Source organism: Puntigrus tetrazona, chromosome 24 (genome assembly GCF_018831695.1).
Source record: "Puntigrus tetrazona isolate hp1 chromosome 24, ASM1883169v1, whole genome shotgun sequence".
Taxonomy (NCBI): domain Eukaryota; kingdom Metazoa; phylum Chordata; class Actinopteri; order Cypriniformes; family Cyprinidae; genus Puntigrus; species Puntigrus tetrazona.
Genome location: NC_056722.1, coordinates 18,580,779 through 18,641,726, shown reverse-complemented (window position 1 = coordinate 18,641,726; position 60,948 = coordinate 18,580,779). Strand labels below are relative to the sequence as shown.

At 37.3% G+C, this 60,948-nt stretch overlaps 2 long non-coding RNA genes across 3 annotated transcripts; both read left to right on the top strand.

Moving 5' to 3' along the window:
- The first annotated feature begins 401 nt into the window (after positions 1 to 401).
- Positions 402 to 9,247, top strand: LOC122329571. Its single transcript, XR_006247932.1, has 4 exons — positions 402 to 2,784; positions 5,844 to 5,937; positions 6,566 to 6,636; positions 8,854 to 9,247. It is a non-coding gene; the product is annotated as an uncharacterized LOC122329571 (long non-coding RNA).
- A 3,546-nt stretch (positions 9,248 to 12,793) lies between these two features.
- Positions 12,794 to 42,918, top strand: LOC122329570. 2 transcript variants are annotated; one of them, XR_006247931.1, is made up of 4 exons: positions 12,794 to 12,933; positions 13,718 to 13,864; positions 16,034 to 16,217; positions 42,729 to 42,918. It is a non-coding gene; the product is annotated as an uncharacterized LOC122329570 (long non-coding RNA). The 2 variants fall into 2 exon arrangements; XR_006247930.1 differs by lacking the exon at positions 42,729 to 42,918 and having other exon boundaries at positions 16,034 to 17,916.
- Positions 42,919 to 60,948: the final 18,030 nt, after the last annotated feature.

Genomic DNA, 60,948 nt, shown 5'->3' with positions numbered 1-60,948 from the left:
TTTGGAGATTTTTGTGTTTAAATCTCGATCGATTTGCTGCTAAACTTGAAGTAGGATTTATTTGGTTTTCTGCAGTTATGTTTGGCCATGCTGCTTTTCCCCATTGCATTTCAGTATGTGTCAGACCATAATTAGTAATGCTATGTAAATATTAATGAAGTTGACAGGTGAACTATAAAAAGGTCAACTGTTGTGATGACAGAGCAACATACAATACCTTCCTAAAGTAAGTTAAACTTGGTATGTTAATAGTAAGCTACTCTCCCAGCAGATTTTACATTAGATTCAAGTTTGTTGGACCTTAAACATGTAGACCAATATAAAGCTACTCAGTTTGGAAGTATTATCTAAGTAGCCTTAATACAATATTAACAATGCATGATGGATCTTTTATTTGTGTATGTTTTATTTAGTATGTTTTGCTAACGTAACTGCACCTTATGATCGCATTTGGAGTTTTACATTTATATATTTTGTGTCCTTGTTACAGTGTAATTATATAATTATTTACTGATAAACTATTTAAGAATTCCTTTTCTTTAAAGTATACTGAGGTTTGTTGCAGCAAGTGAAGTATGTTCAATAGGAATGTTTTCAATGCATTGGTCAAGTATTCACATTGGCATTTGTTGTAAAAAATACAAACAAACATGTCTTTTGAACAAAATAGCCTACAGTAGTCTTTGCATCCTGTTCTATGACCTAGCATGCATTATAAATGGACACTACATTTTCAGCATTCATTTTTGTTCATCAGCTCTGTTTGTAAGAGGCTGGCTAGATGGATCAAAGAACAGAACAAGCTTTTGAACACCATCAGCACTAACAAAGCAAACGTCTATTTATCGGCTTCTTCTTTGCTTATCCTAAACAGCCCTCAGCGCCATTCATTGTCTGAGGTTGTTTTAAGTCACCTTCACCTTCTCACATAACGTACACTTGAACAGGAGACATAACATCCCTCCGTTCAATTTACAGCTTCCCGTTAATGAATCCAAACAGTCATTCGCTGGACAAGCTGAAGACTCTATAGAAGTTTGAGGTGCTCTCTGGTTGGCTAATGGTGTTCGTAGAGGGCTATTCATTCTCAGCTTTCTTGGCTTCGCACCATCTTGTCAATTTGGCTGAGGATTGTCTCCCGCTTTCAAACAAAATCAAAAGGCCTGAAAGCCAAGTGGTTTGTTAGCTGTATGTCGAAGCGATACTACTCTGCGCCCCTCATTTAGATGGTCAAGGAATCTGACACAAAGCACACGCGAAGCCCATGTAAGCGTTAGAGCTTCCCGGTTTGGCTCGCTCTGAGCACCCTTAGCTCTCTTCGCGCTGCTCCAAATGAATGGACGGCTCTGATGTGATCTGTGCTGTTAGCTGGGAAATGGGGATGCAGAATGACCATTATAAGAGTGAAGAACTGTAGAAAGAAGAAAGAAAGAAGAGAGAGATGAATCTAGTCTGCTTGCACTGGAAGATGAACGTATTATGAATAATGCCTCTATTTTTCCATCCAATTCCCAATTCCATCTCTCAGCCCATTGTCACGGTCGCCCCATTACTGCTTCAGTTTTCATCCCTGAATTCGATATTGGGGAATTGATCTCATATTTATTTAAAATAAGATTATGTCTTTTATTAAAACAGATTTCTTTTCTCTCCAGCCAGATCCAATGAGATAAAAGGAAATTATTGAGAACACACTCATCTGCCGTGACATCCAAAGTCCAAGTTCATTCACAACCTCATTTGAGTAATGAAAAAACCCATAAAGCATTAGTTAAGACATTTTCTTTTATTATTTATGAGAAGGAGGTATCTTATTTTTGTCCGCATGGGTATGAATGTTTCATAGCGTTGCATTCTGAGAGATGTAACGTTTAGGGTTATTATAGTTAACAAAAATTGCTTAAATGTTAAGTATTAAGTATTTCATATGGCCATATTCATTTAACTTTACTAAAATAATATTTTTTAATTAGAATTTTTTTTCAATTTTATATGGTACTGTGCGTTCGCTCTCAATTTTTTGTGTGTACATCTTTTAATGCAATTATAATAACCCATCTGCTGAAATGGCTGGTGACTTGTGAGTCCAGATGGGTGATATGAAGTGCTACAAGATGGCTGATAGCACTGTAGCCATTTATCTCCCTCTCATTTTAATTCTTGCTTATGTTTCATTCCTCCGTTTTTCTTTTCCCTACTACTTTGCATGATGAAGAAATCCCAGTGTGGCATAATGTAAGACATAATCACTTTATCTGGAGCTGGTTTCAGACAAGAACATGTCCACTTTCCTCTGCCATTTCAACAAGGACAGCTGGCGTGGCTCCAAAAGATAATTTTACCCCAGAGAATAGAGGATCGAGCGAGCGAGCGCGAGAGAGAGAGAGAATGCATGTATGCATGCCCTACCGATCAGTTCAGCTTCTCTTTTACATGCCATAAAGAGCAGCACATCAACACAGATTCCTACGCCAGCTATCTCTGCTCCTAATGGATGTGTTTGTGAGGAAATGAATAGCTCTTCTTTTCCATTAAGTGTATTGGAGGAATTAGTTTGAGCGTAGCCACTGCAAACCATGTTATATAAAAGTTCCATCTCTAATGCATTTAACTTTTTCCCCCTCTTTCCTCACCATCAGATGGGAATAATTTTTAACAGATGAGGCCCAAACTTCGGAGAAAGGCAGATGTCATGCTTTCTGGAATTTACATTTCTGGTTCTAGTTCAACTGTCTGAAACCGGAGTCAACGGCCAGGCGAAGCACTCTCTCTCTTTAGTTTTTCGTAAGTCTGAACAATTATATGATTTTTCTTTGTCCTCCAGATGGTTGATGGGTTTTTCATTGCCACTGAACTGTCTCGGCTTTGTTTAATGATAGCGCAGATGTTATTGCTCCATTCTGTAACTCATCTCTATTGTCTTGTTTTCTTCATTTTAGTGCTGTCATCACTGTGTGCTAAAACATAATAGTCATCTGGTAGTTAGAATATATGTTCACCGCCTCAATTTAAAGAGATAGTTTACTGAAAATTACAATTCTGCCTTCATTTACTCACCCATATGTCATCGCAAACCTGTAGAGTTTTCTGTGAAGCAAAAGAGAAGAAATGTTGAAGACTGCACTGACTGCTCTTTTACATAAAACAAAAGCTAACTAAGGAAGAAAGTATTATGAGTTTAAAAGTGCCATACCTGTCCTGACTATATTTGAAGTATTTTGGAGCAATATTATAGCTATAAAGCTATATTTGAATGTATAAAGAGAGTGACAGGAAACATTATTAATGAAATATTGGTAGTTGTATTGGCCATGTTATTAATGTTTTTATTGCGCTTTTCTTATTAAATGTGTGATGAACTGTCCCTTTAAGACAAAAAGGATTAGAAATTACATGATAAAAGTGGGCACTTTTAATCTTATTTCTTATTATTTCATGTATTTGCCAAGACACTATTTCTCGTTTTTGTTTACAAATAGTTTATATTTAATATTTACATTTATTTCATTATTTACATTTATCCATAAAAAAATGAATTCAGATTTACTTAAAGTGCCCCTGTTATGGGTTATGAAGGATTATATTTTGTTTCTTAGAGTCATTGACATGCATGCAAAGTCGAAAACGACTCCCAAATAATTAGTTCAGTGCTTCATTTTTCCAAACCCTCTATTGGTCTATTTATTTAAAATAGCATTGTGACCTTATAACGCTTCAAAAGCGGCACCTAGTTTCAAAGAATGATTTTGCATTTTCGAAAAAGACCAAAAAGTGGACGGGCAATGTTGTAATGTTTCATTTTGACGTCAACATGACATGGCTTGGGACTCATTTTAAATATGGCTCGTTTCAATGATTCAGAGCCAACTCTTTCTTTTTGAGACAATAACTTTGCAGGATTTTTTCATTCACTTAGCAAGAAAGGTTGTGTTCAAAAATCCATAATAGGGGCACTTTAACAATATCAGCACGGATGCAGACTTGTGAATGGATGTCTCGCATATTAAACTCAGACAGTAGAAATTATTGTAACGTAAAAAAATTACATCACTTTTAATCATCTCGTGGCCCTGCATAAAGTGCCCTGCAACACATAAGATGGATAATATTGGCTTTCCAGATAAAGATGCTAATCTTACGATTTAGGCCAGAAAATTCTACGGCGTAAAAGATTCAGAAGTTCTAACTGATCTAACAAATCACTAGCAGTTCAGATGCTGTCCTCAATTCCCCACTTGTTTATCAGAAGTTACATTGTTCTCTCCCAAAGCTACAAAAAACTATGCTAATAGTTCTCCTTACAAACTGGGTCACCTTCATCCGTCAGTAAGCGTAGCTCTCAGTCACCACTTATAGAGATCAGTACCTCTCCGCACTGAGTGTGCAGGGCGGGACTGTCAGCGACATCTGACAGATGCAGCGTTTCGTCGCGCAGCTGCGACACGTCGCGTGGTTCTCTCCGTGTGATCAAAGCCACGTGATGAGTTCTGGTGTCAGGCCGCAGCGTCCCGTGGTCTCTACAGTGAGACAGGAGGAGCGCGGGGAGTTTTCTGTGTCTGTCAGGCTGCAGCCCGGCTGATGCTTCGGATTGATTCGCCGTACCATGCGTTTGGCACTATTGATGTTTTATTAAGCTTGTCGGGAGTTTCTAGGAAGCTCTGTTTGAGTGTGGGTGGAGATGCAGAGGAATGTTGGCTCCCATTAGTGACTAAGACCATCATGAGACTGTCACATCAGATCATCAGCTAAAACAGCTAAAACACGTCCCACCTCACTGTGGAAGGCAGCCACGGTACCTAGATAATGTGGAAGGCAGTCATTTGTAAGAATCAGACTGATGATGCCTGCAGTAATTTACTTGCAGGATGTATTGAGCTTTTCATTGTGTGCTTTGCTAATGATCATTATGAACAGCTGTATAAATATTCCTACTTGGCTTGGAAAAGAGCTGAACGTTGATTTGAAGAATACGTTCTCAATGTCAACTCTAAAATAAGTGACTTTTTTATTAAGTGGGATAAATAAGTTTAATACTGCACTGTTAATTATTTTTAAATGTAGTTTGAAATATAATTAAATATGTTAAAATACATGCTTGCGGTTGAAAAGTTTGGGGTGAATTGAGGTTTTTTTTATTAATACTTTTATTTAGCACTTTCAGGGTGCTGTAAATGATCTAAAGCAATAGTAAAGAAAAAAACATAAACGCTGTTCATTGTGAATTGTTTTGAAAAAATATTTTTTTAGGAAAAAAACATTCTAAATATCATATTACTTTAAAAATCAGCATATAAGAATTATTTCTGAAGGATCATGTGACTCTGCAGACTGAAATAATGATTGAAGAATCTGTTTGCCAGCGCGGGAATAAATTACTTTTATTTATTTATTTATTTACTTATTTTTCTTTTACAGATATTAAAAGCATTGGTGAGAAAAGGAGGATTTTGCATAAAAAATCCTACCAACCCCAAACATTTTAAATGGTATAAGAAATGTGTATTTGTATAAATGTTAAATACATTAATACATTGTTAAATATATTATTTACTAACCTATTTTCACATTTTATATTTCAAATCATGTAAATTTAAGTATAATTCCAAAATCGTATACATTTAGTCTAACAAAGCCTTTCTTTTGCTGCATTCAAACATATCCTGATTAGAAAATAATTCATGCATATAGCAAATAACTGTTCTGTATTCTGTTACTCAATAGTATCCTATTTTGCTTATCTCTGTATATCTTTATGTAAGCCATAATTAAATTATGTCTGTGAACCTTTATGTCTCCATTTGGAAAGCTGCAGTAGTACTCCGCGTGTGTTTTCTCTGTGACAGTTGTCTGCAGGCAAGCCGAGATGCCTTGGAGGTGGCACTGAGGACCCTTAGAGCTCAGATAGATGAGAAGGAGGCCAAGCAGTCACGGTTAAAGGTAAAAGTAATCTGTCACCAGCTCTGTCAGCACTGACTTCACTTCTAACAACGTTAAATGGGGGGGATCTGATCTCTGTCTGATCTCTTAACTGTATCTGTTACTGATATATATATTTTTTTCATTTATTTATTTTTTAAATCCTACGCTATATGTGTTTTCTTTGAGATATGCCAGAAAACTTGAAAAACAGATTTTTTCCTCCTCTCAGTGCTTATCAGGTGAATGTCTCGACATTTAGTAAATATGTTTACACTGGCACACGCGTCCTGATGGTATCGGTAAATTTTGCCTTTGCATTTTTGCATTCTGCTGTCACATCAGGGAGTCGGCAGACAGGAAGGGTAGTGATTTCACAACGTGGCTCGTCTGTAATTGGTTAAACTGATTATGTTACATCTCACCCCATGTTAAAGCGCTCCCTTGTTCCTGTGTGCATATGCAAAAGAGTTAATGAGGCGCAAGGTCACAGTGCTGCCCTCTACAGGGCCGTTCATCACGTTGCCTTCACTGTTCCTCGCCTTCTCTGATTGGCTGGGAGGATTCATGAGGCTTGTATTACATTTCATCACTGTTAATGCACCAAGAGTTAATGAAGTTCTCTTTCTTCCCTCTCTCTATCACCCAGGCCATCCACAGTCACTCTTCCAATCAGCAAGCACTTCTTAATCAGCTATGAGGTCGTCTGGAGGTGGACGAGTGAGTACCCAATACTGATACATAGACATCGGTCACGTATGTCTTTTACATCAATGTACGTAAAACACTTAATTCTATCCTTTAGTTTCAGGTAACAAGCTATTGTTCAGTCTGACCCTGCCCTCTCTTAAAGGGATGGTCTCACTCTCATTAAATTTCAAACCTGCATGATTTATGCGGTAACTATTGTATCATTAGGTTCGGCCCCGGATGAGAATTGTTACATAATGTGTTTTTTTATATAGTGCTGTCAAACAATTAATCACGATTAACTGCATCCAAAATAAACGTTTTGCTTCCATAATATATGTGTGTGTTTTGTGTATATTTATATTGTTCTTGGACATGAAGAATATAAAAATTAAATGTTCACTAAAGTGTTTTTTGGGAACCAAAAATGGTTCTTTGCTCTTTGTGGAATTGTTAATAAAACCCTCTTTGGTAACCATTATTATATATATATATATATATATATATATATATATATATATATATATATATATATATATATATATATATATATATATATATATACTGTATGTAAAAATTTCAATTTAAAGTCTATTATAGAAAAGTGCAATTTTAAAATATAATAGTATTTCAGAATATTACAGTTTTGAATCTATTTTTTATTAATGCAGCCTTGGTGAAGCGCTTCTTTAAAAAACATTACAAATCTTACTGATCCCAAATGACCCCAAATCCCAAATCACAATTGCAATACAGAATTGCAAATTCCTTTTTAAAAAGTTATTTTCAAGAATGCTTCAACTATTGAACTATTTAATAATAAAACTAAGCATTTTTCGAAACGTATTTCCTCATAGAACAAAGAAAGCCACACAGGCTTGGATTAACATTTTCATTTTCAGGTGAACTACCCCTTTAAATCAATAATGATATCGCAGGCTTTGCAACCTCATCCGTCTGTCCATCAAAAAGTATGAAGTCACATTCATAAATAATGACCGGCGGTAGCTCCGGCGCAAATAAAGACTGATATAATTCCAAACTAATACTTCCCCGGCCTCTGTCGAGCTCCATTAATCAACGACAGCACCTCTATTAGTTTCATTAAGAGAATAGAAGATTAAAAGGAGTGATGTGATGAGATGAAGCTGCCTCCAGCCGTGACCCACCTAAAGCCTGACCCCTCATTAGGACTCATGAACTGCCCTCTGTGCATGCTTAATGACCCACCTTGGTTTGTGTTCATACCCCACTCGTTTGCTTTGCATCTGATTGGCTTCAGACGCAGAGCCCGCTGTCAGTCAGTTTAATGATGGAGTTTGACGGCAAGATTAATAGTTCCCTTGTCTATTTTAATAATTGCCAAAACGGTATTCATATAAATCTGTCGATCCGATGCGGATAAAGGCATATATAATAATCTAAATTGAGCCAATAAGGGTAGCTGAAGGAAACGCCTGCCTTTCGTTCTACATTTTATTTTTCATTACTTGTGGTTCACATACGCAGCTTGTATGCGTGTGAGCCGAGATAAGTCGCATTATTTGCATGGGTGTCAGTCTTGGACTCATATATCAGTACAATATCATTATGCAATTTTAAAATCTCAATCCTGCCACTTCCATAAGAACGCTGGGAAGGCAGTCGGCACGACGTGAGCTTGTTATTAGATGTCTTTAAGGCTTGTCCTGTTGTCAGAATATATATCCAGAGGTTCATTCATTTTTTATATCCATGCAAATGAAAACTCCTATATTTGAGTACAGCCTTAAATTAGCTGCTAAAATTAGCCTCTAATCGGCACCTTTATTGGATCCGATGCATTATGGATGAGACACTCAGGGCGTCCAGATCTGACCGTATACGTCGGTCCCCTAGTGGTCATCTTTAAGGGGTCTCAGCTGGCCTATTCAAAATAAGGGCAGCTGCTGTAACTACGAAATTCCACTTTGCTGTACTGTTTTATATTGGACGTTCTTGGAAAACAAAACAATTACCACGCAAGTGATAGAATCATGCAAATACAACGCCACTGCGACATATGCAGAGACGCCTTGTTGAAAAATATCCTACGCAAATATGTTGAAATGGACAAATTGCTACATCCCGTAATGGTATTTGCGCATCGTGAAGTTTAATAGACACCGATTAGAGTGACAGCATGTGTTAGGGAGCTGTTCCGACACAGACGGCCGTGTATGAAAGCTCATCTCGTCGCTCTCTCTTTCTCTCTCTCTCTCCTAACAGCTGCCACCACCGGCACACGCCTGCAACAATTTGTCAACAGTCAGCAAAACACTAAATCAAGCAGCAATTATCTGCTCTTAATTAGCAAACGGAAAACGATTACAAGCGTGGATTACTGCAAACACAACACCAGACGCTCAGACACCAGAAGGCATCAGTCGCACCATAATCCAGTCAAGTTGTCAACAGATCACAGGCTAATTAGGGAAATTACAGGGCCGCTGATTGGGATTTGGAAATGGAGAGGCATGTGGTGAGGTTTAGTGGCTTCGGTCAGGATGAGCAATCATCCCGGGTTAGAAGTGTCAAATATAGTGTTTTATGTATTCAAGAAACTTGGGTTGCGTAAAATTTTGCCCTTTGATTTTAATGCCTTCTGAGACTTTTGTGTAAATTCTATTTTACCCGAACCGCAAGTGTAATTAAACTTAAAAGTTAAAAACATTCGATTTTCAGGGGTTTTATGTCAATTCCTTAAAAAGTTGGTGTGATATATGTATGTATAAAAGTAAATACATATAAATAAATATAAATATATAAATTGTTAGAAATATACATTATGATTTTCTCAATAAATATCAGTGTATATTAAAAAATATATATTTTAATATACACTGGCCTCCAACACCCTAGAAAAGTGAGGTTTTGTACAATATTGCCATGAATCCTTTTTAATTGTGATCATTTTGCACTGATAAGGGACAAACGCAAACTACGAAAACATACTTTATTACATAAAGAGTTTATACATAAAAAATACATTTTCAATTCAACAAAATATCCGCCTCAGCAGCCATTACAGCTCTGCATAATCTGCCCTTCTGAGCTGCCAATTTGTTCAAACATTGACTTACTATATAACTCCAAGCCTCCTGAAGCTTTGCCCAGAGATGATTCACACTGCTTGGGCACTTCTTACAGGCATCACGGTCCAGCTCTTCCCATAGTAGCTCAACTTTAACATTTATATAGTGCCATTATGCAAAATAAAAAAAAATATTATTGCTGGTCTTCAAGTTACTGATGTACAGTATTTGCACCATGATAAAGATTTATGCTGATATCATTCAAAACCACATTTTGCCAGGGGTGTTTCCAAACTTTTGGAAGGAAGTGTATATATATAATTAGTTTTTGGAACTATCATACAACTGTTTTGGTAGTTTTGATAATTGTTTATTATAAGTTATTTATTTATTTACCTACCAAAACAGTGGTTTGATAGGTTTCCATTGATTGGTTTCCAAAAATAGGTTTAGTCAGCTGGCCCCAAAACCACAAAGAAACAACTTTTCATGGCCTGTATCATTTTTCCTACTTAATAACAGTGAACATATTCAGTAGCTTTTTTTGTAGCCAATAATTCAGCCAAAATCTGGCTTTTGAACATAAACTTCACTCGAGTAAAAAAAACAGCTATCATATATTTCAGTCATGGCATACTGTATATAAAGCAGGCCGTGTTTGTGAATTAAGCAGGGTATTAAAATTTTATGTGTATGCAATTACTCATCAAAGATGCCCTATGTCTCTTTCTGTTTGTGGCTAATTTTTGCATCCATAAAGTACTGTACTTTATGTTTTTTTTGCACAAAGGAAAACGGATTTCAATTAGAAAACTATTTGACAAGATAGACCAGAGGGATCTTTCAGGCTCAGCTTGTTTATTAATGGTTGGCACATAAAGCCAGGAAGATGATGACTAACTTGGCTCTTCAAATGTTTTGCTGTCCTAAAAAACAGCTCAAACGTACAGCTGCAATACATCAGAATTAACGCAAACTCCTTCCTATTGCAGGATGCCAAAGACAGAAAGCAGAGAAGGTGCAATTAGTACTTTATTAGATGAAACCTCATATAGTTAAAAAATATGTCTGGCAGAAATATTGCAGATATTAAATATTTGGCTGGTGAAAGCTTGGAGCAGCATCGAGTTATGGTCTTCTAATTTTTGTCTAAAAATCAAGCCTTTTTTCTTCTTTTTTTGCCATCTTTTCTTTTAATTTCTTTCTCTTTTTTGTTCTCTAGACATGCAATTGGTGTGCTAGGAAATGGGGTCTCATTACTGAGGGACATGGCAAGGCCTGTGTTATTGCAATCTTTATTAAGAAAAGCTCCAGTTGATCTTGTTTTTTTTTTCCCATGGCCATGCAAACCGTGCTCTTTAATATCAATTGATTAGATACAGTCTGATGAAAATTACCAAACAACATTTTTTAAAGAGGACTGTTATGACTCGTCAAACAGAATCTTATTCCTAAAAAAAAAAATCTTCATAATTGGCATGTTGCATCTTGGCTTTCTTCTTTTCCTCCTTCTCATTTTTATAAGTTTTTATCACTAATAGGATATAAAGTTTGTGTGGGGGATATGGAATTCATTAGAGATGAATATGCAACTCAAGCATGATGGTCCCCTTCCTGTTCATTGCTCTTTACTAAGATAAGATGAAAGACTTGGGTTACTCAGTACAAGGAAATTAAGATTAGAAGTACTTTAATAGGCAATGTAGGCCGAGCTTTACGATGGCGTTCATAAACCACAAAAGTATTTAAAAAGTTGCATGCTAATGTGGCCCTCCACTGTACAAGATCATTTGGGCATAAAATGGGCTGTTTGGAAGTCTGGAAGAGAAGGTTATGTTATGCTCAGTGTGCTGTAGACGATTAATTAGACGGCCAACCCCTTTCAGAAGATTCAGAGACAACAGAGAGATGTCATGTTTAAAGCATTTTAATGGATAGTACATTCTTCGAGACTCTCAAGCCCCGGCATTTTTGAGTGTTATTAGGCCTCTTATGAAATCTCCACGTCCATGTTTATTAGCAGCGCTTGCTTAGGCGAGCATTACTGTTATTATTGCTCATACTTAAGGTTAGGGATTTAAACAAACCCCAAACTCCTTTTTTTCTTTTGTTACGTGCACTTGAGTGGTAAACCATACATTATAACTTAACGTTGCTTTTGCAAGTGATCAAATTTTCAGCTAGACAATAAAACTAAAATCTTATAAACTTAAATATGGGACCAAAGCTATATAAGGAGCAGAATATCGTAGAGACTCGGCAATAGGCTTATTTTAGCCATAAAGGAATATTTCACCCGAAATTGACATTTTTCGATTACTTACTCACCCTTATGTCGTTCTAAACCGTTTTCTTCGTCTTTTCCTATGTTAAACCAACGTGAATAATTCATATTCATTTTACGTAAAAAATTTTGTTCATATACAACATACATTTACTTTCGTTTTTACAGGCACTAAAACTAATGTGTTTTTAGCATCTAAACGTACAAATAATTACGTATTTTCAACATTTTACCGTATTGACCTAAAAATGGATCATTATGAATATTGAAATTGCGGAATTCATTTTATTTTTGTTGTCTTTAATTGTCATATCAGTGACCTTGTTGGCAACTGCGTTATTAAACTGTTTACCTAATATGAAATTATAAACTGTTGAGTGATTTCTGCTGCCCAAAATTAGGCCTTTATAATGTTAAAGACTTCATTTTAAACCCTTAAAATTAATAACATCCCTGCAATAGTTTAACGTTTACACGTCATTTAATGTCTATCTTGGGTGAAATGGGCCACAAAAGGTTTTGACCGACAATAGAACTGTGTAATACACCTAAACCGCAACATGATTACAAAATGAAACAATTTTATTCGTGCACTGTACATGAAATCTTCCAGATCCACACGACTATGAGTAACACACCCAAATCCAAGCCTTTTTTCGTCGATTTTCATCCCTATTCCGAGCAGCGAGACTAGTGACCGTAAACAGTGAAGCCCGCGCCTGACTGACACACTTGTTACAAATTCAAATATTGCCGCCTTAAACGACAGGTTTTACGGCAGTATACTCGAACGCTCATTGGCTCCCATCAGCATTCGTCACAGATTGCGACGTGCCGTGTTTCTGGTTAGGTTTATTAAACAATGAGAACGATAATCTGGATGTTTTCAGCGATTCACAACATTAATTCTGCCCTGCACCTTCTACAAACCTACTGTATTCCGACAGAGAAGACTGTGGCTGCAAATCATCGTCTTTTTGATTACTTTCGGTACTGCTTTTGACAATTTTTGCTATAAATAAATGATTGTAATTGCATTTATCGGACTGTCATGTTTTCATGAATATCTTTTGGTTTAATATCTTTAGGTTTAGGTTTGGGATTAGATTAAGGGGTCTAAATCTAATCTAAGTCGCTTATTATAAAAATGATAGAAATGTTTTTTTTTGCTATAAAAGGGGTAGGTTTAAGTTTGGGGGTAGGTTAAGGGGCCTAAAAATCTAAATCGCTTACTGGCGATAAAAATGCACTGATACGAATATCTTAATTATATAAAAGAGAATACATTAATACTTTTCTTTTTAACTATGAATACGTAGCGATGTGTACATGTTACACTTCGAAATACGTCTAAATTTTACGTTTCAGCATCAGTAAAAGTGTACAAATTGTACGTTTTATGCTTGTAAATGTTACGTATTCATACCTACATTATAATATATATATATATATATATATATATATATATATATATATATATATATATATATATATATATATATATTAAATTAAATAATCAACATAAGAAAGAAATACACAGGTTTAGAATGACATGTAGGCGAGTAAATGCTGCCAACATTTTCATCTTTGGGTGAACTCTTCCACATTAGCAGAATTTGAGAAAGCTTTTTTCGCACTTTCTGCCATTTTCTGTTGGTCAGCAACAACTGAACTGTATTTCCTCTGTCATGTCTACTTTTCCTAAACAGGGTATTTATATCAGAAACATTCTTATTGTTTGAAAGCCTCAACAAAGTTGTGTTTTCCTCCTCAGCAATGCATTCGATGGCCCCGTTGGCTTTATTTCTCTCTCATGCACGGGAGTCAGCGTGATAATCTGGTTGCCTGTAACTTCAGTCAAATTGAAGATGTTCCATCAAAGCTGAAATCCAATATGAAGGCCTTTAGAGTTCGCAGACAGGTATGTTGCAAAGGCCTCGGAGCTCTTTATGATGATGATGGTAATGGGGATGTGTAGGTTGCTCTGGTGCACGTGTAACTAAATCCATTTCCCTTGCGAACAGTTGATAGCACAGCTGAGCACTTTAGCAATGCCATTTCGCCCCTAATGCCAAACTGCAGTTCAAAAACCTTTAAAGGCAGTAGATGAAACTCCTCTTTCACAAAGAAACTCTCTCGGTCTTCCTGACAAAGCCCACACGACCCAGCATGAGAGCTGTTCCTGTCTTAACTAGCAGGTGAAGTCACTCGGCCCGCCGTGAGTCCAGCCATCAGAGCAGCAAGCTCTGATGCTCTGCCTGCTGTCTGATTTCAAATCCATGAAAGACATGCACTTGAAAAAAAAGAGAGAGGGGAAAAAAACACAGTTAAAAGCTGTTTCACTTCCTCAGATAAATGGCAAAGGCCTTAAAAGAAAAAAAAAAGAAAGGGGATCTTATCAGGGGTAAGTAAAAGTGTGACATTTCCCATTTAGGTTTCTCTTTTGATAGAGATAAAATGTTTATGTTCGTCATACCATGCTGAGATTTTCAAAAGGAGGAGGAAAAAAACGCTTAAATCTCACATTAGCAATAAAAAACATTTAATTGTGAAATTATACTATGCTGTTTATCTAAAGAGGCCGTGCACATTAGTCTTTTATACTCATGAATTGCTGTCAGGTAAATTAAATGCTCAATTTTATTTATTTTGTATTATTTATTTTTTGTTAGTTTGTTGTTTATTTGTTTATTTATTTATTCAAATACTTTAACTCCATAACTACCGGAATTCTGTAAGTGCTGGAATGGCCCTAGCAGTCATTTTGACTGTTCATGCTGAACTGCCGTCATATCATTCAACGCTTCCTTACAGATTTTACAATGAAGTTTTGAATGGCTGTCTTCATATTTTATGGTACAATCACCCTAAAAAATATATTTTTGGTATATATTTTGGTATATTTTTTTTATATATAATTGTGTTTAGACAGCTCCCGAATGTGCATGCTTCACTCAAAATGAAATGGCACCGAATGTTTGGCTAAATGAAACATGTTGTGAATTTTAGAAATGATTATATATAATGATTATATATCTTTTCAGTTTTAATTTTTACTATACCTCATAACGCTTTGGAGTCATTGAAAGTGTTTGGATCGCACTAATCGGAAACAATTATATGGCCACCAGAGGAATCATAATCCATCCGTAAATGGATGGCTATTATATAAATGTCTATTTTGCATAGCATTGAAGTAGGCTATTTTTGTTAACATGCAACCAGCCATACCTGCAACCGTGGCACAATTGGAGGTGTCCACCCATTTAGTTTTTTAATTGTTTTTTTTGTTTTAGCAAAATGGAATTTCAGATTAGCACTAGAATATAAAAACAACTAGAACAAAAGTTGCTAGGCAACAGTTACAGATATCTTTAACCGTGGGAAAAAGATGCAAAAACTGTAATTATATGTTGACTAATGCAAACAGTCAATTTGACCTCTATTGCCATTCAAGGTAGAAATTCTCTGAACTCTTGCGTTTTGTAATTTTAATAAAATAACAGCGTTAGCATAAAATAGACACACATTTAGGAAAAGTCAGGGTATTATAGCTATGTTGGTTGTACTTGTAAAACTTGGTAGTTCTAGTGTTAAAAGTAAAATTTATGTCTGAGTAGTGTTACATATACATTTCCCCCACACCTGGTTTATTTCATAGGTTTATGCATCAGAAATAAAACGTATTTATTATATGAAAGTTCCAACTGAACTCAGACCCCTCTTATAACAATAACATACATATATATATACATACAGTTATTATGTCACTGTTGTAAATACATTATTAAAAAAAACATTACTATATATGAACATTCCAAGTTAACTCGGATCCATTGTGTAATTATAATAATAACAGTAATAATAATAATAATAATAATAATATAATAATAATAATAATAATATGAATTAACGGACAAAGGAACAAATGAATGAATAAATAATTCCATTTTATAAGATAAGGAATATTGTGCATGTGAAAAAAAACCTGGGTTCTTTATGACTTGGTTCAGTTCAAGAGGTCTAAGTTTGGTTTTCTTTATTGGAAGTTGTTGTAAGGAATCACCTGATTCTTTCCCTTCTCTCTAAGGGCTGCAACATCCTCCTGGTTGTTGTGATCTACAGTCTCAGCATCAGTTGATGTGTCTAATGAGGTTTGTGAAGTGCTCAGGTGAATCTGGTACCGTAGGACCCTTCATCCCTCCCCACTGCAGCCTACCCTGAGTCCAGTGTCAGTGACTGATAACTGTGGACAGCTCTCAACAGAACAGGAGGTAATTACAGCAGCCGGAGAGAGAGAGTAGATAGAGGCAGAAAGGGAAAGTGGAAGTAGGAGTCTTGTGAAATATTCTCATTACAGGTCATCGCGGTAATTACCTGACACCTACAGATGGAGTTGCCTCTTAATCAAAAGAATGAATCATTACTGATATTGATTCAAACTAAGATGTTTGAAGTAATGGCCGCACTAAGTCAGTCCAAGAAAAAAAAAAAATCTCTGCAATTTTCAGCAACTTCCCCTAGCCGTCGTTCCTGCTCTAAATAATAATGGAATGTCTTACTTCATTCCAGTGTAATGGCAGGAAAATGAGCATGGCAGCTGCGACTAAATTGCCCCTGTCTAATCTGCATAGATTGCAGGGCAAGAATAAAGTCAGACAGGATTTGATTTCTAATTTCTGCACTCTCTATTCATAACAGCCCATAATTCACGTCCTTTTATGAATGAAATGAGCTAGATTGAATGCAGTTACGAGCAAAAACATCATACTGTTGACTGCCTAAGATCCATCAGTGTTTTTTTCCTTGTTTATACTTCAGTGATTAGGCCTGGAATTAAATTATAGTGTATATTCAATGACGGCGCCGACACCGAAAAGCTTCCTGCGAACCAAAGTTCATACAAATCTATATCTTGTTAACTCGCAACTTTTAATTGAACGCAGCCTGTCAAAAATCCACAGGTAATTGGATGTCACCTTGATTTTTTTTCTTCCTCTACCTTAACAAGGAAATGAGAATTAGCCTGTTTCTTTGTGAGTGGCTGGTGTCATACAGATGTAAGACGTTCCCTGTGGTACACGAGGCCGATCTGTCTCCTCTCATTGCTTATTTCCACCTTGATGTGGAAAATGACACCTAACAAGGTTAGTTAGTCGGGGGAAAGACCTGTGCCTCTTTATAGAGCTGGGTTAATATTTGAGAATGTCATTAGCTGTTGTATAATTACGAGAAGCTGAGAAACATTCACTTGAACTCTTGAATGCAAAGTTAATTAGAAATTACTTTAGAAGGGTCATGGGGTAATTAATTAACATGCCTTGTGGGAGAAAGCGCTGAGTATAATCAGTTGTTTAGCATGTCATAAAAAGTAGGAGCCGATCAAACCTTGTCCAGACTGAGAGGAGTTATGCAGATGAGACCTGCGTATGATTATGCTTCACAAACCATCTACCATTCACTGGTGGCCGCTCTATTGATTACTGTTAAATAGGCTTGTAATCACAGCATTCCCAGGCCATTTGATTAGATGGATAACCTCTGGAGTGCAAATGAAGTTTGTGATGAGAGGCCGTAATTCGATGGGTATAATCGCAGAGTGAGAAAAATGCACCTGCACTACCAACAGATTATTGTCTCAGATCTTTGATTAGAAGAGGACTGCATACGTCTCATTATGCCTTGATGCACCTATCTCCTCTAATCATGCCTAAAGAATAATTTATAGAAATGCTAAAACTGGACATGTGTAGATATTATTGCAAGGTTCCAGAATCAACATAATCCGAATGAGCTTTGTGCAAGGTTATCTAGCAAATATTTAATTTATTAAAATGTATTTTGTTGCTGCTGCCAATGTTTATATATATATTTTTAAATATATTTCTGCACATTTCAGCAATGTTTTTGTTGAAGCCCTTGACTTTATTATAATAGCGTTTATTCATGCATAACTCACATTTGTCAGTGTTATGATTTTAGTACACCAGAATAAATATTGAAATATTGGATATAGACTCTTATTTAAAATTTTGGGGTCAGAAAGAATGTTAATCAAAAATCTTTTATAATCAATTTTTTTTTTATTCTGCCTTCCAGTTCATTCCAATCAACCTGCAGTTGTGTTCTTTTGATTAATTAAGTAAAAAAAAAACCTAACAGCTAACTAATAGAATAAAACACAAACATGATTAAAAAAACATTTTTTAAAAAGTGATCTGTTTTTGCAAATAAACTCTTCATATATATATATATATATATATATATATATATATATATATATATATATATATATACACACACACACACACACACAGAGTATGTAAAGAGTAAAGAAAAGCAAGAAATTAGTAATTTTTACTGTATTTTTACTGTATTTTCATCAAATATTGTCTTAATAAAAAACGTTATAGTGTTTAGTCTCTGATTAGAATTTTTGTTAAATTAAAAGTAAACTTTTAGTAAGTGATGATGTGATACTATAAATGCTGTCCATATAGCATACAGTCAATATAACTTGTATTAAACCAAGAACACTCTTTTAATTGGCATTCAAGCTCACAAATTTATATTCTAAGTATTATATAAAAATAAGAAATATTTCAAATTCATTTATTTAGTACATAGTCTCTTGAGTTCAGTGGCTCTGCTCTGTATTGTTGTCACATGCATTATAACTTGTTCTACCAGGATGGTTTATTGCCACTCAGAGTGCCATATCAAAGACGTGTCAGTGTTTTCTATGAAGTGATTGTCTAATCACGTTTGGAGGCTATTATTTGTTTAGTTTCATGCTTCACGCTAGAAATCGGCTGTAAATTAACAGCTCTAATCTCTTAAATTGGTCATTTTCATGTGAAAATTGCACCATTATATCATGTCTATGCATTCCTACCAAACAAAACACGACCAAGAAAACAGATTATATATCCCATTTGCATTTTCAAAGCCTTATGCGTGAAACCAGGCGTGAGAAATGTTCCTGTGGCATAATGGCGGCCGATTAATGGCTCCTAAATGTCATGCATGTTTACTCTGACATGTTTGGAAGCGTTGCTCCCTTCGAGCGCTCTGTCTAGCTATGAATGGCAAGTTCTGTCGGAGGTTGATCAACAACCCCATGAAGCGAAGCAACAGTGTTGCAATTTTCATTAAGCGGCCCATGCAATTTTGTGGAACACGATCAACACGTGCCCCCAAATATTCACAGGCGAGCTGCTGTGCTCCAGGCGGGCCGAGGCTTGTATAAATATCGCCTTGTTCCCTTCAGTGGATTCTGACATGCATAAACACACACTGTGCTTAATTAGACCAAATGTGTTATAATTCCATAAACAGTGTAGGTAACGAGGAGCCGGTGCGTGTCCGTGCAGCTGTGCAGCAGAAGGAACCAGAAGAACAGGAAGCTGGAGAAGGAGAGAAGTCTACAACACAGCTGGAACGGCAGCTGTTAGCAGGCAGTGCACAGCGCTCTATCTCACCCTTCATTCTCCTTTCCCATGAGCCTTCACACCCACCCCAGTTACACTCAGCTCTGACCTGCCACCACGTAGAAGAAGAGAGAGAAACGTTGCACCTCATCACGAACGCTGCCTCCTGGAAGCAGAAACGAGCTGTTGACACACCTGTGAGAAAGCTTTCCAATATGCACAGTGTGATGTGACCTGTCTAGGAAGTGACCCAAATGATTTAGAACCTGATTCAGATATACTGTACCTTTAAGAGCACCCTTATGACCTTTACATATTCACAGCCTCGAGAAATTGATTCAATATTGCTGTAGCAATAGGAAAGGAGAAAGAAAAAGGAATGGGAATTAAGAAGGAAAAGAAAAAGGATGTGGAGACGATTTATACAGTAGAAAAAATGGCCTCTTAAAGCAGTGGTTATTAACCCCTTTGACTCCAAGGCCCCTCATTCACGACAACAATATTTAAAGGCCGCAAGACTTTTCCAGTTGTTATTGATTTAAAGGATGCTCATGCTTAAAATCCCTTTTTGGATTAGATTACTTTTCTTAACAACTGAGTTACAATTCTTATCACCCAATGTCTGTACAAATCCATTTTTATTACACAGACATTTTTTTAAAATAATTTTCATGCATGAAAACCTTTTTCTAATAAACCTCACGTGAGTTTCTAGAAGTGGCACCTCATGATAAGCCCATAAATCTGAGATATGTATCTCACCTGACAATTATATTAAAAAGGCAGCTCTTAGATGTTTCCTTGATATGGCACACTTTTAATTTCATTATTGGTCTGCTGTCCGTATAAAAAGGTGCAGTATGTGGAAGATTAATTTGTGAACTGTGGCTCAGGTTAGTCAAAGACACATGAGGAGAATGGATGGGATAAAATAGAACTTAAGATATTCACAGCTGGACGGGATTAGACTTCTCATTGGGTTAGCTGAAAAACAGTAGTTTGCTTTGGAATTTGACAATAATTTTTAATGCGTGAATTTTTCAGGTTTACAAAGAAGATTTTTCACATTTACCAGGCTACTTGTCAAGACAGTGGGAGCAGTTAATTGTAATTTTGTCATCCAAGTGTATCATCACCAGAAAAAAAGTTTGTTTATTGAATTTTAAGAGACAAGTCTAGCATATGTCACCAGAGAGACGTTTATTTTTTTTCGAAAGGTCTGGTTATAACAATTGGCTGAACATTGTAAGATCAAAAATAAAAAATAAAATAAATTATGAATTATGTTCAAAGTATGGTAAGAGAAGCTGTATAGAAAATGCAGGTTGCTGATTGCAAATGCAAAGACCCCTCCCATTTATTGACAGTGTTCTGTATCTGTAGTTGTAAAATATGTACACATGTGCCATGGATTGTTTTGTTCGTTATGTCGAAGTTTTGTTAGTTAAGTAGGTAAGGTGTATATTTTTGCAATGCAGCCCTGGTCTGAGGCCATATATTTGAGAAAATGAGCTCTCATCTGTGCCTAGTGATTCTCCTCATAAATAAGCAAAGGGATGATTCACCCTTTGCCTGCAGTGTGCATGTTAATAATACATTGTTATTTTGGGCCAGTTTGTTACCACCATGGCTGACCAATTTTATTTATTTGCGAAGAGCACCTTTTCCTTTAATGAAAACGACAGCAGTTGATTACCATTGATATAATCATTTACGATTATGACAAGCACTCTCTGAGAAGTGTGTATTACTTGACAAGACTTTTTTGTGTCTTTGTTTAAACAAAATGATGTTATATAATGAACATGATGCCCTTTTTTAACTTGCTTTTAATAATGTGTGAAATCTTAAAACACATTTGATATGGTATGTTTCCTTCAGAAACACTATCATAATGCTAGGAAGTTTACAGTTAGAGTCCATAACTCTAAGAAGGAGCAACTGTAATGATAAGCACCACTAAAAATAAACAGCTTGTGGTTTTTTAAAAAATCTTGCTGTATTTACAGCAGGCATAAAATCAAACATGCTGATGCTTGTGATTTATACATTTCTGCATCTCATGAAAACAGCTGATTGCTCTTCTTTTTGATCATCCAATGAACTCCTGTACTTCACAATCCATATTTTCTCTTTTTTTTTGTCACTCACACAAACGCGCATATAGACACCCTTAAGTAAAAATGTGTCTTGAATGTTGGTGAATGCCATGGAATAAATAATAGAAGAAAAAATCTGAAAAGGACCAGGCTCTGTTGGCTAAACAAATAGACCTTTAAGAATGCTCTTTGAAATGGCCCTTCTGTGAAGAAAAGAAGCCGTTTCACTGTGTTAATGAGGGACTGTTTGGAGATGCAGGACTCTTAGTGTGGCATTCATTCTCATCCGCAAGAGGCGAAGCAACATTAACCAACTGATTTTTTTTTTCTTAACCCAAGGATTATACATTTTAATGAGGGAAGACATGGCTTGTTAGTGGTATTAGTCATTTGCAATGTCACAGTTAAAAATACTCCTTTTTAATGCATGCACACACATCTTAGCCTCACATCCATGGCATAGTCATTAAAAATAAAACCACAGGCTTTTAAGATTCCAAGCCAAAGCCAAAAGTACCGGGAAGAAAGAGTCTCTTGGAAACAATGGTGTGGAATCATCATTTGTTGTTGTTTAAAACCCGATGAGGGTTTCTAAGGTTAAGCTGGCTTTTGATGTGTTTTTAACTCATTTTAGCCTAGAAGGGGGATTAATTTTGCCCCCTTCCCGCCTCAAAAAACCCCTCTCAAACATAAGTTCTTATTTTCAACATAGCGAGCGCTTTTTATTAAAAGAAAAAAAATGAGACCAGTATCGTCTCCTCCCTGACTTCCTGCTATAATTTGAGTTAATGAAGATGTGGTCGTAGTGTGTGTGGTCCTCTGGAAAATGATGGTACCGTGAAAATATTGCCATGCAGTACTTTCGTCCCTCCCAAAATTAGCTTTTTTTCCTCTCAACGCAAACTGTGGGAGCCCTCTCCAGCCAGGGATGTTGACAATTACCCATGAGATTATGGTGCATTATTTTATTTCAGCATTGGAAATGAAAATAACTCCGGGCCCTTCATGCCATACGCGCACGCAAATGCATTACACATGTGTTCATTTTCTCACCTTGAACTCGGCTGTTTCAAATGACGTTAAGACGAGGCATATGGATGATGTGCACACCAGCTTGGCCCTAAATTTCTGCTCTGTTTCAGCAAAGTAACCGAATGTTCTCTTACCAATGACAGACATTCAGGAGAATCATCAAACTATCAAGCTCTATGTTTGTGCGAGGGAAATTTCCACAGTCATAAAGTAGTCAGAATTCATCAAGGTCTGCTTGCATGCAAGAACACCCACAATTTTATTTTTGCCCTTTTTTCAATTTATCTCTTTACCTATCTCTGTCTGTCCGTCCATTGGGCTTGCTATTTTTTTGAATATTGTGATATCATACTCAAAATAGGTTTACTGTAAGGTTGTTTTTATTTATTAGCTCTTAATTTTAGTTTTCACTCAACATTGTTAATTTTAGTTATACTATTTTCAGCCACCAATGCGATACTATTGACTTGTATTACGATGCAGTGCAATCCAATTTTGAACAATGCGATACAAGTCAATAAAATAATGGTCACAAATTACTGGTCATTTTCATTTCAGTTAATGACAATGTTTTATGTTTGCGTTAACTTTTAGAACTATTAAAAGTTCCCATGAAATGAAAATTGTCGTTTTGATGGCAAAATTCACTTTTAGCAGATACATGCATTTTAAAAATTACCATATTTCTAATTTGGGAACCTTTTATAACAATTATAGTCAAACTACTGGTGGCGGAATGCCGCTATCCTGATCTTGTTACTGTATTTAAGTGCATAATGCTTTCATTAAATGTAATTTAGTTTGTTAAATCTCTAGGAAATGATAATGGATGTTAAAAATAAACTTGTCTGTTAAAGGAACATTATAGGTATTGGCGAGTAGAACCTGAGCAGCACTCGTTAAATTGGCTTTTTAAGATTGAAAGGAGAAAAGGCAGACAGATGCAGGGCATATGCACCTGATTGGACTGTAAATGAGGGTTGAGAGATGTCTGTCTGGGCCACGCTGAGCTTAGATTGGGCCACTCTGTGCTGATTACCAACTGCAGCTTTATGGTATCTGAATGTGAACTTGTATGCAGGGTCATGGTCTGTGCTCATTTCCAGACAAAGAATCATGCACGTGGAAGCCTAACCAGTCCTGATTAGTGAAGAGAGGAAGGGGAGAAATGTAAAACCATTTAACGACCCAGCCTAGGTCACGGTTGCCCTTTGGGGGCAGGGGATAGGTGGGCTCCTTCACCTTCCCTCACACAGTTGATCCCAAGCGCTCTGTGTGATCAAGCTCATTTAAATGATGTCTAGAAATCAGCGTCTACATTTAAGGGAAAAGAAAACGGACTCTGATGTTAGGTGTGGCCCATTGAGAGCATTTTAACCCCTGAATCCCCAAGGTTCCTACAAGATCCTCTTCGCCCCTGTTACCCGGAGTGGGACGCAAAGGGTTAATCCTGAAAGAGAGGTGACCTTTATCCTTCCTGGCTCAGTCCTCTCTTTTTTATCAAGCCTCTCCAAAGGGACTCATCATACGTGAGGCTCTACGGAGGGAGAGAGGAGAGCATTGTCCTTATCACCTCCTCCCAGAAAGTGGGGAGTAATAGGACTTTGTAAGGAGAAATGAAGCCAGGCCCGATGGTAGCTGATTAAAAATTGACTCTGCCACATCAAAGAGAAGTTGAAGGTGAAAATGATGATCACTTCCCTCTCTCAGGGACCCACCACCATTTCTTTTATTCAACCTTGAAAGATTCCCACTGAATGAGGAAATCTCCCCCGAGCCCACTCATTGGAGATGGAACCTGACGAATGAAGATCAGTGAGCACTTCATTCTCCATATTAGAAAAATCATATAATTCAATTTTTTAGCTAATGACATCTTAGGACAGGGGTGTTTTGTTATCAGTGTGGAGAAATTAATCTAGCCTTGAGTCCATGCGCTGACTGTCTTCTAATTGCTTTGCTAAAGGAGGGGAACTGAGGGGACATATTCATGCATGTGTGGCTGGGATGTGCTAAAGTACAGATTTTAAAAAGCAAATTCAAGTCATGCAGGGCAGTTTCTATCTAGCCAAGAGAAATGAACTGACAAATGTGTTCTAATAGTATATTTTAGTTCAGGAATACAATTTGATTAAATAGATTCATGAATTGTGTATGTGAGTGTGTGTGTGTTTTTTTTTTTAGCTAATTCAACCTAAACAGACAATGTTCTCTTAACTTTTTTTAAGGTTTTCAACCATGAGAACTATATTCAGCATTACAATTTTTTCCACTAGTACATATTGAAACAAATATATACTACACACACATAAATTAATGACTTTTACTGGGATTTTAAATGTCTTAATTCCATTTGTTTCCTCTTTTTTTTCCTTTTTTTTTTGGAGGGGAGAAGAATTATTATTTTTTAAATAATTAATAGTTTTTTCCAGCAAGGATGCATTGAACTAATCAAAAGTGACAGCAAGGACATTTATATTATTATGTATTTCTATTTCAAATAAATGCTGTTCTTCTGTACTTTATATCCATAAAGAAATCTTTAAAAAATGTATCGTAGCCTCCACAAAAATATTAAGCAGCACTTTATTGACATTTTTAACATTTATAACATTAATTATAATAATAAATGTATCTGTAGCACTTTGCTTTTACAGGACCAAAAAAAAGAACCCCAAACATTTTTATTTATATTTGTATCATTATATTATATTTGTCTTTATTGGACAGGACAGTTTAAAGAGAGACAGGATGCTTTGGAGTTAAGAGCCGAGTGCGGAATGGATTCAGGAAAGGTCCTCGGGCCAGAACCTAAACTCAGGAGTGCAAAAGCTTTGGCTTAGACAATATGGACAATATGTGTGTATTTAAGCATGTCACAAGCTCCATTTGAGGTATGAAACAGCACAGACACTCCCCTCAACCTTTGCTGTATAGTGAGCATTACATATAAAGCTGTTGGGTGCCATTGGGTGTTCATTGTTCAGTCATTAGCATATATAGTATAAAAATCAACGTCAGTGTAATCTCTTCCAGAGAATGACAAAATGAAGGTGTCACATGGGGTCAGAAGCTCCCAATGGCAAGCTGATGTGCGTGGTGTCAGAATTTGACAACAGTGAGGGAGCTTGTGTGCGTACGCAGTGAATCAAGCTGATCCGTAATGGAGGATGACATATCTAAGCAAAATGCTAAAATACCATCTGACAGGCTCACAATAACAGCAGCATCACTCAGCCACACCGAATCTGGAATGTATTTAAAACAGCACCAAAAGCTTAATGTACGGGCCATTTGACCTCAATAATATTGTTTTTTTGATTACGATTACTGAAACTGACTGTTTATAGCACCGCTAAGAAGCATATACTGCAGTATTTTCAGATGTTTATTTCCAAGATTGCTTTAAGTCACAGTTTGTGATTTATATTTATATGCTGTATACATTATCGTTAAAAAATTTAGGGTCGTTTTTTTTTTTTTTTTTTCTTTGTTTTTTTAAAGTATCTTTTGTTTACCGGGGATGCATTTATTTGATCAAATATACTGTAAAATAGTAATATGAAATATTATTATAATTTATTACATGTATTTTATTATTTATATGATGATTTATTATTTATTATGATGGCAAAGCTTATTTTTCTCAGCCATCTCTCATCTTCATTTTCACATGATTTTTTCAGAAATCATTCTTATATGTAGTTTTGATGTAGAAATAAATAAATTAAATTAAATTCTTGCCAATAATTCAAAGATGCTTCTTAATATTTTTGTGGAGAATATTTTTCGTCAGGATTCTTTGTTGAAATGAATTAGCTAATTGTGCAGTGTCAGATCCAAAGACATATTTCTTTTTTTTACCTGTCACTTTCTGTCTCTCACCTTCTCTTTGAGTCTATTTATGAATAGTACAAAGAGATGAAACTCGGGCCAAATTAGGCCAGTTAATTTTACCAAAGTTGTGCCATGTATTTACAAATGCAATTACAGGCCCTGGCATCCCCTCTCCATTAAATGACAAGCAGCGCAATCCAGAATGACAGTGTGCAGAATTAAAATCAAACATGTATCTTTGAAAGTTTGCACCAATAACGGCGTCCCCTGCTCCGGCAATAAAAATTTCACACCTATTAACGCAATATCGGCGCATACTCTCGGTCTCTATCATTGTAATACGGCTGGGGACGTTCAAATGGATTTATAAGACAGGAGAGAGACAGTGAGAGAGAGAGTTCTCTAGGGAAGTCGAACCACAGCCCTGCGAGTTTGCCAGTAACAGTGGCCCTGTCATGGGTTTGTGAATTTCACAGTTTAGTGCTAATAGGCAGATTATGAAAAGAAACTAACCATGTCCACAAATCCCTTTACTTTTCTGCGCTCTGTACTGCCAGTTTAAGCAAAAACTGTATATTAATTCATGTTTGTCGTCAGAGCGGGTGCTTTAAGTGATCAGTGATCATCTCTATACGTTTGCATTATTTATACATCGCCTCATTATGCATGCATTACTTTAAGTAAATGTACTTTAGCATTTAGCAAATGAATTCGCTGTTTGGTCGCATTGCCGTTTAAGGCAGTATCTAGGATAATCTTGCTCTCCCTTGCTTTCTAGGCGAGAAAACAGTCCGATAACCATCTCATCTCCTCGATCTCTCTATCAGATGCTCACAGGAGATGATAGCTAACACTGTGGCCCTCTGCGCTCGGTCTAACCGAATATCAAACAGATTTTCCCCGGTGTGGGTACAGAAGCTCCCACCTTTTAGGGCGGCTAAGTTCATCTATGTAGGCTATTAGAGCGGACTGCAGTCAAATTGACTGTGACCCCCCCCTCGGCACATGTCTTGCTCTTGTAGTGGCGACTAGAGCATTCAGGTGAAAAAATAAATGAGTTCATTTAGACAGCTCCATCAAAACAAGACCGAGATGACAGGGCCTAACTGAGAACTCCATCTGGAGCGGACAGAAGTTATCTGAGGGCCAATCAGGTCCCTCATCCATTTCCATTTCATCAAGCCAACCTACTTCTCTATCTTCTCCCTCCATTTCCAGCCTGTTTTTGATAATGTATGCTTCCTGCATGTTTAAGGTTCATGATAGCAGCGGTATAGACATCTCCATATGAATGTACGCGAGTGGGGCGCGAAGAAGAGCGAATGATAAGAATTTAGTGGACCCTGCAGAAGCCCTCGGTGGTTTTTCCGCCACATATCAAAAAGGGCATTAGATTCTGGCATGCTTGAGAAGTTTGGCTTGGCGGGGTTCCAGGCTGTAATAGCCAGGGATATGTAGGTTCTGAATAAGGTGCACTTGTGCCGCCAGTCGAGCGGGGGGGAATAGCGGTTTGAGCTGGCAGGGCGCCTGACCACAGACGCTGCAATTGTCCCCCCCCTCGTCAACCCCCCTTCTCCTTCAACTTTCACATAGGCTGCGTTAAGCGCAAATGCGAGCATGCCAGGAAAGATCGTTAGCTATTTAGATGGGCAAAGTCTTGGAGTTTGAACGATAAGTGCCAAAAGAAGGGAGGGGGGCAATGAAAAGTTTGTTAGCCTCAGGCTTCTATGACTTTTAACATCATTTTCTAGTATTTTGTCTTCCTTTTTCTTCTCCAAGCCCAGTGCAACTGTCAGATTTCAAGAGGATGCGCCTAGTGTTTCTGCTAATTTTAATTGGCTCGGTAGGAATCATTTTCCATTGGGGATTAGTGCAAGCTGTTCTAATATAAGCTAGGGTGGTGCTTTTGTTCGTGTGTGTGTGTGTGTGTGTGTGTGTGTACATCACTGCAGGTCAGCTTTCAACTCCTAAAGTGGGACAGGTAGAGTTGGCAGGGCAGGTGGTAAAGCGTATCCTCATAGTCCATCTACCTGTAATACTTAATTACTGCACTTTATGAAATAGTAATTATGATAATGGCAACACATGCATGTAATATTGAATTTTTAATAAAGAACATCTTGTGCTTGCTCACTTTTTTCCTCAGAATAACTCTTAGATGTAGCATTTGCTTAACACTTAGCACTTGAAATGCCTCTCTGGTTGTGTAGCAACGGAATAATTCATTAAAACAAATTCCAAATTATTACAAAGGCCTCAAATGAAATGTGACCAATGCTAAAAGATGTAATGCATTGGTATAAAATATGCATGAAATTATGTAAATTATGGAAGTGGAGTGGAAAAAGACTTGCAGCTATACTTTGGGGTTTCTGACAGATCGCCGGGATTCAGGCAGGAGTGACAACTGGTTACTTTTGCTCTCGAAAATAGAGTGGAACCCATCGCATTGTCATTGTACAGACAGCACAAGTGCGTTCTTCAGTCAAAATACTCGCACCAAGTAATTTCCTGTTTGTTTTTATCATTTTTCTAGGAAGAGCACACCATTGGGTGGGGGTTGAATCCATAATGTTCTCAGACGGCTTCCTCACAGCCCGTCTGTCTCGTGTCATTATCTCGATTTGGACGTTTCACTTCATTTTAACAAATGGCCTCCGTCACAGCGTGTTCGGGGTGCTGGGAAAGAGGCGTCCATTTTGGAATCTGATCAAAGAGAGCAGAATTGTGTTTGATAATGTTACACCCTCTGAATTTTCAGTTCAATGCGAGGCTCTGTTGTTCATTTGTATTGTGGATATTTATTATCTGCATTTGTTTCAGCGTAGGATTAACTGTTTAAATTCAGTGCGATTAATTATAATAGTAACTTTTTTGCTGGTCTTTTCATATTAATCGAAAATGCCACAATTAAAAAATTTTTTATTTATTTTTTTTATTCTTTTGAAGAGCCTGAATGGCAAATTGTGATTCATTTGAAGGAATAATTATTGAATTTGCATTTGATTGATAGACTGAAAAAAAGTATGTCTTCAGTTTGTAACTCAGCATCAGTTAAACACAGGCTTAGGTGTGCTGATGTACTGATGTGAGAGCAGGGGGAGTGGATCCTGAATATGCTACAAAATATCCTAATCTGACATTTTTATTGCTGGTTAATGCAAAGGGATTTGCATGTTGGGGTGTATTATCTTACTGTAACAATGGGGCGTTCATGTCAAAACCCAAACATGAAGTACACGTTTCTCAGCTGTCATTGTCTGTCATCTCTCTCTCTCTCTCTCTTCTGCTGCCCTCTATTGGCATATAAATACAGGGGGAAAACTCGAGCACAAAGAGCTCTGCATGTATTCAGTGCATATGGACAGCAATTTTTTGCATTTGAATTAAACGCATTCCATATCTCAGATTAAACGCATTTCATTTTCTTTATTACCTTCCAGATTGATTTGGTCATAAGAAATGGTAAACATTCAACATCCTGATAAAAAGCGCATTACTGTAAATAGATTAAATATGAGAAATGTTGTTTGTTCACCAGAGTATCTTGATAAAAGGTATGACAGCTCTCATATTATTGCATGTGCAGAGGGATAATAGTCACCATTAAAATCATTCTCAATCACAGCCTCAACCTCTCTCTGACATATTACAGCTATTCACTGTAATAGTTCACTGTTCCCGTTCAAATCCACATTGTTTATTCATGAAACAAAATATGTTATTACATTTAGTGTTTTACAGATGTAAATCATCTGTGATCATTTACATCAAGATAGGCTGAACAGCCGTTGTCTGAAACTGTGACGTGCGTTAAGTGTGTTGCATTGTGGGAATGAGAGTGGATCATGAGTGTTTGTAATTATATCCCATTTTGCTTCAGACTACGAGCTGAAATGATCATTACAGCTCTAGTCATTTAAGCCTCGTGGATGTGTTTATCTCAGCTTGAATATTAATTAAATACATTATTTCCTGCTACATTTTTATCTCTAATGGCGTAAGAAGACACTGGGAATCTGGTGAACATGCAGGGCTGTTAATTTGTATTTTAAAAACTGTAATATTTCAATTATGCATCCTATATCAGAATATGACTTTGCTTAATTGAATCCTTAATGTGGAAACATCTTAAATTACATTCAATTAAACAGGACTGTGTGTATTAGATGAACCCTATGTGGTTTTTAGGAGTTTGAAACTAATGCAAAATAGATTATTACAATTTAATTTTATTTGAGTACTGGGGGTCTGTGATGCTTGTGCTGGTTGCGCACCATTGGCAGAAAATGACCTATTGGAATAAAACCGATTTCAAAACCTGTAAAATGGCTCCAGTCAAAGCCCAGAGGAAGAGAACAGCAGGGACAGGATGAGATGAATCGAAAAATAGGAAGAGAATGCAAGAAATGATTGCACCAAGATAAGAATTATGCCAATAGCAGCAAAACCCATGCGAGCGAACAGGATACAGTTTGTTTTTATTGGCCCGCTGCTTTGAGAACACTACATAAACAGGGCAAGTGCATCGACCACAGTTTGAAGTAAAGACTAACATGCGCCTGTGTGAACGGAGACAGATCGGCTTTTAACTTGCATTAAGGCCGTTGCTAATGTCAGTGCCTGTTTGATTACATGTTGCAGACAGGTAAATAGACCTACGACTAGAGGCTGAATAGCAAAAGCTCTTAAAGGTGAAAATGGCTGCCTTAAATAGCATTAAGTCTCTTGATTATACAACGCAAATATTCGCAAATTTGGAAATCGGAATGAAAATATCCCGAGCCCTGTCAGAATTCTGGCGGTCGGCATAATTATCAAGCCGAATGTGCTCGCAGACTATAATCAGCTGTTTTAGATGGATTTTTCTGCCTCTGTCATCTGTCCTGGAAAATTACAGTACAGCTGACTGCCGTATATTGAGGAATTGTGTCATATACTGGCAATTTCCTGCCCATGTCAGACATTCTTTACTTTAATATGACTGCCATTGCTCTTAATAAAACGCTCTCCTCCATATACATTGCTGCCGTGTCCCAGAGTACGCCGTGCTCTGCTCAATACCCTCTTTAAATATTTACCTCTGCTGAATGACAATGGGAGTCGAGGAAAATAAGCTCCAAATTGTGAGTCCCTCACTGGTGCTTATAGTCTTAAGCAGCCGCGTAGAGAGCTTAGAGACACTGCGCAGCAGAAAATGGAATTTCCTATCAGTTGATCAAAATGCAGCCGCAGCCGCCGCGTGTCTATAATTCACCGGCCTGCACCGCGGGATTGTTTAAGGAATCCTAAATTAAGAGAGAGATTGAGATGCTGTCAGGAAAGCAATTCCCCCATCAAAAATCAGCCCTGAATGTCCATCAGAACACGGGGTGGAAGGACGCTGGGTGAGACGCTGGCGTGGTGGGTCAATTCTGAGCGTGTCGCCTTTAACGCGTCGGGGCCCGATAATGAAAGACAAATCAACACGCCTGAGAAATACATACCTCTCGGAAAGAAGAGCGTGGAACAACTAAACAAAAATTAGAGCCCCAGCGCCAGTAACAGGTAACAACTGAAATAAATCAAACGCATTTCCTCGCTCGTTTAGATCAATTGTTACTGCAGTCATCACGCTTAATGTTTCCCAGTAGATCATTTAAATGAGCTTTGGCGTTTAGGGCTTCTGCTGAATTCTAATCTACTATTCATTTGTCCTCAGGTTGGAAACACAAACTGCTTTATGGTGCTGCTTGTCTAACAGCCTCCGATTGCACTTAAAAAAACTTTGATTTACTTATGTCTGCTGCAATTAGTGGCGTATTAAAGGAAATCAGATGTCAGCTCCTGTTTTTCTGATTTCTAGCTGCGTTGTTTAGACATCCTTCAAGGTGCTTTTGCACAAAAAAATGCTCTCAATTACAATTTTAATGCAAGTAAAAGTATCCTGTTGTTTTATGTTGGCCTACCATTGTAGATTCTTGCCATGTCGATTATTCAATGTATATTTTACTATTTTGAGATGATCAAAATGTGTGTTTGATACAAAATGAAGCCAAAATGAAACCAAAAGAAGCCATTAACGCTGCATTTATTTGATCAAAAAGACTGTAAAAACTGAAATATTGTTAGCTCTTCTGCTATTTTCCATTTTAACACAACTTGCATTTTTAAATATTTTTAGAAAATAATTTTCGGAATTTTTTATTTAATAATTACTGATTTTGTTCAGTCATTTTCAGTAACCTTTTATTTAAAATATATTAAAAGAATTACGATGTTAAATTGTTGATTTACTTCAGATACCGAATATCTTTACAGCAGCCATTGCAACACTATAGTGGTCACCTACAGGTCTAATACCTATGCATAAAACAGTCATAAACAGCAACATATGACAGTGTTATCAGCTCTTTCCACCATCATTCGAATCAGATGTTGATCTGGCCCATGGACCTCTGTTATGTGGGCATTTCTCAGCACCACCCTCAGCTGATTTCCCCAGATATGCAAGAGTGACTGACAAAGCAGCCTGATCCAGACTTATTTTACAAGTTTAGCATATTTACCGAGCTGTTTGAGAAGCTGAGCTATTTTCAGCAAGGATAATGGATGCTGCTATGCTGTGCAGAGTTTTAATGACTTTCCTACACATTAAAATAATCTGTCATTTCAATTAAAGCTCTGTCAGCGGCGTGATGTCTCCCCGCACCTCCCGTACAGTGTCAGCACACTCCTTTCCTCCTCCGGTGGGAGTTCACTCAAAGCCCCCCCAAAAAACAAAGCGGAGTTTCAAGGGAAATTGTTTGACAGCAGCTTAAAAGCGAGTCAGGAATAACTTATCAGGTGAGGGCACACGCTCACTTTAAAGGGTCATTTCATTAAGATTACATTCCCTTCACTCAAAACACAGAGAGAGTGAGCAAAACTAAGGAGAGGAGAAGTTTTATGGATCACTGAACTTTTTTTGCTCTTACATGTAGAGTTTTTCCTCACCAGATACAGACGAGGCCTCTTTGAAAAGCAGCAAGTACTTCATCAAGGATCCTTCTTGTTTTCCTTTAAATAAACACATACATGTAACATCAGTGTTTGACCTGCCTATGATCAGATCGTCTCAGGGGCCTCTCTTAAACGCATTTAGAAAGATGGTCGTATAGATTCTAAAAAATGGAGAAAGAGGGGTTTTTGCAGTCGCTTCCTTCATAACTCGGTTACAGTTTTGTTTACTGAAAAGCCCTTGACCTACTTTCAGTTCATCATTTATTCAATCTAATTTAATTTGCTTCATAGCCATGTTCTTAAAGAAAACAACAGAGCTTGACCTGAAGACGGTCTCTAAATGCATTTAATGTTCAATGTTATGATTGCTAATTATGAACTGACTATTAAAACTGCACTCGGCTCCGTTTTTCGTTGTTTTCAGTGTATCTGTGACTTCATGAGATGTAAGCTCTCTCTAGACTGAATTTGTGTCCTTCAAATGAGACCCAGCTGAAATCTGTTTCACATTAGCTGCTCCGGGACTGATATCTGTGAGTACACCTGAAACTATTTTTTATATTCATGAAGTCCTCTTTTCAAATGACATGCTGTCAAAAAAAACGTGTGAAAATTGTACCTTTAGGGGTACAACATCTTGTAAGTGGGGCAGTTCCCTTAAAGGGATAACTTTGTACCTTATCTACCCCTAAAAGGTGCATATTAGTACCATAGTATAGTAATATGTAATCTGAAGATACTACTAAGAATCTTTTGGGGGGAAATTCGTACAAAGATGCCCCTTAAGTGTCAAGCTGTGGTAGATTTTTGCTGAAAGTCAGTAAGATGAAGTTTAATATTCACACCTCCCCCCATCCAACACACACACACACATTCATAACCCCAGTGTCCAGTTTCATTAAACAGAAATGTATGAGCACATATTCAAAAGCCGTGTTTTTCCTTTCATCCCATCTTTCAGTTACAAACAAGATTGTCTTAAGGAAGCTAAAAGAATTGGAAGAGATGAAAATTCTGTCAAAAATGAAAATTCTGTCATCGTTTACTCTCATGCCACTCCCAACTTTTTCTTCCGCGAAACACGGAAGGAGAAATTCCAAAGATATATATTTCAGTCTGTTTCTCAAACAAAGCTATCACTGAACACTTATACTGTTTTTTGCAAAGCTTGAGCCCTTGTTCAGTGTGATTGCATGGCAATTTTTTTTCTATTTGTTGTCTGGCCTGTTGTGATAGCTTTTACTGGTGGGCTAACTTAAAAAAGAGATATAATTAAATGTAATATTTTCTTCGCTAAGAGTTTCTTCTCTAAAATAGCGAATAAATGTGGAAGCAGAGATATTTAAAATGCTCCTGTATGTTTATTACTATATTCACACTGTTTCTGTAATATAGAAAGCACTGATATAAAAAGGATTAGAGAAGCCTATATATCAATAAGACACTTTGGCTGGAATAATTGCATTAGTATTTACTTTTCTCCACTTCATCTCAGCCCTTGCCTACAGCCATATATCACTGCCTGAGAGAGAGAGAGAGAGAGAGAGAGAGAGAGAGAGAGAGACAGAGACAGAAAATTCCATTCAGTCAACATAATCCAGCAGGGAGGATTGATAGCAAGATAGAAGGGTAAAGAATGAGAGAGAACTGAGAATTTCTTTGGTTAAGGTTTGTGAGCGTTCGGTTTGTCAGTGTGTGCGGTTACAGTGTTGTACAGAGCGAACGGTTCTGTTCTGTGAGGCGCTTTAAATAATCCAAGCAATATGAAAATCCTAATGGCACTTTGATGCATTGGGTTGGGGGGTTTTGCATTAGAGAAACAGGTGATATGTTTGTATTATTTGTCAACAGTGGCGGAAAAAAACGAGCAAAATGCTGACATTTTCATTACGACTGTGCTTAAATCGCATTCATGGTCGTTGGTGGGAGGATATCACAGGGTCTATGAATTTAAAGTGCTCCCATTTTTATCGAAGCATGTTGCTCCCTTCTCTTCTTTGACTGTGTACATGTTGTGAAAAACTAAGTCTAAGCCGATCAGAGGAGTTCTCATCAAAACCAAGCCATCGACACTTCTTCTGGTAGAGGAGCAGCTACGTAGAATAATGCTGCAAACGAAACATTTTAAAATAGCATCACATTATAAAAATTGTTTTGAAAACAACCGAGTTAGACGAAAATAGAGACAAAATCACAAGCTCATATTTATAGCCAAGAGAATTGAGGTAATAATCCACATGCTCACCAAAATTGTTGAATCTCTCAAATTAAGCATTTACAAAAATAAAAAAAAAATTTGTTGTAGTAAATTGGCCTATTTAGATGTGATTCGCTGATTCATCCTGTCTTTGTGTTAAGTAAAATTTATATCATTACTCTCAATTATCAAAATGTGCATTGTGTCTTTCTATTTAAGCATTTTTTATTTGAATGGAAAAGTTTGATTCATTTTAGTGAATTGACTTGAACCTGTTAAAAAGCGATTCACTGATTCATCCAGTTTCTGTGCAGAATAAATCATTTAAATCATTACATAAGTTGTTCATTTTCTTCCTTAAACATTTTTAGATGAAACAGAAAGCGTAAAATTGTTTTAGTTAATCTGTGCATTTAGATTTGAACAAACTGAATGGAAAAATAAATGATTCAAGTAACTGAGCAGACACCACAGCTGCATTTTATCTCTTTTTTAGTTATACACAACATAATATTATGCTAACTGTTACATTTTTTTAAACCATACATTTTGTAAAAAACTTTCTTACTAACTATTAACTTTTTTCCCCAAGAAACCTCTAAGTTGCTGCTTAGTACTAGTAGTTTAGTAAGGTTATATGTTTTCGTTATAGGATTTGTAAAATATGTTTCAACTTATTTACTTGAGTCAGAGTGAGATTTGCTCCCTAAAGTGTTATAAAATACTCATGTTCACTGAAGTTTTTGATTCAGTTATATAAATTATACAGTAATTCAATTCCAATTCAAAATCATTCTATTGATAATACTGAGATGGGTGTACACTAAACTCCATTGTGAAACTCATTGTTTTGTGTATTTATGATTATATACAAATGTATTTCATTAGTAGCAGATAGCCAAGCTAATTATATTCAAATGGTTGACTGCAGCCGAACTACTTTTTAAATCAAGAGCAGCTTGACAAGTTACAGTCTCAAAGCAGACCTCGCTATAGTTTGCAAGGTCTTCTAACTGCCTTGAATTGTCAGTTTACTGTAAATGTAGTATATAACTCAATGGGATATTCACAGCCCCTGGTGACGCCTGTGGTTAATCACTTAAATTCCATGTGAAATGATATCGGCTAGCAAAAGAAAAGGAACAGAAAGATGTGATTACACCAGTAATCATTTAAAGTGTCTAAACTTCACCTGCTTTGTTCTATTTATAAAACATCCAGACTTGCGCTTATTATCTCTTATTCCTTTTCTCATCGTTCCCTGTTTCCCTTCCATCCCGACAGTTTTTTCATGTGTCAGTTTTCTCCTGGTTTTCCTCTCTCCGACAGTCAACCTTTACAATGAACGCATTAAGTTTTCAGCAAATTACATTTAGGCAAGCGTTTATGGTGCCAAACACTTCAGCCTTTAATCCGCTTTACTGTAGGCAGATGTATCGCCCTACATTTGCCGCACTTAACATATGTAAATTTGGCAGGTAATACACATCCCGCCTGACATATTATGTTTTTATACCTGTTAAAAACACTCTGAACCTAGGATTTCTCCCACTACAGGATACGGGCCTGATACTTCAAAGTAAATGCCTGCTAAGCAACATTAGCAGGTGTAAACAGTGAGTCTGATGCTGCTAAGCTTCGCACGATGCTTAGGTAAATTCCACTTCATTTGAAAAGCCTTCAGCTTTTCTTAGCAGAGGCCAGCATTCACATGCCCCTCCACCCCCTACTCTTCCTTCTCTCTTTCTCTCTCTGCTCCTGACCAGAGTTATCACATTTCCTCTGGGAGTGCGGTGTGCATGATTGCAGACCTGCCTTGTCAAAAATCTGCCCAGTGTTTCTATATTTCTTTGTGAGACGTCCTACTGCTGAATAATGCATGAGACCTGCTCTCATTACATTTCTCTCTCTCTCTTTCTCATCCTGTTGGTTGAGGTAGCAGAAGCGACAGCTCAGGCAGAGATGGTCACCCCTTTCCCAGCATCCCCTGCTTCTGCTCTCATCAACTCCACTGCCCACTGCTGACAAAATGGGCTTATTTGACTCCTCACCCCGTGGCACAGATGAATAATTCACCTCGCCGCTGCACTGCTGGGGAGGCGCAGGCAGGTTTGCATTTGACAGAGCGTGGACAGTGGATTATGGGATTGCGCAGAGGTGCTCCACTCCAAGCCTGTCCAAGAGAAAGGACTTCAAACTGCTGCTAGGCCCGCTGAAGCCCGGCTTTTGGTACAACGGCACAATGCTGCTGGTACTATAGCGAGGATTGTGTATGGAAAAATAGCAGATCTAAGTGCTATATGTAGTCTTTTTTTGTAAGAAGGCTCCTCTAGATGTAGTTGCATTGAAAACGTAGACAGTCGTGACACAGTGACTGATCCGTTTGCTGCTTAGTTTGGGTAAAGAATGGTTTGTTAGCAAAAACCTTTCTACGTAAGCATCTAACTTTGAGGGCGGCACCTTAACTGTTATAGAAGCTCATAAGTGACTTATAAGGTTCTGGAGGTAAAATGATTTCTAACAATTACTTATAAACTGTTAAAAAGCCGTGACTTAATTTCAGCTACAAGGTTGTCAATCTGAGGTATATGCTATCAGTCAGCATTCTTTCAACTTTAAAATTTTTAATAAAGGTTGTATTGTTGTGATTCGCCCTAGTAATTGGAGTCTTTATCTTAAAACTGTTTTATTTTAGTAAAATAAAAGTACTGTTACACACTAGAAAATAAATGTAGACTAAAGAAATTAATAAATAAAAAAATCAAAAATTACACACACACACTGTATATATATATATATATATATATATATATATATATATATATATATATATATATATATATATATATATTTACTTAATTTTACCTTTTTAATTTTATATCAGTCTTAGGAACCAAAGCTTCTGAAAAACTGGACAGGTGCCGTTGCAATGTTAAATTTGAGATCTTTCCTATTTGTTTCCTTACCTTTTCTTTTTCACTCAAATATGGTCAGGAAAAAGGAAATCACATTACTTCTTTGCCATGATCACACGTGATTCTGTAGCACATCATTCACCTACAGACTGGCGGAAAGACCTTCGCGTATCCTTTAAATGAGATCTGTCCTGGAAAAGTAGAAGCTGTGTCAGGCCAAAAGGACAGGATAAATAAAGTACCACGCAATATCACACTTTTCAGGACCACCACAAAGGACTTCAGCTGCCCTTCCTGCCCAAACAAGTCAGCCGCAGTTTCTTTTCTGGATGTGGAAGGACATCGTAAGGAGGTCAGCTTGCCTTTTTTCGTCTTTGCAATAAAGCAGAACCTCTTTTTACACATCCATGCTCTAATTTCCAGCAGCCCATGCCAGGCGAGTTCAGGCCTACCTTATCTGTCTTGTTAAACACAGACAAAGGGATGAATCCTTTCTCCTTTTCTCTGGTGGAGACAATAGCCAAAGTAGATAACCTAGTACTCTGGAATTAATTATCTGGCCTTTTAATTCAGGGTCGTGGTGATTAGCCCACTGTGGAGGCATTAGCATAATATTTTTGCTATCTTCCCTGTGCTGGGTCTCCTGGACCTTGTCTTTTTCCCCCTGTGGAAAACCCCACTCAGCATTTCCTCTGCTACCTGCCAGTCCCTGCCTATGAATGTGATTTGAGGGAAATGAGATTTCCTCTTCATACCAAACGGGCTGATGACAGTTCATTGCAAGGGGATAATTATAAATGGTTTTTATATATCATTGACTGCTGTGATGGCTAGAGCGATATGATGTGTTAATACAGACATTTAGCTCCATTATTCCACATAATAAGGCGGGTGACTACGCCACTGATTACCTCCTCTATCAAGACAGGACTTCACAACATTCACCAATCAGACACACGCTTTCTCAAGCAACAATGTGTGGAAGGCAAAACCGTTATACTAGCTCTGAATTTAAAATGGCAGCGAGCTTTCTTTTCAGTTTTCTCTTTTGCATTTCCGTGTTCTTTGTCCAGTTCTGAATCACTGACCTCCACCACCAAACCACCGTGAACTCCAGCTTCACCCAACAACCTCTACTCCTCAACAAGTTTTTTTTGCCTTATACCTTTTACTAGAATATTAGCCATTTATTAGTGATGATTAAGCACATATTAATGCCTTTTTCAACATGTCCTTATTCTACATCTCTAATCCTACCCAATACCTAAATTAACATCTATCTTACTCATTATTAATAAGCTGCAAATTGAAATTTTAGTGAGGGAAATGTTGTAGTTAATAGTTAACAAGTTTTACCTATTCTAAAGTATTACCAGAAATGTTAAGTTCATGAAGAACCTAAAGGATCATACCATCTGAAATGGTTTAACAACCACTTATTAATAATAAGCAGCAAATTATCAGTTTACTGAGGCAAAAGTCAAAAGAGGCAAAAGAGTTCATGGTTTTTTAATAGCGAGAACTAGACCTTAAAATACAGTGTAAGAGAACTTTCGAATATATAGTCTTTGACATAATAATAATTATTATTTTAGGCAATTTAGTAGGTGGTCACTTTGACATAATGTTAATACTAAGTTTAACTGTTTAAAATACTAGCTTATTAAACACATTTATTTGAAGCTAAGGACTGAAATGTAGTTTTGTAGTATTGTAACCAATAGCATGCTGCCATAGTACATAATCAACCAATCAAGGCATTTTGGGCTATTTAAAAAAACCCGCCAGGATAAAGAGGAAATATTTTTACCCTAAGTTTGCCAGTTAACTAGCTTGTTAACTTTGCCCAGGGTGTGTGGAGATACACATTATTACCCTGAATGCATTACCTATGTTGAATTTTGTCATTTGTAATTCAGTAAAACTCCTTCTCTTCCCGCAATTCCAATTCAGCTTCTTGTTAGTAGCGGCCAATTCATTTCAAATTCCAGCTCATTAGATTTCCTCAGTTGCGAATTTTGCGCAATTCTGCTCCGTTACCGATTCCAGGCAGTTGCAACACAAAGACAAACCGCTTCCCACAAAATAGAATGCTAAATCGCCTCCATCCTCTGAGTTTAGCTATATGCACTGAGATCAGATGAAACCAAAAGTGTATGCATACACTGGGGAACAGCACTCATAGACAGAACCCCAGCTACACACCCTCAGGCTTAATACCAGAGAAGAGGTGGAGGCTGTTATCTGCATTACAATATCCTGCTAATCAGCTCTTTTTGAGAGAGGAGAGGACGTCCCCTGAGGATGATTGAGATTTTTGCTACAACTTCATTTTTTTATAAAAAAAAAAAAAGAAGAAGAAAATGTAAGAGCCACCCATGCATTGGAGCATTAATTTCCCATTTTTATTTCTGAACATTTGGAGCCAGTTCCAAATTACTTTCCTGGGGGGGATTATGAAATTAGAGCACCATTTTGAGGGATTAGGCTGGTCTTAAACCAGGCTCCTGTTTGAGGCTGAGGATGAGGAAGCTTCACTATGCAATGCAGGAGTTCCCCTGAAAAATACAGAACAAAAGCAGTTTAAAACATTACTTGAAATGAACAGCTTAATGCATGAGTTCATTTATACCGCTAAAGAACCAAAGAGAGCAATAAACTGATGTTTAAGACTCGTAGCGTATGAAAGCTAAAAGAATCCACACTTTTTAATGTAATGCAGATATGATGTATGGCAAATGCCAAGGTTGTTTTATCCTAAATTATGCATAGTCTCTTAATCACTTGCTTTAGCCTGAATATGCTCATGAATCAACAAAATTGCAGTGTGTTAACAGATGGAGCCATTTCTCTCTTTAGTGAAAACCGATATTCTTATTACAAAGCCAGACCCAACATTTGGATTTTGCAGACATGCTATTGACAGCTTTCAAAGGTTTTGCTTGTTAAAAGTCTGTCAAAAAAAAACAAATGTTTTTCTTGCATATATTAATTTTTGTCTCAGTGTAATTTATTGAATTTCTACTTAAAGGACACTTTGGACCAAGCAGGTCCGAGCTGTTAGCAAAATTATTATTATTATTCAATATATTTTATTTATTTTGTTGTTGTTGTTTTTTTGCTTTTTTTTACATCTAAAATCTAAATGTATATTTACTGTTTAAATTTATCTATTTCCCCTTGAAAGATTTGGTTTTTAAGGTTTCAATATTTAAACTAAATATCTTGGATATTTTGGATTTTTCACTTTTGAGACCTTTTTGATTCACTTTCAAAATATCTAAAACAGTGAGAGGAAGAGTAACGCAGTGCATTGTGGGTAATCGTGTCTTAGAACAGGATAGCACAGCAATGATAAGCCAGACTGGTTGAAAACAAAGAGGCTTGACTTTACACTTTTAATTCTGTAATCCCTACAATTGCAGCTGCCGAAAAGGATTTAAAAAAGAATTAAAGGCAATAAATGTGTAGCTTGGGTAACAAATGATTCATGAGATACGAGATGTGACTGCAGGGTAAATGAGCACTGTGTTAAAGCCTGACATTTGGCTGCGCAGCTCGGTTTTGCTTGCCTAAAGCGGTTAGTAGGATTGTTTGTACATAAATCTAGGTAGCTGCGTATATTTGGACATCATTTTTGATCCTCATACAAGCGAGTGAGTTTTATTGGCCTGCATTCATTGGTTTGCTCAGGGATGACACCTCATTCTCAAGATCTCAGCTGCTGGGGGTTTAATGCACTGCTAAAGGTCAGGTCATAATCACTCCTCTTTAGTCCTGCTTCTCGTTTAATTGACTGTCTTCCACACATAAAGTCCCCACTTCTCACTGTCTGATTATTGCAGCCAGCACATTCGTACACAGATTCATGAGATGCTATCCAACCTGCTGTCGGTTTCCAACAAGACCTTTGGGAAATGTCCATCCAGCTTAATTTCCAATCACAACTTGGAAGAATATTAATAGAGCTGCCATGCAGAAACGTGTATCGGCTAGGCATCTCTAATACAAACTTCCACCTCTGATGGAGTTAGATCTTCTCTCTTTCCATCAAAGAGTGAAGCGCGAGTTTGTATTTGAGGCTTTTGTCTGTGTACTAGCACAAAGCATACAAAAGGTTATTGTCCTTTTCCGTCTCTGGAAATATTTCCTTAAGCTCACCTCAGACCAGGCAATTTCTCCTTTTTTTCCTTCTCTTGCCTTTGTTTTGAAGACAAAGGTGATGAATTTGGAGCGTGTGTGAAATGCCAGGCAGACAACGGCAGAGAACGAAGTGTGTCATTTATTCTCTCAGCAGGTGTGACGCGCCGGGCCTGGTGTGAGCCTCGGTCCATTGTCCTGCCGCACACACGCCCCGCTCCCCGGAGAATAGCCTCCTCTCCCCGGCCGCGCCAATCCCAGGACAGAAAACTCGCAACAAAAGGTGAAAATGAGTGTAAATTGCAGTTATTTTTCCATCCTTTCCTTTTGTAATTTGAACACTTTTTATCTGCTGGAGCAACGCTTTATTTATTTCTTTCCCTTGGAAAGGAGCTCGCTGACACCTTATTCGCAAGGTTATGTGACAACGTAGGTTTCTGATTACTTCCAAATGGTGTTACGATGAAAATCGTGAACTTTGATCTGTAGAGCATCTTGTGACTTTCATGTTCTTTGCTTTGTCTCCTCATAATTATCAAATTTAACTTTAACACCATTTAATTAAATGCGGTATGATTTTGCATCTGGTATGTACAAAGTGCAAAGTACCAAAAAATCAAGGTAAGCAGAGATGTACAAGCTCTTTGATCGGCCTTGGCTAATATCCAAAGAATGACAGTTTTTGCAACACTGAATTCTGCATATTGTTTTGACTTCTCATTATGGCAGCTGTCTTTATTTAAACCTTTGCCCTTATACATATTTTCTATTTTTGCCCACAGATAAAAAACGTTTACATGCTGTAAGAGTAAACTGCTTAAACCTTCTGAATTTTCATGTATTTTCAACTAATTAGCATGGCAGTAGTTGGCCATGAATATGTTTTATTAAATTCATGCAGAAAACAGACATCCATTCACACGTTTCGTACTCTGTCACACTTATTAAAAAATATTAATGTTAATTTACTGTATTTCGGTTGCACTGCCACGTATATTAGGCCTGTAATATGTCAACACACATTTGTATCAACATATAATAATTTATATAAGCAATGACTTCATGTATGCCAAGATGAGCCTTATCACTGCTGTTAGAAGCTACAGTTTCTGACTGCATACATGTATTGGCTGGTGGAAACAGTATATACAGTTGTGCTCATAAGTTTACATACCCCTTATTAGCAATTCGAAAAAAATAAGGATCATAAAAATCTCATGTTTTTGATTTAGCTTTTTTTTTTTTTAGTACAAGCTTGTTCGGATAAAATTACATTAATTATATAAAAAATACCCCATTAAAAAGTTTACATACCCTTTAATCTTAAGAAAAGTGTAGTCTCTTGGATGGTCCATGACCGTTTTTATATTTTGTGATAGTTGTTCATGAGTCCCTTGTTGGTCCCGAGCATTTCAACTGCCTACTGTTCTTCAGAAAAATCTTTCAGCTCCTGCCCATTCTTTAGTTTTCTGGCATCTTCTGCATATTTGAACCCTTTCCAAAAGTGACTGCATGATTTTTGAGCTGTATGATTTTCACACAAAGGACAACTGAGCGACTAAACAAGAGGTGAAAACATTTACTGATGCTCAAGAAGGCAACCCAATGCATTAAGAGTGGGGGGATGTAAACTTTTGAACAGGTCGATGATGTGTAAATTCTTCTCATTCGCATTTTTCCTTAGCTTGTGCCTTTTTAAAAAAGCTAAGGCACACTGGCCTTTTTAAGTGGCCACGTTCAGTGCCTAAATGTCCAGTATTTATTTCAGGGTGTTGGTAACCTGATGGGATTTGTGCTAATTATGAATCAGAGAGGCACCTACACCTGCACAAAGCAGCTTTTCCTCACATTGAAACATTAGCTCATCTCTTTTAATCAATATGAAATATATTCGCCGCTTTTCCCCACTAACAGCATATTATCATGTCGGGTTACAAATTAAAACGCCATGCCACTAACTGGCTGGGGAGGAGGAATCGGGCATCACAAAAATCTAATTGTTCCCATGACATTTTTCTTCAGCGGGACAATTAATTCTATCGGTCCACGTAACCTTTTCCCCAAGTACTGTACGATGGCATTTTTAGTATTCATAATGAATGGACTGTGAGTGAGAGAATGGTTAAAGCAATCATTACATTATTTAACAAACGTATTTAATTGGATTGGACGTAGGGAGTGTGTTTCTCGGTGACTACGAGCATTGATGTTCTGCCTGATAATTCAATATTGCAAATGGGATTGTTTTGGACAGAGCACAATCTTCGATGCATTACTGTACGTAAACGTCTTCCACCCATGCTCCCCTCCTCTTCCTCCTCCCTCTCTTTTTTTTTTTGCTTTCTCTGACTTTCAGCGTTCCGTTTAATGAAAGTCGAGCTTGAGTTGTATTTCAGCGCAACTGAATTTACAAAAGCAATTTGCAGAAAGGGCTCACTTTGGCTACATTAGAGAGAAGCTTCCATCAGTCCGGGCCCCTCGGGGGCCGAGAAGGTGCTGTACATCCGTGTCTTAAACTGAGGTGAACATCCTAATTTATTAAGTATTGATCACCACAAATGACAGTAAGTGCTACAACATTTAGTGAGCAAATAACTGACAAATTGACAGACAATTTTCTTACATTTGGAGTCTTTAATGGCTTAAGTACACAAGAAAAAGACTATAAAAATATTATCAGCCATAGACCATGAGAAAAACAAAAATCCATCATGGCCATTACACTTTCCTCTTGACATTGTTAAATTACCTTAATGCCTTAAACAACGGACGTGCGGGCCTGTAATGATGCATTTGGTGAGTGTTTCTTACTTTTTGGCCAAAAATTACATAGTTTTATTTGATTTTTTAAATGCAGCTTGTAATGGGATACGCGTTATATGCGTGCTGCGATGCCATTATATAGTGTTAGTAGAAAGTACCTGAGATTGTATTGAAGTAAATGTGCTTAATCTAGGCCGGCTTAATCTAATTTCCATCAACAGCCATCTTGTTCCGGGCTGTGAGAGAAATGTTAATGTGACCTCATTAATCTATTAGCCCTGATGCACGCTCGTAGAGAAGCAGGCAGATTGGAATAAATAATGCATTATTTTCACCAGGCATGGCCCTCTGTAACCTGGCCCACCTCTAGGGCAATTAAAAGGGGTTAGAGTGCCTCCGCCGCGCCACTATGGCACGTGGAAGGCCGGGCGCTTTGGTTGAATATTCGAGAGATGCAGCGGTATCCTCCAAGACCTTATTAATAACAGGCAGGAACGCATCCGGGCCGCTTTAGACTTGACCTAAAGACTTGTTTATCCCCATGAGGGTGCACTGGTGGGGTTTTTTCTGCTCCGTGCCAGGCGGTGAGAGAGGCGTAGCAGTTATGGGTGAGAGGTTTTATCTGTTTACCATTGAGAGCCTTGCAGGAGGTCCATTTCGGACAATGTCGCTACTTTTGGAAGAGGGAGGTGTGTGCTTGGAAACGTCTCTACTTGTTAGTCCAAGAAGGCCTTTCTCACATAATTATGGTCGCGTACTTTTGTATATGATGTAATGTGTTGCAAAATCAGGGAACGGTCAGTTTAATGGTTGTTTTTATAAGCCATTTTAAGAGTTTTAATTAAATGACCATTTCTGTCTTATCCCAAGTATGCTTTATAACCAAACACGCCCTTTTCAAAACGAACGCCGCCAAGTCAGGCATCAGCAAAAAGCTGCGCCCGAAAATAGCTGTAACTTAAAGCTTAGCTTTTCAATAATTATAGCTTAGCTTTCTTTACTCATAAGAGATCCGGGGATCTGTACTGTAGGAAAAGTTTGAAATAAAAAGTTGGTGTTAGCGTTGCATTCTCTCATGTTTCACTCCTCAAAAGCTGCAATTATGCTGTGAAGATCAGGAATCATACTTGGTTATCATGGGGATTGAATACACCTCCGGAGAGTTTCAGCCTAAATCAAAACTAAAAGATAAGCAGTGCTGTTTTTCTTCTTTCTTTCGCTCTCTTTTGCAAAAAGCCTCAGCGTTTCAAAGAGCTGTGGCATTAATTTGAAGAAATGTTCCTGTTTCAATTCCTATCTGTGTTTGAATATTGGCAGTTCATTCCGTTCAGAGGCCTTAAGCTTGTCGGGGAGACATCATTATGGAGAGTTCGTTTTATTTTAGTTGAAATGAATGCACTTTATAATGGATTTGATTTGGGACTGTAACTCCTACTAATTTGATATGATGCTGTTAATGTACTGCATAGCAGGGAAGTATATGTAAATTTGGATGCAGGGTCCCTGGCCATGTTGTTGCGCTTCCCTCATTCATTTGGAGAGATGACTGCACTTGGACTGATGCTGTGATCAGATCCACTTTGTGGTATGTAAGGAGTCAACCATAGGCATTTCAGAGGAACAGTATCCAATCAGCGTCTTTGCTGTGCCATGAACTGTCCATTCAAATTCCCTCTGACTCCAATAACACTTATCTTAAAGCGTTCCTTTAGTCTGCCTTCAATACCCATGCAAAATATCATTCAACCTCAAAATTGCATTGAATATAAAAATGAAAGACCCGATAATGTCCTTGACTGGAACAAGAGAGGATTTTTGTCTGCACTTGGGTCAGTATATTTGAATAACATTAGAGAGCTCAAAGCTCCCCTTTTTTGATTCTCAAACTTCAACTCTCCTCTGGCGAATTTAGTTGAAATGTAAAATATTAATTCAGTTATCTTCTGGATACATGCTTCTGCAAGTACTTGCTCTCTCATTTAAATTCCAGAACGTCGCTAAAGAGAAAAACTCACAACAATGTTGCTACAAAACTTTTGACTTTATTTCTTCTTTGTTTTTGTCTATCAATTAATCAATTATTCCCATCTATCTATCTATCCAACTATCTATCTATCTATCTATCTATCTATCTATCTATCTATCTATCTATCTATCATTGGACTTTAGAAGACAGGTAATGCGGGTAATTGCATAATACATAATTCAATTACACTTTTGACTCAATTTTGAAAGCTCTGGTCCCAATTCATTGTAATCGCATGGAAAAGAGGGACCAAAACATTGAGGGTGAGTATTCTTGTTATTTTCCAAGGGCAATTTATGCCAGCTTTGGAAAACATCTACAGGAAGTTTGATGATGAACTCTCAGAGAACAGGGACAAGTCTAGTCGCAGGAAATGGTTTGAATAATTGGAAATGTAGAGTCAAAATGTGTTTCTGAGAAGGAGGGGGTGGAGTGTAAGACATTGGTCTAAATACATTACGCAGCTAATGGGTTATTTCGATGCACACCAGGGTCAGTGGTTCAGGGGGGAATGTGTTTAGTGAGGACGGGCAGAGTTTTCTGATCATCTGTCCTGCTGGACGGACCCCAGGCATGGGGCCGTCGGACTGTCCCTTTATACTGTTGGAAAGTCTAATTTTCACGGTTAATTTCCTCTTCTAAAGACCACCGAACAGGCCTTGTGTCTTTTTCCCCATCACTCACAAAAGGGCTTTTTAGTTTCGGAAGGGCAATAACTTATTTCTATCCAATCAAACTTTTGCATTTCGCCTTATTGCGCTTAAAGCCATCTTTAAATCTTTCCCGGCTCTCTTTTTAATATATCACGGTTATATATTAATATTGCTTGGAAAAATGTAGAACGTCATTTGAACATAAATTCTGTCTCTTAGCATGCTGAGATTTCAACTAATCTTTGATATAATAGGATTTTTTATTCCCCGCACTTTTGTGTTTGTTCAGGGTATAATTTGGCCGCCCTAAGTGTCACAATTTGAAGGCTTTTTTCTCCCTGTAGATGGCCCATGTGTCTGCATTAAGTGCTGGGGGGCCTGCATCGTATTCAGTGGTTCAGTCTGAGATTTTTATTATCATTTTCAAAGCATCAAAGGTTTTCTCCATCCAAGCTTAAAGAGATGAAAGTTTGCCTTTGTTCCATCCCCACGACATTACTAGCATGCATTAGAGTTCTTTTTATATGTGAAATTACCTTTTACATTCTCATTGAGAGAGCAGTCTATAATGCAGTAGTTCCCTCGCACGTTTTTTTATCACATAAAATTGTATTTTTCCACCTCCTCGGGAAGATACAATTCACTTTTTGATTTTTATTCTCTCTCTTCTTCTTCATAAGGTGATGCATTTTATGGTCACCACAGCCTTTTGATCGGCTCTAATCTCAATGACAAACACTGCCTTGTTTGTTTCATGTGTCAAAACCAGGCTGTCTGTTGACTGATATGTTTTTGTTCTTTTTTTTTTTTTTTTTTTTTCTCTCTCAGGAAAGCAGGAATGGCCACTTAAAGGACACTTTGAAGATACCACAATGCACCTTGCTTAAATCTAAAAACTTTAAATGTAATGGTACTTTAGTTCATGTTTTATATAAATATAAATTTGTCATATTTTGTAAAATACATAATTTTAGGGGTCAGTAAGGGTTTTTATTTTAGAAAGAAAAATATTTTGTCACAAAACATTATATGTGTGTTAATGTTTTACAAAAACATTACAAAATATTTATATTTCAAATAAGTAATAAGTAATAAATTGCTATTTTGAACCTGAATGATCATGTGACACTTAAAACTAGAGTAATGTCTGCAGAAAATAAAATTCATATAATAAATAGCATTTAAAATGTATTAAAAAAAACCCCAGTTGTTTCAGAATTGTAATAATATCTTACAATATTACCATTTTGCTGTATTTTTGATCAAATACATGCAGCCGTGGTGAGCATAAAAAAATATACACGTAAATATATATGTGCATACCAGATATATATATGTTCCATTTTGTCGACTTCCATATAGTATGAAAAAAGTATTTTGCCGTAATCTTGGCTCACGATGACTCTTGATTTGGGTAGGGGGAAAAATAACTTAAGTATATTTTTATCGTTAATTTATTAATCACAATAAAATTATTATTATAAATATAAATATTAATGTGTTTTTGACCAAATTTTGGCAGTTTTGTTGAGCATTAAAAAATATATATATTCTATTCATTAGTTTTCTTGGGAGAAAATGTTGATATAATGAAGATATTGCCTTTTAGTTTTTCTTTAACAACTTTTTAATACTCTGTTGCATGCCATTTCAAGACTTTCTCTGTTTCTGCCATGCCCATGAACGTTTGATTTTCACATAAAACAATCTTTTTGTTCATTTTGCAAATTACTGCACGAAACGGTCAGTACAATCTAAGTTCCCAGGCTTAATGTGAAGTGGAATCGACTGGCGTGTTTGGTGTGATCAGCGAAGGATGCAAACTGAATGTACTGGCCTGGTTTCTTACTGCTCTGCGATTCAAATAAACAACTCTCTTTTGAATGCCCTGCGGTTGAAATTAAAATAAGGGGGGAAAAAACAACAACTTGAATTTCGCTCCCTGCATAATGTAATTAATATCTTTTTATCCTTGTGGAATTTTAAATTAAGATGTAAATTGGCCATTTAACATAGCCATAGGATTCATAATCCTGAAATGTCAAACTCAATTAAAGCTTTCCCGCACACAAGGGATTTTCCGGACACACAATGAGAAACCAATCAAGATCTATTCCAAATTACTTTGCTGTCTGCGTGCATGATGGAATTGTCCACTGGGCAAATCCCCAGTGTCTGTACGCGATTCATCTTTTACCTGAACGCTTGAGCTCTTCACGCCCGAGTCAGTTCCCCTCTTTCTTTTTACATATGCAAACAGGCCGGCGTCCCAGACAATTGCTCATTCCCCTCTCTTGATCACAGAGGCTTTAAGCAGCAAATAAGCAGTAAATGAAAGGAATGTTTAAGCGAGGCATACAATTTCGAGAGCTAAGGAAGGTGCAGCGATAATGTGTTAATCTGCCTGTGTTAGATGAATCACCTCCGGGAACGGGGAGAGCTGGGAAATGGGAAGATTGGGGCTGACAGACACCGAACCAATGCACCTACACAGACTTAAATATCTCGCTGGACTCCACAATTAGAAGTAATGGGTGTCTGACCTTCTGTAGCAAACCTGTGGTTCTATGAAAAGTACTTATATTTAGTCTCTGTGCTGTAAATGAATGTTAAAGGTGTATTATGCTATTATATTGGATACTATACTATTATTATGATATTATATTGGATATCATATTATACTGACGCCTAGTGGCGTGGATGTACAATGGTAGTTTGTACGGTGTACCGCTTTTGAAGAAACGGGCTATTTGCCGTCATACATGATTTCTTTATTCTGTAAATTAAAGTGTTTTTTATTTTAGGGGGTTATTGCGATAAAGTGAGTAGCATTCGGACGATCATGTGATCTCAAACGGAAACTTAAAAAACACTGTTAAAACCAACAGCTATGGATGATAAAGGTATTGAAAAAACAATTAGTCCGCTTTTTGGTTAGCAACATTTTTAAAAATATCTTATTTTTTGAAGTATGATATGCTCACAGGTTTGAACTATCTTTAGAGTAAAAATGTTTTTTTTTTTCTTTTTTTTTTTCTTTTAATCACACTAATATAGAATGTTACAAAGTGTCATTATGGTAACAAACATGACACTAAAATAATGTAATATTTAACCGCATTAGATGTAACATGATTAAGATTAAGAAATGTAGTTATTTATGTAGTCCAGTATGATCTGTCCCGTCACACAGAGAATTCGGGGAAATGTCAATTTAGCAATATTTTACTTTACAATTGCATCCAGGCTAACTTTTGTATTACAGGTTTCTACCGTAATTTTGGCTTGTGATGACCTTTGATTTGGGTAGGGGAAAAATTATTTAAACATATTTTCATTATTTATTAATCATGCTAAAACATAGAGAATAATAATGAATTATTTTATAATGAATGTTTTTAAATTTTACTATGTACTAGTTAGATTTAATGCAGCATTTACTTTCTCTCACAGCCTTTAATCAAGTTTGACATTTGGCTTTTCACAGTAAAAAGTTTGGGCTACCTCTACTAAAAAATGCGAACTTCCCATTAACCATTTACATATACATTTTGCAAATATTTTTCAACAGTACTCCTGGTTTGAGTGGTTAAACTTTTTAATGAGTAAAAAATAAAAATCACGCGTTTAATGAACTTACCATTTTAACTTTCCCACCCAGAAAACTTCACCAAAGAGCCTATATAAATGTTTTTACGTCGTTAATACACTTTCAAGTGGTCATGTTCTAGTTAACGAGAAACTGCTTAAATATCCAAAGTGCTTTTTTTTTTTTCCTGAAATATCTACATCGCTCAGTGCAAAACTCGACAAAGTGGCTGGGGCACTAAGAGTTGATGGGGCCACTCATCTCGTATTGAACTTCCCATTGCAATGGGCTTTCAAACTGAATTACAGCATGAGGCCCATTTATAGGGGCACCTTCATGGAGTCCTGCTGTATCATATTCAATTGTATGATTCATTGACAAAATGCTTTTAAAAGTTCCTCACACTTAAACTTATTTTATTTCTCCCCTCCCTTTTTTCATTTGTGCTCCCAGAGGCTCCCTTTGGCATTTTTATTTCCTGGCATAAACAACCAGCAACCCCTAGTTTTGCTTAGATTTAGGGAAATGATGGCAGTTTGTGAAACAGTTTGAGTAGTTTTCTATCAATTTGACCATTTCGGCATCGACTACGAGAGCGTCATCCTGTGTAATGCGGTATAGCATTGTTGCTTTTCTCTTTGCATCAGGAGAATTGAGGCCTGCGAGCTGTTTATGAGACTGTTGATAATGACGCCAAAGCTTCAGTCCACTAGGCCACGGCGAGTCGCTCATTTGTGGCGCGTTTAGCTACGGCGTGGCAGGGGTTCAGTGCTGTCCCTCATTAAAAATATGTCATTAATCATTCTCTGGAAAGTATGTTCAGCAACAAGCAATCGTAGCGCGCGCGTCAGGGACCATAGAATGAAAAACATCGACTTCACAAAGTTGCTAATAGTTTAAGCGTAAATACCAAACTTTACATTGCGACTAATGTTATTCTAAATAGCGAACATGAATACGTTAGGGCCGCAAAATGAAAGCAGTCAAGAGAGCAGCGTTCCCCCATTTGCATTGAAAGCCATTTATAATTCTGGACTTCAGAAATTCCTGTTCAGTGATTTAAGACCTTCAAAACACAACAGCTCATTTAAATAATAATGATCATAAACTATCGCCCAGAGCGGTTCGCGTGTACATCAAACATCGCTTTCATAACATGGTAAACAAGAAAACAATGATGGCGGGCCACTTAATTTATGCTGGGAGTATTTCTGTGTTATGTCACTCTACTTTTAATTGACTCTAAAGGCAAGCGTTTCTTTGAGTCGTTGTTTATGATTGATTCTGTCTTTAAAGGAATAACATTGCGGTGGACAGCAATATTCAGACCTCCATTAACCCCGCAGATGTCTGAGCTACTCAAGTATGAACGCATTTGCATTTCTCTTTAGTTTGAAAAGGCGTCCGAAGTCGCTAAGACAGACTCATTCTATTAACCGCACCGCCGTCTTTTTGTACAAGCACGCGGCTGTCGACGTACAAATCAATTTGTGTCACTTTGAAGGCATTATGATTGCTTGACATCAAAAATATGGGGCAATTAAGATCATCAGGCTTGTACCCTTTGGCTTTTTGATGCTGAATATTTAAATTTTTTTGATGTATTGGCCTGTAAGCATGGAAGTACAGACCGCAAACAGGCGTTCAATATTCACACCTCCCCCATCCGACACACACACACACACACACACACACACACACAAATTTAACCCCAGTGTCCAGTTTCATTAAGCAGTAATGCGAGTATGAGCGCATATTCATTAAAAACTCCTTATTTGTCCTTTTATCTCAACTTTCTGTTACAAACAAGGCTGTCTTAAGGAAGCTACAAGAATTGGAAGAGATGAAAATTCTGTCAAAATTGAAAATTCTGCCATCGTTTACTTTCATGTCGCTCCCAACTTTTTCTTTTGTGAAACACGAAAGGAGAAATTCCTAAGATTTATATTTCAGTCTGTTTCTCAAACAAAGCTATCGCTGAATACTTATACTGTTTTTTGCATCCTGTTTGAAGCTTGAAAACTTGAGTTCTTGTTCATTGTAATTGCATGGAAAACTTCTTCAAAATGCCTCCCTGTGTCTTCTGTGGAAAAATGGGTAAGTATATGATAACAGAATTAAAATTTTTAGGTGAATTATCAAATTTTATATATGCAGCATTTCTCTATGGCAGTCAGGACCAGGTCCATTCAGCTTACACCACATGGTAAGGCATGGCCAAATAGCAGGTGTCTCTCTGTTCATTGCACTGGGGTGCCTATCAATCATTGCCAATATGACAAGCAGAACCATTTCCATTCTGCTCTCTGCATGTTTTATTCACTGAATATCCATACCAACCCCACCACCACCCCCTTCCAAAGCTGTCGTTCACCAGATGTGCCAGAATCTGAGGTTAAACTGTAACCCCTTATGTTGTGATCTTGCTATGAAATTTTAAAGAAACATACATTTCTGAACTTTATCCATTACGCCCTACAGCAGGGTTTTCCCAACCTGGGAATCCCGAATGTTATTGGTTATCATGGCTTGATAAATACAGATATAGTACTATTCGAAAGTTATAGGTTGGAAAGGGAAGAAGTCTTGAGCACTTAAACCAAGGACTTATGTAAAAAAAATAAATAAATAATACAGTAATAACAGTAATAGTGCAAAATATTATTATTTAAGACTTATTTAAATAGTAATAACATTTAACACTATTACTGATTTATCTATTTTTTTTTACTGAAGCTGAATTTTTTTTACCAGCAATCACTCAAATACAAATTTTTTCATAATACTTTATTGGTCAGTTTAAAGCATTTTCTCTGTATACAGTAATAGTGAATATATATATATATATATATATATATATATATATATATATATATATATATATATATATATATACTGTTTTTTGCAAATGAACTCTTCATTTTTAACTGTTCATGTAAGACACACACAGTACTTCTAATTGAATCCATTGTTCCTGAAGGCTGTTATTTGATTTTAAAAATGGTCTTACTCAAATTAGCTATACATAAGCCAGAAATCTTAACATTTTGTTTTATTTTTTACTGCTATATTCTCCATTCCCAGACATTTATATGTAAAGCTTTCCTGTGGAAACACAGAGAGTCTTTAGAGTTGAATAGGATCTTCCCACCAGGCCGTTTTTCTTAAATGGAGGATTACTTTACACATCATTGTACATTAAGGCATGGACGCTACACTGAGGTCCCTGCCAAAGATAGAATTCCTGCCTTTGCGGCTTCTGGAAAACATACAGACCACATAGGAGGTGCTGCTATGATTTCCAGTCCGTTGCACAGGGCATGTTTGTGACAGAACGCTGTTGCCTTTCGTTAGCATGTAGTATCGACACACATGCATACATACCTCAGTGTTTTGACAGCTGCATGGGCATCCTGTTGTCATACACGAGACCTCAGCCCTCAGTTTGTAGAAGTTTTTTCTGTCAGTCAACCATCATTCAGCATGAGCTACAGTACTCATCATGCTTAAGAACATAGAGGCAGTGGGAGAAACACAGCCAGAAAGAGAGAGAGAGACAGGAAAAGCTATAGAAAGAAGAGCAAGCGTGAATAGTATTTCTTTATTTTACCCATAAAGAGAATTATGTAGCTTACATTTTTTTTCTCTGCTTTTAATAAATCCTCACTGCAATTGTATGTATTTATTTTATTGGATTCTCACATCTATTGATTAATTTGTTTGTTCGTTTGTGGCTGATTTAGTTGTGTGTTACCGTTTTGGCAAAATTGAATGTATAACAGTCATGGCAGCAAAGGACTTGGAACTGCTTTTGTTATGTCTACTCATGCGCTGCTAATAAAGTACTTCGATGGAGAGAGAGAGACAGGTAGGTAAGAAAGAAAGACGGCCAGGGATAGAGAGAGACAGAAGGAGGGGATTGTTTGTAAGGGGGCATGATACTGAAGGTTAGCTGCATGGCTAAAGGCTAATGTTTATTTGGCCGCTCATAACTAGCCAGAGCCCCACATCTTTAATGCATTACGCCTCACCAGTAGAATCGTCTATTGCCAATTAGTCCTCTGGTTTACCTTGGCTCTCCCAAATGACTGCGAAATGAAAGGTGAAGGCGAACGAGAGAAATGTAAGTTAGTAATTACAGAGGTTTGTGTGGAGGCGGCAGCAGGCTGCAAATGCAGACTCGCGCCACATCCTCCCAAATTCTGTTGTGCCTGGGCTCTTTCCAGCCCCACGCAAAGGCCCAGCCGCTCACCACCGGTAATTATCATCCGGGGCTCGCTAATTAATTTTGTATAATTTCTGTTTGCTTAAGACATTCTGGGCTTATTTATATCTAGCCATCTCTGGCTGACGCTCTACAGAATGCGCTGACTCCCACTGCCTCCAGTTTTGAGCCGGTTATATTTATTCTCCTGGTTTTGATCAACCCAGGCCCACTGGAAATATGTGCCTGTGGTGACATTGCTGCAAAATGATGTTATGTTGGTTTTTTTTTTAGATATTTCGACACTTTAAAAGTGAAATGTCCGGTGAGTGGCGCTAAAACTGCATTCAGTTTTGTTCAAAACAACAAAAATATGGCAAAGTATTATTGTTGATCTCATGCATTACAACAACTCGGAAATGAAATGTGAGTGGCACTAAATGTTAAGTGTTTTATTCAAAACAGATTATCGTTAATGTCTGCATCAGGCATGAGCGTTTTTATGTCGCATAGCAGTTCGAGGCTGAAGTTTGAATCCGTTTAGACTGTTGTCAGAACTAGAAATAGATACAGTGTTTGATTTGTTGTTGTATGAATCAAAGCAGTTTGAAGAATGAAATGTTCAATAAGTGGCACGTATACGTATGTGGAGTGTACCACCTAAGCCTAAACATTTTGTAATGGAGTAATGGCGGACACATTGTGAACGAAATGTTTCTAAAAAAATTATGATAGTCCTGCAAATCGTTCCAGTAAAGAAATAAATACTTAGAGATGAGCAATATTAACTTTTCCATTGTTCAAGTAGTATTGTGAGAAAGTCTCGCCCCTCTCTACTGTGATTGGTTGGCTGACTAGAAAGTGACAGTGATGATCCCAGCGCAGACACATTGGTGTTTTAAAAAACGCAGTGCTCTCATTGAGAACAACTGAGAAAATATGCTAGATGTAGGGAAAAACTCTTTGGAGGGCATGTGGCCTGAATGCTGTATCAGGTGAGCTTTCAAGCAAGTTTATGATTTAAGGAAAGCAATACATATGGTTATGTAATGCTAATATTAAAGTGCCCCTATTTAGGTATTTTTAAAATTTCTGATATTGTTTTGGGTTTCTCCTACAATAGGTTTACATGCAAGGTCAAAAAAATGCTTTAATTTTTTTTCAAAATACAAACAAATTGTTTACAGACATTCTTAAATTTAGTCTTTCCAAACTCCTCTTTTCTGCTCAGCTTACTCTGCTCTGGCCCAGTCTGTTGTTATTGGTGTATTGCGTTCAGTGCGTGGGAGAAATGATCCACCCATTGCCATAGACCTTTTTTTTTTTCAAATGCTCAATAAAAAATATAAAAATTTATTATATTTTTTGTATTATATCAAATGAACAGGTTGTGATTCAGTGGAGCTAGCCGGTCCAAAATAAACTGGGTTCTTAACCATCTTTCAAGAGCAAATGTTTATGAATGCCATGATGAACCCCTTCTGAGATTAGAGAAGAAGTCAGTAAAATGCTGAAAATATGAAAAATTTGGGTTATTTGAAATATTGAAAAAGCATAATAGGGACTCTTAAAATGTTTTCACTTACAACTCATGCCCTCTGGTAAAGGTATTGTGCAAGAAACCAGCAAAAAAGTCTTTATCAATCAATAATCTTCCATTGTAATAATAATTTATGTGAAAGGGAATAAAATTTGTTCGCGTTTTACTGCCTCTAGTGATTATTCCAGCTGGAGACCGTAGCGTAATGTATGGATAGCTATGTTTTTAGAGCTCTGCAAAAATGTAGGTAGAGGCATGTATTTTTAATGAGTCCAGGTTGGTTTTAATGGTGGTTTGTAATTGCCACAAAGGTTCAACAGACATCATGACTGTGTTTTGGGGAGTTTTGTACATCCTTAGAAGTTCTGTACTCGACTGTAGACAACCCATTACTTTCTGTTATAGATATTCTGTCTGCAAGAAGCTGCCACCGCTGCACTTACTCCAGCAGACCTTGCGGTGCCAAGTTTTAACGATTTTAATGAAACGATGGAATCGATGGAATATATTTATACCTGTAAAATTGCACACTTTTCACTATTTTTTTAATTGTATGTATTACAGGTCTAATTATACAAGCGTCTGTCAGGCAGCTGATGAGTGTGTGTCATTGCTGGCTGTGGAGCGTATTTCCATACAGCCTGTCAGGGAGGCTTTTTTTTTTTGCCTGTCTAATGCTGCCCCCCACTGCTTCAATACTGAACATTTATTATCCCATAATTACTCGAGGCCCTCATAGGGGCTGTGGACCGGGTCGCCCGGGTGCACATCTATTATCTTCACCTGTTAATTCATTTGGTGTGACGTAACAAGCGCTCGGTAATAACAAATGTGCCAGCGCCTGGCTTTGGCAATTAAAAGCAGCAGGGGGCTCCTATTTTGATGGTCCAAATTGTGACATCCATCATAGGACACAAGCAGTAGCACAGTGGGATGACAGATGCCACCCTGATGGCAAGGCTAACTAACTGCCTGTCCCACTGAAATAACTGTCCTCCCCCACCCTCCCGCTCCGACTGCAGCTGCAAATTATCTCATGAAGACTGACCCGTCGGATCAGGGCTCACGCGGTATCTAGAAAGAGAGACCTAGCGATGGTCTGATTAATTTTAACATCGAAGAACCAGGGACACTATCTGATAAGTCATCCCAAAACCCACTGCCAAGAAATGACAGACAAAAAAGTTTTCGAAAAAGGCAGGGTTCGTACATCTTTTTTCCGATGTCTCGGTGTGTTCGTTTGTAGCTCGGTTTCCTACATAGGCATCTGACTTTTGAGACTGTATCCTAACAATCATGTAATCTCAATAAATGAATCAAAGGCAGCAATTTCTGCAGAAATTGATTCTAGTAAATTTTGATTCTAGCAGGTTGCTAAAGTATAAATATAGTGCTAGATGAATAGTGGACAGAATAAATGAAAAATATAAATATAAATGACATACAATATATGCACACTTACTTACAGTACTGTTAATACAGCACTTAAAAAGTTTAGTTTAGTTAAAAAAAATGTTTAGGTTGAAAAAATACTTCAGTCAGTAAGACTGCAAAGTGAAAAGTGCCTGTTAAGATGTTTATAATTTCACAGAAAATTACTATTTCAAATAGACGTCGTTAATATTCATCAAAGGATGATGAAAAATAATGTGTATATATATATATATAATGCAGCACAACTTAAATATACTAGGAAATATTTTTTGATTATTAAATCAGCATATTAGAAAGATTTCTGAGGGGTCATGTGACACTGAAAACTGAAATAATGACTGATGAAAATTGCTGAAATAATGACTACTCAAATGCAATGCAGTACCATTAAAATTTGCATCATGTGTCAGCGTAAATAAAACACCTTTCATAACAGGGAACTCATGCCTTTAAACGCCCCCTATATAGGCAGCACACTAGGTTTTGGGACAGAGCATGGCTATGTTACCTCAGAGGAGGAGTGGTCTCCTAAGCCAGCTTTGCTACTTTAATGCAACTCGTCACATTTGTTCACACGTTTGTGAGTGTGATTATACATTATCTGTGTGTCTTTGCTAGCGGCCTGTATTACCGCACACCAGACAGGAACAGGCTCTGCTTGTTAATGAGCTGTTTATTGTGGCCATAAGAGAGATGTTGCCACTTAAGACGAAGAGTACAAAAGAGCTTGTTTTCATACACAAGTCTGATCAAACGAGCAGCGTGTAACTCTTGCTTTTATATTCTTCGCATGGCTATATTATAAAACCCACTGCCTCTCAAATCAGCGCAGGGCAAAAGCAGACATATGTTGTGAACGCATTACGCAAATACATCCTAGGCTCGGGATTTTCTATAATTTACTCCCATTTCCAATATAGTTTATGTTACAATCGGAGAGGAGACCTGGCACCTTTTTAGATTATATGTGACCTGTAGCAAAAACAGGAAATGAGTTTTAGTGATTGCGGGGCCGTAATGACACCCAGTAGCCCCGGAGCCCTAAGGACAAGGGAGCAATTTAATATGTCTGGCACAAGCAATAAACGCCACTTTGATTAATTGCACAGAACATCATCATAAAGTGTAGCGGCGAGGCCTCGGAGGTGCGTTGGCTGGGCCGACTTTGCGAGGATGTTCGCCCTTTCTCATCATTAAGATCATTAATAGGAGGAGCTCCAGCGGCGGCGTACACATGATCCAGCAGCATCTAAATATTCACGCTAACGATGTAGGTGCTTTCATGAAAGGGCAAACAGAGACATTAAATAAGACCTGTAGATTTGCTCTCTTGCGCTGACCTCCACAGAACAACTATAAGAGCACAAACAAAACTGATTTATAGCTTTGTTAGCTTTTTTTTTTTCTAACAAAACGATTTTCAACAAAACGCTTGGTTTGGGACTTCTATAAAAAAAAGAAGGAAAATTGAAGGAAGGGGCAAAGGAAGGAAGCAAGAAGATAAGGGAGATGAAAAAGGAAGTAAGCAGTGAAGGGTGGATGGATGGAAGGAATGAAAGAGGGAGAGAAAGACGTAAGAAATAAAGGATGGATGATGAAGGGAGGGAAGAAAGAAGGATGCACAAGAAAAATGAAGAAAGTCAGAAAAAGGGATTGATAAGGGGAAAAGGAAGGAGAAAGATGGATGACTGGTGGATGAGAGGAAGGGATCACAGAAGGAAGGAGATCAATTTTGGTGGATAAATGCAAGGAAAAATATTGAGTGTGGGAGAAATTAACAATAAAGAATGGATGAGTAAAAGGAAGAAGGGATAGATGGAAGGAGGAAGAAAGGGTGGATGTGAGAGGAGAAAAGGAAGTAATAAAAAAGATGTTGGGTGGATGAAAGGTTTGGAAAGAAAGAGACGCTGGATAAAATAAGTGAGAGAAGGAAGGAAAGATGGTCGGATGGAAGGACTAAAGGAAAAAGTGTGGATGATGGATGGATGGATGGATGGATGGAGGGAGGGAGAATTGGAAAAGAAAGGAGAAAAGCATTGATGATGGACGAAATGAAGAAAGAGAAAAAGGAAACTTTGGATGGATGGATGGATGGGTGGAAGAATTTGAAGAAAGAGGCAAGGGACACTAAAGAAGGAAGGCTGTAAGGAAGAAAGCACAGACAG